The following is a 72,089-nucleotide window of genomic DNA, read 5'->3' as shown; positions in this document are numbered from 1 at the left end:
TTGTGTGATAAACATGCACCTGTTGTTTCTGTTAGGAAAAGGTCGGGAAGAGCACCCTGGATAAATGAGGAGTACATTGCATTAGCACGTCAACGTGATTATATGAAGAAGAAGTTTGATGAAACACACCTTGATTCTTATTGGACTGAATATCAGAAAGTACGAAATAAAGTCAATAATTTGAATAAATATTTGAAAAGAAATTATGTCACTAAAGAATTTACTGATCATGCCAACGATCCCCGTAACACATGGAAGAATTTGAAAAGGTTGACCGGTAACAAAAGGAGTCACTGCGTCGACTTACGTAACGGTGGAGTTGTTACTACTGATGCTTCTGAAATCGCTAACGAATTCAATTGCTTTTTTACCCACGGGGTTAAAAGTGCTCGGATAGACTCGTCTCACCTAACCCCTTTCATTAATAAGTCTTTTATTTTCTCAGATGTTACATGTGAATTTGTACAAAGGGAATTGCTTAAACTTGACAGTGGTAAATCATGTGGTCTTGACAACCTACACCCGTATCTTTTAAAGATTGCTTCGTCCTTTATCTCCGAACCACTTACTTATTTGTTTAATTTGTCACTTCATTCATCAATTATACCTTCTGATTGGAAAAAGGCTAAAGTTACACCTGTATTCAAGAGTGGAAATAAGGACAATGTTAGCAATTATCGACCCATTTCTGTTATATGTCACGTCATGAAAATTTTTGAGAAAGCTGTATATGAGCAAGTGTATGATTACTTCATTTCAAATAACTTATTAAGTGATTGTCAATCTGGATTTCGCCCAATGCATTCAACAACAACTGTGTTACTGGATTTAAATGAATATATTCTAAGGAATATTGACGAAGGTTATGTTACAGGATGTTTGTTTTTAGATTTCAAACGAGCTTTTGACTCAGTTTCACATATTATTTTACTCAATAAGTTATTAAGATATGGTTTTCATGACGTTGAACTGAAGTGGTTTAGAAATTATTTCCTTGATCGCCAACAATGTGTATTTTTTCAGGGAATATTGTCAGAATCTCGAAATATTGAAGTAGGAATCCCACAAGGGTCAATATTGGGACCTCTGCTTTTTTCTATATTCATAAATGACATGTGCAAGTTGTCATTTTTACATAGTACAAAATTGTGTTTATATGCGGATGATGCTGCAGTTTTTTGTAAAGACAGAAATATTAATGTTGTTTCTAGATTGTTGCAAAAAGAGTTTAAGAAGATATGCAAATGGGTGGAATTTAATGATTTAGAATTGAATGTTAAGAAATGTAAATGTATGTTGATTGGTACAAAACGGAGAGTCAATAATGCTGTTTTAGTTATCAAATATAACAAGGACATAATTGACCAAGTTCATGAATTCAAATATTTTGGGTGTTGTATTGGATGAGTGTTTCACATGGAATAAACAAATTGAGAAGGTATATGTGAAGGTTTCTAAAATCATTGGGTGTATCCGACAGTTAAGAAAGAACATTCCACGAAATATTTTGATTACGTTATATAATGCATTAATCTTGCCGCATATTGATTATGGTCTTGTAATCTGGGGCAGAAGTTCAAAGTGCAATATCAAGAAATTACAAAAATTGCAAAATAGATATGCTCGTTTGGTTTTAAATGCTGATTTTTCAATATCCAGTACTACTCTTTTAAGACAATTAAACTGGCAAAAGATTATACAAAGGAGGCAATACCAAACGTATCTTATTATGTATAAATTGATCAATGATATGGTGCCAGTGTATTTAAAAGAAATAGTTGTTTTTCGTCATGTCAATTTGCGAACTCGATATGCACTCTCTTGCCCACTAAAAATCAATACACCCCGTACGGAATATTATAAGAGATCTCTGCATTATCAAGGGTCAAACCTTTGGAACGACTTACCTCGTTTTATGCAAGCTTTGTCATCTTTTTCTATATTTAAAAAGCAGAGTAGAATCTTATCTCTCAAGTTTTAACCCTATTGTGATATTTTACGAGGAAGAACAGAGTGCAATACATATTATGTTTATTTCTATGACACCGGGAACTGAGATATCATTTGTTTTGTTGTTGTTATAGTTGTTTGTTAACTCGCGTTATATTCTCTCGGTTTCTTTCATTCTTATTCATATCTCATTCATATCATAGTATAATTTTGTAACACACCCTTTTTTTTCTATCTGGTTGATATGTTTACGTTTGTTTTGATTGATTGTAACGTTGTGCATTTGAATATATGTTTTGTATCTTTTTATTGTGCAGGGCCCCTTGGTAGAGCACTTTTTTAACTGAAAGGGCTACCCTGTTGAAATAAAACGGAAATAAATAAATACTAATTCTTACACTGAATATCATGAACGCTGTCTGCAGTTCAGCAATCAAACAGAAAAAGCATGCACACGAGGGTGTAGATAGGGGCATATCCCCTCCCACACGAAGGTGATTTTGCGTTTTCAGACCTGAAATTCAGCGATCTGGTGCAAATTTTTGGTGCAATACTTTTTCATCGAAGTGTTAAAATCACGGAATTTAGCTCTTATTCCGAATGTGCACCATCTGTGTGTATGTATAAAGTCTAGTGAGGTAGAGCTTAGGGGAGGGGGGATTCCCCCTCCCGCTCGCGGAGCTTTTGCGTTTTTAGAATTGAAATAAAGCGATCTGGGTATAGCCACAGTCTACTTCTATGCATGGCGGAAGGGGGGGGGGGGGGGCGGGCGAGCAGGGAGAAGGCGTGGGCGAGTGTTATCTCCACCCTTCCCTTCCGATGGAGCTTTTGCCTGAAATTGAGATATCTCGTATACGCATATTTGATGGAATCAACATTTGGGAAATCACAAAAAAAAAGAAGAAAAAACTGATGGGGGGGGGGGGGTGAGGGAGGAAAGGGTCGATTAAAAGGGGAAATTCCCCTTATAAATATGAGGGAACCTTGAGTTTTCGGAATATAAGTGATAAGTCTTGTGCACTCAGAATTATTCATATCTATTATTTTTTTTTTTTTTTGTAAATCTAAAAAGTGTCCTAAGCTATGGGAAAGAGGCACAGAGGGGGAGGGTTTGGGAGGGGGATACCCCCTCCGAAGCACGAGAGATTTTGCATATTTTGAATTGAAATTCAACGATCTGGTGCACACTTTGAGTGAAATATTCAAAAAAATATCTTATTTGATGAAAGGTTGCAAAGGAGACCCGCTTCATGTGCATGCATACAGTATACACGCATTTTTTTTTTCGCCTCCCAAATCCCCGGTCCAAATCTTAGGGGGGGCGACCGCCCCCATCGCCCCCCCCCTGGCTACGCCAGTGAGAAAAATACTTACTCTTTCAGAAAATATGAAAAACTAAAGATCGATCCATTCACCTATTTTCAGTCCTTACACAAAATTACTGTGTGCGACTTTTTGTTCGTTTTGTGGTGCACGGTCACATATATGACGTAATCTCTCAGGAAATTACGATATAAAATAGCATATTTGGCGGCTATTTGGGATTTTTGCATTTTGCCGAAAATGCTCATCCAACGCAAGGTTACGCGAGTGGCATGAATCAGATTTGGAATCAACACCCTCGAATTGACAAGACACCCTTGAAAAAAAAACAAAAACATTGTATGTATCGAAAAACAAGGTTAGGTGCCTTCTAGCCTGGACTATACAAGCTTTCCAACCAGATTCAAGACTTCGTCGCATACGCAACTTCTTACAATACACCTCAACTGGGTACTGAACTACGAGAATATTCTAAGCAATTTAAAAATAACCATGAAATTTAAGGTATTACCATGGTAAAACCTCAATTGCCATAGTAAAACCATGGTATCGATGGTATTACTACGAGTACCACAGAAAAACCATGGTGATGCATGGTGATACCACAGAAAAACCATGGTGATGCATGGTGATACCACAGAAAAACCATGGTAAACTATCATTACCATGACGCGACCATGGTACTGATACGTATACCATAGAATAACCGTGAAGTCTATGGTATTTCCATGGTCTTACCACAGCCGCCACAAAATAACCATGGTAATAGTATGTTATAATTTCTATACCATAGCACTAACATGGTATTACTACCAGTACCATGGAAAAACCATGCCATCTCCTGTATTTGCCTGGTATAAATATACAGGTACAATAAAATAACTATGGTGATGCCGGGTTATGGCCATCATACCATGGCATCACCACGGTATTACGATTTGTACCATAAAATAACCATGGTATCAAGGGCATTTCCTCAGTATCGCTGCACTAATTAACCATGGATATACCATGTAATAACTATCATACCCTAGCACGGTTCTGGCACTACTAGGCCTACTTGTACCATAGAATAACCATGGAGATACCATGTAATAACCATCATACCATGTACTACAACCACAGGGTCTTTAATTGTACCGCAGCATATATAACCATAGTCTTTATGTTATCTTCTGTATTTCTAAAGGTACACAAAAATACCCATGGTGATACCGTGGTTCAACAACAACATATCAATTATGATATTCTTATAGCTGAAAGGGATTGTACAGTAGGTGCTGGATGAATTGAGGATTCAGGTTTATAACATTTTTTTTTCTGTCAGATGATAAACCTCTTATGAAATATGAAAGAGCATGTACAGCTGTAGTTTCAAGAAGGATTCAACGTTTATTGACGAAAATTCGTCTTGAAATGGCTGAGATTACCACCCCCCCCCAAAAAAAAAAATCAAAATGAAATTGACAGGCCCCATCTTTCATTAGGAGCTCTTTGTTTTAATTTGTTTTTTAGATATCTCAGTCATTTCTCAGCCTGTTTTCATTAAATAAACGTTTGAGTCCTCTTCTGCTCTTTATCATTTCAAAGAGTGGTTTCTAAATATCGCGCAAAACGTTACAAGCTGAATCCTCATCTCAACCAGTACTGTATACTCCCTTTAAATGTCAAATAATGACGAAAAAAGGTACAACTCATTCACATTGTGTGTTATCTCATACAAATTCCAAGTACGACCCAAAATATTATACCGGTACGTTCATGTAATAAATGTACAGCCTGTATTTAGTATACGTGTGTATGTGTGTATGTGTGTGTGTGTGTGTGTGCTTGTGTGTGTGTGTGTGTGTGTGTGAGTGTGGGTGTGGGTGAGCGCAAACACCCGGTTAGTACTAATATATTAATGGACACAACTGACTTCTTCCCATGCAGTTTAAACCTCATCTACCCAACAGGAAAATGTAATACAAGTTGATTCAAGTTGCACAATCCTTGATTGACTTGGTTTCTGTATCGCTCATGAATATTCATGAGAGAGCATCTAACATGCAAAAAGGAGAGGAAATAGATAAAAGACATAAAAACCCAAAGTATATAGTCTGGGGCCCGTTGCATAAAACTTACCATTGAATTTCAATGGTAACTACCGTCAAAATTAGGCGTCACAGCCAATCAGCATCAAGGATTATAAAATTTACCGCTAATTTGAAGACTTACCGCTAGAAAGGAGCGGTAAGTCCAGCGGTAAGGGTTTTATGCAACAGGGCCCTGGGTTTAAACTTTGAAGTATGTTGGGAAATTTCTCTTTTGTTACCAACTATTTTAACTTGTGTTATAACAATGCATATTCATATTTTGATAGGACTAATATTATGTATGACATGTAGTTAGTAACCATGCCTTAAACCTTTTCAGATATCAGCCCATATATAAAGAACTGATACACTAGCAATGTATCTAGGAATAGGAAGTATACTCTATAGGTATACAGATAGGTTGACCTGTGTAGATAGTCAAGGCGCAGGGACCCAGAAAAAATGACTTCGTTCAACCCACCCCGCAGAAAAAGTTTGACTGCATGGGGTGGTCGCTTGGACCCTCTGGGAATACCCCTAGGTAGTATGATTCCAAATTGTGGTATCAATAGAATTTTACAGGCCACTTTCGTTGCGACAAGACCTTAATATGGTCCGAAAAAGAGTCTGCGCGCGCCAAGACTACTACACGCACCACTAGAACTGAGGAGCCAGTGCCAGTGGTGCGTGTAGTAGTCTTAGCGTACGCAGATTTTTCTTCGACAAACAAGGTTTTTTGCCTGCAACCTAACTTTTCATGCCAAGCTGGGGTCGGTGTAGTATAGTTTCTAGACGTTTTTATTTTGTCTTAATTTTTCCGAGTTGCAGCAAGCTGAGTGAGGGCGCATACCTAGTGATTGAAATGCCCGAACCGTTTTGTTTTGTTTTGATTTGTTTTGTTTTTTTCGGGCGTCGCAATCACTGGGTATGGGCCAGCGGGCTTCTGCACATACACAAGCTGCAAGAGAGAAATACAGACGAAATTAAAACGGCTAGAAACTAGACTACGGCCGGTGATGCTTGTCGCTTTAAAAATGACAGAATAATCACAGTTTTTTGCATTTACTTCATGAAGAATTCATCAAAATTCCATTAAACCATATACAACGTATGTACATGTTGCTAGAGATGTAAGCAATACAATGGGATTCATGGTAAGGCAATATTGTGCATGGTTACCATGGTAACCAGATGCATACAGGTGATTGGTCACCCCAAAATGCCTACTGCTGCAAACTTTGGTATTTTTGTTCATGTTTTTAGATAGATGCAATGAAAAAAAAAACACATTTTTATTGATTATTGCCATGGCAACCATTATTATCCAACAATCAGGATTCAGCTCTCAATAACTTAAAAACTAAAGCCCATAATTTCAGAAAGCGCGATAACCATGTCCTTCTGCATAAGTGTACCGAATATTGGAAGAAAATATTGAAGTATTCTCAAGTTACAGCAAACTTTGTAAACAAAGGCATATAAAAACACATTTTGAGTAAACGGCCACTGAAAGGAAGATATCATTTTCGGATAGTTAAATGTATGAAAAAGTTGCATCCGTCGTACTTTGAACACAAATTTGACTTCAAAGTACACGCAAATGTAGTTTTTAGCAATGTATGGACACAAATTTCCCTTAAAAATATATGTGAATACAGATGAGCAATTAAGCCAATGATATTCTAATGTTAGCTCTTTTGAGTATTTACAGAGCGATGGTTATTCGAAACAACCTTGGAAAAGAACAGAGGAAAGGTCCCCGCAGATACCTAGTATGAATCTCGCCAGCAGTTACCTGGAGTTGCGCACGCAAGTCCCATTTACCCGCAGTCAAGTTTAGGCCCTGTCACCTTTCCGGGCAAGCTACGCGGGCTTGTTACGTGTGGAGATTTTCCTGCACGCAGGACAATTTTTGCGGACGGACAAGGCTTTGGGCGATTTTCACGTGCGTCCTACATGCTGCTGGGAGTGCTGGACCCGTGCTACTTACGTTCGTCTTAAGTGCATTCCATGTGACCTGCGTGTCAGGCGCATGGGTGGCGAATGAGGGCTGACAACTTGGTGAAGGAATCCTTCTAAAGAATTCGATTTGCATAGATTGACGGCAACTTACGTACTTCAAGCGGATCAACTGCTTGCGACTTGCGGCAGCTACGGGCTCCTACTGGTGTTCTGCGTGGACCTCTGCAGGCAATCTCCGCGACTCACTCGGAAAATGTTTTGGTCATGCTCAAAACTTGGCTGCAGGTAAATGTATCGGATTAGCGTCCGCACCTCCGGGCAACTACGGGCGAGATACCAAATAAGTACTGCCAGGTGCGGGCAAAATTAATGTGGGGAGCTCCGGGTAGCTATTTTTTTTTTCCCCGCAAGTCAGCCCGCAAAGCTTCCCCAGGCACGGTTTGACAAGGCCTTGAGCATGCTCAAAACTTGTTGCGGGTGAGTCGCGGGGCTTGCCCGCAGAGGTACACGCAGAAAATAAGTAAGAGGCCCTTAGTGGCAGACCCCGCAGGCGACTCCCACGCAGGTACTTCGCAGTCCCCGTATGTCGCTCGTAACCGAAAACGGGTCGGTTTCGAAGCTTTCACGCAGGTCACACGGAATACACTGAAGTAACAGGTAAGTAGCACACGTCTAGCAGGTAAAGACGATCAGTACGGAACTCGTCAACACCCTTGTCAGCCGGCAGAAAATTCTCCTGCTTGCTGGAAAATCCCTACTCGTTACAAGCCGGCGTACCATACCCCGAAAGGTGTGACAGCTCCGTTGGTTTGCAGGCACAAACCTTTCTTGGTCGAAAAAAAAAGGCTGCGTCAAGACTACTACGCGCGCCACTGGCACCTTGCGTCCCATAGAGCTTCCTGCAAGTGCCCGTGGTGCGTGTAGTAGTCTTGGCGTCCGCAGACTTTTTTTTACGTTTGTTCCAACAAATAATGATGAAAAGTGGCCTGTAAAATTTTATTGATACCACAATTTGGAATCACATACTACCTGGGGATGTTCATGGAGGTCCCATCTACCACCCTGTGTGGTCAAACCTTTTCTGCGGGGTGGGTTGAACGAACTCCTTAATTAAGCCCCTTACAGGAATTAGCGCCTTGACTAAGAGTAGGATGTAGGACTTGTACAATAGTGTAGAAACATAGTAATACCATGGTAATGTTCCACGGTACATGGTAAATTCACCTCAGAAATACCATGGTATTGTACCATGGTACGGTACCATGGTATTTGGTAAGCGCAATAATACCATGGTAATATACCATGGTACATGGTAAGAGTAGTAATACCATGGTATTTTGCCATGGTAATACCATGATAATGTACCATGGTTTTACATGGGCAAAATTACCAGGTTTCCATGGTTCATTACCATACCATGGTATTACCATGGTAAAGCCATGGTACTTTTTTGTAAGGGTGACAGACCTGACAAACACTCGCAGTTTCCTCGTAAAACCACATCTAACAATGCTAATCCAAAATTATTTATAACCAAAAAAGTGACACACTAATCTGATAGAATGACAAAAAGGAAACGATAATACGTACCCTTCCTTTCCAGCAAATCAATGCTGCAGCCCTGGTATTCGGCTTGCAAGAAGACCAGTTCAAGTGCGCAAAACATATTCATCTCATGGTTTTGCGAGTCGCATTTCAATTTACAACCACTGCTAACACAGCCCCATTACGCATGCAATGTCACACACAATAGAATACCGATTCGAACGAACGACACCTTTAAAGTATGGTGAACAAGAAAAAAATGTCGGTATTCATAAACAAAGTGATTTATATATTTCTGCAAAGCTTAAGTCTCTAGGAATATGAATAGTTAACTTTCAGAAGGTGAAAATGTCTTTAGAACGATTGAGAGATGGTGTTTTCAGGCCCTTTTTAGACCACCTGAACCCGATCTGATGGCGAAATTTTGGTGACCAAAATTATGACGTCATGACATGGACGAATCAGCCCTGCGCTCGCTGATGTGATACGCTACCGCTAGCTAACTTTGCACCTAAAGCTACGCTCTGTATCACGCCGCCGCGGGCGATGGCCTGAGTGCACCGAGGTATCTGTACGTGTCTTGTTTACTCTATCAAGCAAAAGTGAGTTATAATTTCACTTATTGAATCCATCTTCCTTCGAATTACCATGAAGTATACCTTTTTAAATTTCTACTTGCGCTTTCGCGCCTCAGTCTCTACTCTTAAACGGCTTATAGTAACCGTTTAATAGGCCTAGTTAGTACAGTAGTAGAGCCTAACGTTACGGTAGAACAAGAACTCTGACCTAGCTAACGTAAGGATCTACGTAGTGGAGTAGCCTATGTAGGGTTGGACCTACTACTCATCGACCGCCTAATGTTTATTTGCTTGATAAGAATATTTAACACTGAAATTCACGAAAAAAACTTGACCTACGTGATTGAGAAAATCCAGCTCTATCAAATGCCGTTATTCCCTTTTCGATTCGAAGTTTCAGTACAAAAATGTCGCCGACGAACTAACGTGGCCTCGTTTCAGCTCCCCGCGGTAAATCGCGTTATCAGGATCGACCGCTGTTTTTTGCATTGACAATGCATGCAAACCGAGTTGTATTGAACACCGTGTTGTAGAAAACGTCAACGAAGCTTTTTAGGAACTTCCGTAGACATTACATTGTGCTGTCATTACGATTCGGTGAAAATATTCATTCGAAATTTTGTCCTTGATTAAAACCATTAATGAACAGTGAATTATCGCGTTTTCCCACACCATCCTCATCTACATTCAAAGCCAATCCATTTTTATGTGCTTTACGCGCAGACGAAGTGCGTACTAAGTATTCAGTGCGCGAATTATACGCGGTCGGTTTAAAAGAATGTGGTCGATATGGATACCATACACACCAAACTAGCTCTCCGGCGGGGACTCGGCGGTTCGCTACTGACGTTGCTTCAGACTGTATTATTATTATTATTATTATGGCTATTATTTATTTATTTATTTATTTATTTATTTATTCATTCATCTCTTCTTCTTTTTTTAAATAATGGTACATTTTACCCTGCTGTTTCTGCCGATAAAGCAGATGCGACTAAAGACAGGCAAGGTACAGTATTGTATTGCATCCGCTCACAAAGAACTACGTGCTTTATGAATGGCGGACTCGATGTAGAGCTAGCTAGCGCTGCACACTCGATCGTAAAGGGTACGTTCGTCCATGTCATGACGTCATATTTTAGGGCCCCGAAAAAGACGGCCGTTGTGGAGCGAAAATCGGTGAAGTAAATCAGTCAGTTTTAACTCGCGATTTTTCAGTGGTACGAATATATTTTAAAAAGTCACATAAAAAATCTGTTTTAACAGACATTTCCCTCTGCTTTGACACCTTCTTTTGTATGATTTTCTTGATTTTAATGTCTCGTTCACCATCCTTTAAGTACCCTGTTAAACATCTCACATGATTGCGCCCTCACAAAAAAGTACAATGCCTATACCATGGGAACATCATTATCATAGATGCCAAGTTCAAACATTTTTTATGAGTGAGATTTCCATGGCTCAGCATCTCGGTGCGCGCGCATGTGCGTGAGCAAGGAGCGAAGCGACTGAGCGAGGGGAGGGAGGTGTCCACCCTCCCACGGTAGGGAGCTTTTTCAATTTTTAGAGATGGTGCAAGCTGGTGCATACTTAAAAGAAAACTGTACTGACATTTTCTAATTGTCTGATAATTCTAATCTACATTTTTTGATGGCTACTACTGGAAAGAGAGGATTGTAAAACCCAGGATAAGCCTGTAATGATTTTTTGAAAAAAATGAAAACGAGCAAGCCATGGAACGATCCACGCAATTTGGCCTACGTCACAGGTGCTCTTTGTGCACAACTCCGACATTAGCAAGACGAACTACATAATGCCAATTTACTGATGAAATCTCACACGAAGCACTCCAAAAGCTGTTATTTAGTATAATTGCAATATGGAGCTATAATAAATATGTTAAACAATATCTATTAATCTTTAAAAGCAAGCTCTTCAACAGCTTTTTATTTAGATAAAACTTGTGGGGAAATTCCAGATATGCAAAATGAAATTGGCATCGTTATTCGAACGTGCTGCCCATAGAAGACGGTGTGTAAGTAACGTTACGCATTGATGATCATGATCGAACGATGGTTCGCCAGTTCAAGCTATCTAACGTAGATGAGGGCTGAGTGAATCTCGAAAATCCAAATGTAGATAGACTCTCTTCAACGGCACGCACGATTTACGCTTAGTGACATGAAAATGGTACCCAGTACACATAGACTCTGAAATACTAGAACTAGGACTCCTGGGCCCCGTTGCTAGAAACTTTGCGTTTAAACGCAACTTGCAACTGATTGTCACTGGCCAATCAAAATCATTGTTGCATGCATGTCTTCTTAATAGGGCAGACCCTGAGCCAATCAGAATGGTTGTTTCAAAATTAGCAATTATTTGCAATCGATTGCAACTTTCTTGCAACGGGGCCCTGAGCAGTCAAGGAGTAGGTTCTACGTGGCAGTCCAAGTTTTGATGAGTAGGCCCTACACTCACTCACCGTCGACATTGCAGCTGTAGGCCCTATGTGCACAGCGCTAAGGCACAGTGTAACGTTACATACCCTGCTGCCAGAACTTGAAGAAAGTCCAGACGAAAGTCCAGACCCCAGATCTAGATCTGGACCCTTGTCCTGCAGGCACTGTTGTTCCTGTGCTGAATTTTTCAGGTAAGGTATCTTCTTTATGGATTTCCGATGTTTTGTAGTCGAGTAAATCTCATAGTCGTGTTCTTTACACCAAGGACTAATGTTAGATCTAACAGTTTGTTTCAGTAGGCCTACTAGGACCCATATCTCGGAAGAGTGGCCTGACCACGTAGATTCTAACACAGCGTCGCCGCTTCGCGATCCCAGCGCTGGTGTAGGTATAGTGCTAGCGTACTTCCGTATCCATGTAGATATCTCAAAATTCACCTTGCCAAATGGCACCAAACTCACAGGAAGGACTTTATGATTCATATCCAACAGCTCACATTAATTGGAAACAAATCACATGTCGGGAAGCGTTAAGTGTAGATGTCGACTTTCCTGTCGGCGTCGCTAAGAATAATCTGCTCTACGACTAACATGAGTGATTGCGGCCAGGCCCTACCTAGAGTGTCTATCTGCTGCGCACGCACAGACTGAAGTTAGCCATTTAATATCATGAGACAAATCTTTCAAGTAATCGGGGGCAATAAATAAATTTACAAATTATTTGTGGTAAGTTGAATGAAAAATGTAGTTCCTATATCACACAAGTCGCAAAAATCATTACACTTTTGAGTTTAGTTCTCGCGTAAATTCCCCGTTCGCACTGCAGTACTAGTCGGCTAACTTCAGTTCTAGATTGTGCATCTTGCGTTCGCCAAGATCTCTCGTGAAGAGTGATTTTTTTTTTTTTTTGGGTGACGACTTGAAAGTCGGCGTCAATATTGATACTTCTCGATTACTGATTTCGTTCAAATATAAAAGAATATTTTGAAATATGCTATGAAGTATATCCTGTAATTTTGGTGCGATTTGGTTTAGTGAAATTTGAGATATCTACATGGATAGAACAGTACACAAGCGCCGCCTGCTAGCTAAATTAGGCCTAAGCGTCGTCTGCTACTCGATACGAATTAACGCACGCGTATGCAAGCACTTGTAATCAGTAATAGTAAGAGCACCTGTGACATCATAACATCCGGGCTCGTCAGCTCATTAGCATAATACTCACTTAAAAAGTTCCATTTTTAACATTAAATTACGGACTTAATCGTTATGAAATTTTGATTCTGTTTGCACCGCTGGGTATTTTAGAATTAAAAGAACAACATATAAAAAAATAAAAAACCGGTAAAATGCCCTTTTAAGTGACTATTTTTTACTTATTTTGAAAGACAAAAGGGAAATATGCCTTCAATTGCAACTCTCACTTTAAGCTGTGCTCCCAATGCGTGAGAAAAATGGGGGTCATGCGTGAGATCGTGAACGGACCATAAATGCTTGAGTCTCACTCACAATACGTGAGACTTGGTAGCTCTGTATTATGGTAATGAACCACGGAACCTTGTATATTTGCCCATGTAAACAAGGGTACATTACCATGGTATTACTGTGGCAAAATCACCATGGTATTACTGCTCTTACCATGTACCATGGAACATTACCATGGTATTACTGGGCTTACCATATACCATGGTACAATAACATGGTAGGCCCTACAATACCATGGTATTTCTGAGGTTAAATTATCATGTGCCATGGAACATTACCATATGGCATCATTACACTTCATACAATTAACATTAATGGTTGTACGGTGTTTACAGCATTACTAGTTTGTCGTTATATACAAACCTGAACTCGAATCACGTACAACTATTTCTACCCTAATGTACACGACCTACATTCTTCTCTAAACCAATCTGTATATCACATTTTTCAGTTATGTAGATGAAATTTAAATTGCATGGGAAGAAGTCAGTTGTGTCCATGAATATATTATCATTACTAAGTGGGTGTTTGCACTCACCCAAACACGCACAACCACACACCCACACCCACACACAATCAATCACACACATACACACACAAATTCACATATATACTAAATACATATATTACATGAATGTACCGGTATAACATTTTGGGTCGTATTGGAATTTGTTTGAGATCAAATACAATGTCAACGAGTTCCAAAACAAATGAACTGTTATATAAGAATTAATTAGTTAGCTGAATTTCGCCCCCCATCTCGACCATTAGTGTTACGATCCCAGCGAAATTTGGCCCATGTGACAACCACATTGTAATCTACTATCTGACTTATATGTCTTAAGATTTGTTTTTGAATTAACAATTTCAAATTTTAATTGATTACTTAATTAACTATTTGTGCAAATTAGGCCCAACATCTTATTTTAGCCTTATTAAAAGCATTCAGAGCCCTTGAAAATTTCTGGATTGAAGTGAGATGAATTGCTTTATTTAGATATCAAACACATATCCGATTTTTATTCAGCCTTCTCTCTTTGTCTTTTTAATTTTTTTTTTTTAAAGAAACAATAGTGATATATCCACGTGTAGACTTTACCAACGAGGTCCAAGAGCTGACGTTCCAACTCGTTATTTACACAGCTGTCAGTTGACGAAGGATGAAAAAGAAATCCACAGGTGCGTTTGTGCCTTTGCTGATCAGGTTTTGATGTTACCAACTGTCTGAGGAACCATCTGAAAAAATCCTTTCGAACTCTTGACATAATGTCGCGTATAGATTTTTGCTAGTTTACTCATTGAATGAAATGAAATGTCGGCTTTTGGTAAAACATACAAACCAAAGTCAATCCGGTCCAGAGATATGTGCAAAGAAAATATAATGTTCTAACTTGCATATTCTGGAAATAGGATAGAATCAACTTCCTGATCAATTCCGAGGAATAAAACTGATAATTATGGTATGGTATTCAAGTACAAAAGTATAGTTTTTTGTAAATTAATAAGTAAGATTAAGTGTCAAGTCATGCCATGACAGAGATCTTAATCAATCATTTAAAAAAAAAAGCATTTACATGCAACACGATGGCTAAACAGAAATTTGATGAGGACATGCCCTGAGAAGTTACATTAACAGGGAACTCGTGTTGGAACATGCAAGTTATGCCGGGTCGAAGGGAAGGTGCATTCCAATGTCTTTTGTTAAACATATCAGTACTTAAGCAATGATTGACAGATGAGGTCACGACAGGAATACTGCACGGTTTGTTGGAAGGATATATATATATCTTCATTATATTTACAAATTCCAACACGTAAAACATAATTAACACTGGGAGACAGAGCATTTGTCTGTGCAGCTCCAAATCTCTGGAATGATCTGCCACTAGAAGTCCGGAAATCCCCAACCGTAGCAGTCTTTAAATCACGGCTAAATCACGGTTCATCTTTTCATCTAACTGTTCATTTATTATCAAGCACATCAGAAGCTTTTGCAGCGCAGAAGAATACATGTTTTAAGTTTTTGCGCTTTATAAATTGATATGATTATTATTGTATAATATTGACTGGCCTCGAGGGAGATACCAGAAAATATTGCCCAAACTGAAAGAACATTGCCCAAGTCGATCGAAGACGAGGGCAATATATTCTTTCAGTGCGGGCAACATTTTTCTGTATCTCCCTCAAGGCCACTCAAAATCATAATTATTACCTATCCCCTAGGTAAATTAGGAAAATATGTGAATACGGCTATACACTATGATATAGATCAAGCCACATTTGACTACCTGTAGATCATCAACATGTGGAATAATTGAAAAATTGTTTATTAATGTATATCATTCAACTCCAACTTCAAAGATACATATATGAAGAGTTTGTTCGCAAAAACCGATAAGTCCATATTTGCCAAATGGAGATATTTGTGATTAAAGGTCAAGAAAAATTAAGAGAATAATAAAAAAAATTTTGCTTCTTTTTACCATAACTTCAAAAATGTACCTTTATATGTGTAACATTGTGGTTTTTGCTAAAACAAAAGGAAAGAAAGATTTCTAAGAATGAAAAATTAAAACAAAAAGTAACGTAAAGATACATTTTCTGGAAAATGAGTCACCCTGCGTCATTCAAGAAGTCCAATCCTTCCGGTCACATTCTCCACTTTTACTTGCCAAATTTGGGCATAATGTCCACTCTCTGCCCTCCTTGGGTCAAGCTATGACCTCATAGCCAGACATAGCCCTCCGCACCCAAACAGAGTGGCAGTAAAAGTGACGTAGGACTGTGCGTCGGTGGATTGGAATTTAAAGTTAAAATATATCTTTGGGAAGGGTCCTAAACCCAATAAATAGCGAAGTTTTCCTCTCCCCACTTCATATTGGAATCTTTGACAACGAAGAAGCAGCAAGATATTTTGAAGCAGAGCGAGTGATCGGGAGTCAGCTATCTTTGTCTCCGGCAGGGGTAAGTTATCTTCTTTGTCAAGCTTAAACTGTGAAGTCTAGTTCGAGTCTAGTATGTTGTCCAGATAGTGTTAGGATTATCTATGAGCTGCTTCTTGCGCTATAGATCAGTGATAACATTGTTGCTATTTCAAATAGAGTTGAAATAGGGGTCCTCTGTTATGTTGAACAGAGTGATGCGAATGTGCATGGGCACATCATGAGATTTCATTGTCGTTCATATATATCTGACTTCTGAAATGTATGGCTCAAACCTGCCTCAGATTGGTTGATATACATTGTTTATCGGTTATCCAGCTCCTACATTATGTGAGTGGACGTTAATGAGTTGAGTTGACAAATAGAAAGAACTTGTTGGAAAAGCTGGTTAAAAGATAGACTTGACAATTTGAAGATGTATGTTCATTGCTGCCTTCACAACATCTTGATTGGTGACATTGTGCGTGACTGTATAGTGGAGTAAACACTCGTGAATGTAATGTTCTAGTCATATTGGAGTATGCACTGGCTAGGAACCCCCCCCTCTCTCTCTCTCTCTTCCTTTCCTGATTTCCATAATCTTGCCTATTGAAGATGATAGGAGTGTTTAACGGTATAAGGCCCGGTATTGAATGTATACTGGTGGTTCTTTGAGAGAACAGAATCTTGCTTTATTATGTTGAGTTGTATAAGAGAATATTGGATATCAATATCTATACTTTGAAGTTTGATTCATGTTGATTCTTTGATGTCTGTTAATTACATTTGCTAATCATTCTGCTTTAGATGCATTACTCTGATTTAGCATGTGATTACTTGCTCAAGTTAGTTAGCAATACATCTATGGAATTCAAGAGCACTGTAGAACAATCATTGTAGCAAGAAACACTGTGACGTCAAGATTCTAGAAACAGAGCAAATTCACTTTAACCTAGTGAACGGACTTTGGACCTAATACCCCTTTCCCGCTGCCCGTCTCGGTGAACCACCGAGAGGTTCCCCGGTGAATTCACCGGGGAACCTCTCGGTGAAAGTTTCAGTCCCGTCGTTTCACACTGCTCTCGGTGAAACTTTCCCCTAGACGGGTTTTCTGCTCGCAACGTGGGTGATCTTATGTACTTGAGTTTGTTATGCATCTGCGATTTGGTTTTTTCGATCCCATGTTCAGCAAGTTTTCGGAGGAGGGACTCGTACGCGGTGCCGGCGTCAGCCGACGTCCCGCTCAGTTCTTCGTTCACTGCTGCCTCGCTACGTAATTGAAGTAACAATCTCTCTTCGTCTTTGGTCCACGCTCCAGCCATTTGCAAAATTCCCTCAAATTTCAACAGAAAACGTCAAAGGATTTCTCCTGCACACCCCAGGTCGAAAAACCAGTTGGCAACTGGTACTGGTACCAGTTGATTCCAGTAAAGGCAACTGGTTTCAATATGGAAATTGGAATGAGTGACTAGATATCAACTGGTATCAACTGGTATTCATTCAACTGGTATCAACTGGTATTTGTCCAACTGGAATCAACTGGTTGTCAACTGGTGTCAACTGGTATCAACTGGTATCAACTGGGATCCAGTTGACAAAATTAATTTTTGTGTTGAATTATTTGGTGTATGGGTGTTTGGCGTATGTCAGGACATTGTTAATATCTAACCTAATATAATCCTACAGCTAGTCTTAAAGCTTATACCCATCTACAACTACATATAGGCTTAGCCTACATCCTAGCCCTAGTTAGTACCAGGAATGTTTCATTCATATATATAGGGCTATATTGCTGTAATGATTTAAGACATGGTTACCAAGTAGATTAAACTTTTATTATAAAAATATGAATATACCTCATCAGAGGGACAAGTTGAAATTGTGAATATCACGGCAATAATATTAGATGAATTTCTAATGCATTTCAGACATTTCTGAGTTTATTCAAATCATAAAAAAGATAAATTTAACAATATTTTCTCATTTTCATGAAGATAATTTGAATAGCTTATGAATATTCACAAGCAAAAGAACCAGTAAAAACCAATAGAAACCAACTGGTATCAACTGGTATTAGAATTTCAATGATTTAGTGGGTGTTAGTATTGAGTGAAGTTATCAGCAAGTCCAGTCTGTTACATGGGTATCAAATTGTGTAAACTAATTTGCACACACACACATACACACACAAACACACACACAAACTGGTCAAAATACAGTCTGTCAGTTGAAGTGTCAACTGATCTTAATTGGTTCCAGTTTCATTCAGTTGAAGCCATTAAGAGTCCAAGTTCAATCACGTCAAATGTTTTGTTTAATTGTGTTTTGTTTACTTTTTAATTTTATGTTTTAACTAAGTTTTGTTAACCCTTTAATTCAGTTTTAATTGATGAACTAATGGAATTCAAAAAGTAGACTTCAGCTTGTGTCAACTGGTACACAATGAGATATGAACTGGCATCAACTGGTACCAGTAGACTTGTACTGGTTTCAACTGGTAAGCAGTGCAACTTCAACTGGTATAAAACTGGTACCATTAAGACTTCAACTGGTACCAGAAGACTTGTGCTGGTTTCAACTGGTAAGCAGTGCAACTTCAACTGGTATAAAACTGGTACCATTAAGACTTCAACTGGTACCAGAAGACTTGTGCTGGTTTCAACTGGTAAGCAGTGCAACTTCAACTGGTATAAACTGGTACCAGTAAGACTTCAACTGGTACCAGTAGACTTGTACTGGTTTCAACTGGTAAGCAGTGCAACTTCAACTGGTATAAACTAGTACCAGTAAGACTTCAACTGGTACCAGTAGACTTGTACTGGTTTCAACTGGTAAGCAGTGCAACTTCAACTGGTATAAACTGGTACCAGTAAGACTACAACTGGTACCAGTAGACTTGTACTGGTTTCAACTGGTAAGCAGTGCAGCTTCAACTAGTATAAACTGGTACCAGTAAGACTTCAACTGGTAAGCAGTGCAATTTCAACTGGTATAAACTGGTACCAGTAAGACTACAACTGGTACCAGTAGACTTGTACTGGTTTCAACTGGTAAGCAGTGCAACTTCAACTAGTATAAACTGGTACCAGTAAGACTTCAACTGGTAAGCAGTGCAATTTCAACTGGTATAAACTGGTACCAGTAAGACTACAACTGGTACCAGTAGACTTGTACTGGTTTCAACTGGTAAGCAGTGCAACTTCAATTGGTATAAACTGGTACCAGTATGATTAAACTGGTATCAACTGGTACCAGTAGGCCCTACATCTTCAACTGGTATCAATTGCTTATTTTGTTACTGCTTATTTGCTTATTTTGTTACTGGAAATTTGGAGTTACCTTCTGATTTCAACTGGTACCAGTTGAAACCAGTTAAGACCAGTTAAAACCAGTAAAGACCAGTTAAAAATGCTTACTGGTTTCTACTGGTTTTTCGACCTGGGACTGTAAACCCAGCACTTGACGCCAAAGCACAAAATACGAAAAAATCAAGAAAGAGGCGGACTGTATCACTATCAGACTTTACTGGAAGAGTTAAGAGCTACATAGACACTAGAGGAAGACGAAGAAGGAGGAAGCATCAAAGCGATCAAGTACATTGTAAACCTATATCAGCTTTGTATACACGGCGTGCTAATTAAACAATACAATGCACAGCATGATGGAAAACAATGCTGTCGCACTGTGAACGCCACATTGCACACGAAACGACATACACGTGTACTATGTAGTGTCGTGTGTATGTTTACAAACACGAATTACTAGTACCCTTTACGTGTGGATTTGGGAGGTCGAGTGCGCGCTAGCTAGCTGAAAACGTGTGCATGACCAGAAACAAGACATGACCTTTGACATAATCTGCATATTTTCCCCGGTGTTTCACCGAGACAACCTTTCACACTGGGCGCTCTCGGTGAACCACCGGGTGATTTCCCGTTGAACTATCGGTGTTTACCCAGGACGCTTCTCGGGTAAAAATTGCCCAAAATTTCATCGGTGTTTCACCTAGGCTTCCCCTAGGTTTCAACCGAGTGACCTTTCACACTGCGGGGTTCCCCGGGTGCCCCCAGGTGCCCCCGGGGAAGATTTTCTTCAGCGGGAAAGGGGTATAAGGTCATTCAATCCTCTCTGGTCAGTGAGAGAGCATTCTTGACACATTTACGACCTAGGAGCTTTCACATAGAAACACCTGTTAGAGAACAGTAGTATAGAGAGAAACCTAATGCGAATTAGAGATTTGCCATTGTAAATATGTATATGTAACGGAATAGCTATGATCATACAGTTGAAACAAATACTCAATGAGCATAGCATGAATTATCAGAATTTGACCATTCACTGTTGGAATTAAATGTCAATAATCAATGACTATGTGCCACTTACAAGTTGCAGAAATTATGCTAATGAATGTCGATACAAAATGTATAACGATGCAATGATGCAAAATAAAGCATCACGAATAAGAGTGAACACATCTTAATTATAAGACTGTGTTATATGCTATATCAATGTCAAATATTCATTCATGTATTCATTGATTATACAATGTACTCATTACCCCTTGTACATAATGTTTACATCTTTCAGGGTTTGGGTTCAGTTTGATGAGCAGAACCTGCGAATAATAAAGAACACCCGTAACCAACATAGCGAGTCCCGGCTCCATTTGTTGTCGTTACATAATGTAGTGACCAATGTATTATTTAAAAGGTATTATTTTGTACTTTATAACAGAGACCGTACTTCAAAATCTTCAGAAATGGACTTATCGGTTTTTGCGAACAAACTCTTCATGTGTAGTTGTAACAGAGTTGGAGAGTTGTAAAACCATGGAGCTATTTGGTAGCTCCATGGTAAAACTGATGGTCACTGTGCAATTATGGAGCACAAATGGACTAGTCATTGCGTATAGTGCTGCTGGAAGTGGTCGACCTTGTGTGAGTTGATTTATCGGCGTTCTACTGCGGTGCGTGTAACCGACACGCTGCGACGTCCTGGAATGTTTTCTTTTCGTGGTCGATCGGAGCATGGAGCTACCAAAAAGAGTAGCTCCATGATCGGAGGGAGGTGGGGAGAGAGAGTCCACTCTTCCCACCTCCCCAGGCGCGGTGGAGCACCCCAATTATCTCGCAGAAATCCATCGGCAGCCGAGCCTCATTTGCATAAAGTAAACAACATGTACTCGCGTAGTTGAGAAAAAGTAAACAACTTCTCAAGCTAATAACAATTTAAGGAAACCTATTTTCGGATTAAAATTGAGTCAGTTTGAATTTGAAAACATGTCCAAATATGCACATATAACATATTAAAGGATTTGACAATGATAAAATGTGAAATCTTAGCGAAAACCTGCCGAGCAAAATTACCAAAAATATGCCTCGAAAATCAACCTAAAATTCACGAAGTGTGATTGCGGAACCAAAGCGCCATTCGAATAAAGTACACCGAAATTTATTTATCTTCTTGCATTTTAAATGTCATACCGTAATATTCCCGGACATGGTTGTGTCGGAAAAAAAAAAAAAAAACCAAAAAAACAGAAGGTGATGTCAAAAATGACACGAACGCAAAGCGTACAGGTCGGTCCCATGTATATATAATCGCGTTACTGTAGCGTTGCATGTCACAGCACACACAACGCTTTGCTGCATGCAGCGTGCGCGGCAGCAGCTCAGCAGTCACCGCCGTGCGACACTCGGCAAAATTGACTGCGTCACATGCAAACCAACAATGAGCACGAAATCCTGAATCTCACGTACCACGCATGCCCAGTATTACGGGAAAAGAAATGACGTCATTTTCAATTGTTTCGCTTACTACAATTTTCTATTCCAAACCCTGTAGAAACATGTTGATTTCTCAAAAAGTACAGGTGGAACCAAGCGAAAACTTTCACCATATATGGATTGAGGCCTGATAAACTTATGTTGCCAATTTCGGACACATTGGAGCCCGGCCATAGTCCAGTCGGAAAAAAAAAAGAGCATGTTTTGCGAGAGGTGATTTTCAAAACGCTTTAATATCTCAAGTTCTAGTGCAGCAAATTTCATAATTTTTCCATCAAAAGGAAGGTTTTTAAAAACTTAGATAGTGTGGGAAGTTTGAGTTTACTAGCGGCACGCATAGCGGCACAAGGAGAAGGTAAAGATTTGACTTTTTCATGCACACAGTTTCGGGCAGCCGTGGATGCCCGTTAGAAATTCAAATAGAACGGGGCGATAATGAGATGCAAATTGGGGTGCTCCACCGCGCCTGTCCCTGTGTAAAGTGAATGGCAAAAACCGGAAGAGGCAAAAGACCAACGAATATTGACTGCTGACCTTTGACCCTGCAAAATAACAACTGCAATTGCCTCGCAAAATTACCTCGTATAGGTAATAATAATTATTATTATATGTGACTGTACATCACAAATCGAACAAAAGTCGCACGCAGTGATTTTGTGTGAGGACCGAAAATAGGTGAAATGGGTCAACGTAGCCAATCTTGAGTTTTTCAATTTTCTGAAAGAGCAAGTCTTCTTCCACATTATGTTAAGGTTTGGGATAATAAAACAATCATGAAACTGTGTTTCAACCAGTTTTTCTCAAACAGGTTATGCTAAAGAGTGTGATTAGATGTTTCTAAAAGAGCCCCTCTTCATTTCTTCAAAACCCTGCACTTTAGGAGAGTCCATTTTAATTGAGTCATACATCATTTTAAAGCTTAGAGTCTGCTTTTTCAGAATTTGCCCTTACCTAAAAATCCATGTCTGGCGACGTTTTGTTTGTTTTGTGGTTGTCACGACCAATGGAAGAGAGCTATGACATAGCCAGTTGAATTATTACAAAATTTCTTTTATTATAAGTAAATTGTGTATGACAATTGAATGGTTGCCAGTGCAACTGGGTTATTATCACATTAACATCAATTTCCGGAAATTAAATTGTTTCATGAATTCCAAAGAATATAAATACACTTTCCCGCTGTTTTAATTGACGACTGAAGTCCAGTCCATTCAGCGATTATGGCTGACCGCGTTATGACGTCATTGAGGTGGAGTAACCGCGATGGCGACTCGTGCGAAGACGGTTCGTGAGACGACGACTCGTGCGGTGACGGCTATTGCGATGGCGGCTCGTGCAATGACGGCGGCCCAAAAGAAACATCCGGCGTTCATAAGGCAGCGGGCATACTGCATCCCCGGTGTTGGTAGATAGGCCTACTATGGCGTTCGTCTTATCAATGCTGTTTAGACGGCGCCGTGACATTTGAAACAACCCCTCTTTCTCTGCGATGTGGAGTACGAACTCAATATGTAGTGCGGCTCGAAGTGAAGCACGAACTCGGCTCGGAGTAGGTGCCGTGCAGGAACTCGGGGTAGGAGTATGAACTCAGGATAAAACCCTTAAGAAATTGGAAGAAAATTCCACTACCTGAAAATCATACCCAAGTTCCATAATACAATATATAATAACTCCACATTTTCAATCCATGCTTCATAAATCTCACATACATTTGTCATAAATTAACCTATGGCTAATTCAATTTACCGCTGGATAAGTTATCACTTACCCTGACACAGATCCCTATTTCAATTATCCGTTCCACATCAACATACATATATCATGAATATCAAATATCTCTCTAAAATAACATTTACTGATAAACTTCCTTCAGATTCTATCACAACCATAATTATTTAAAATTAAATTCAGTTATTCTTCAGTTTCTAACACACATCTAACTATCTCAGGTGTAATCATGAACAAATAAAAACTAATTTGCACATACTCAATTTTCAGAAATGAACGTGTTTATATACACTCATCGCAGGCTTGATTCCCATGAGTATCGTAAACGTATTCGAGTTCTCGGTCAATAACGTGGCATAGCCACTCGTGATTCCACTTGTATCGAATGGTTTGTGTCTATGTGAGACTCATCATTCATCTCCGTCAGTTTACACTCAGAGACCGTTTAGAATCCCTTCGTCTGGCGTGAACACAGAACAACATTTGGCCCAGTGTGCGTTTACAGTGAGAAAAGGCCAGGCCGAGACTACCTCTAGCGCTTGGCCAAATGCGCGGCCGTTTTTGTTTTGTTTGTTTGTTTATTTGTTTGTTTTTTGTTTTGTTTGGAGCGTTTACAATGAAAGGAACGCCGGGCTCAGAGCCCGGCCTTTTCACTAACTGTAAACGGGGTCTTTTGCCTAAAAACAGGGCGTTTGTTCGTTCCAATCCTCTACAGATGTCCGAGGTCCACAGCACACGCTCTCTACTAAGAAGTATGTAGTTAGTTGTATAGTTGTGAAATATGGTTATGAAATCAAGTATTATTACATTATAATACATTTCAGCGTAACAAAGAGAAACCGAGAACGATATAAAGAGCACTTTAATCGACATCTTTTTTCTTACTGACATCTCAATTTATTGCACTTCATACGGAATGGGATACAGTTAGAATATTAAGCGATTTTTCAAAAATATCTATTCTTAACATACTGATGTAACGTATTTTCTTTAAATCATCTGCTCACGTCATATCTAATAGAACACTCAACAACTTACAAAAAGGATACTGTACCTTACCTAAAGAAAAATACATTTCAAGGACAATTTGACATCACTTGAATGCCGTGTGAAATACTACATAGTGAGGAAAAAACAACATTGATAATCAAGAAACAAAAGCTTAGCTGATGACGGTGCTCTCTTTCCCGAACCAGCTTTTTATGTGGCTCCTGTGGTCTGTGGATTTTTGACGACTTAAAATTTCCTTACGTCGACTCCACCAGTGGGTCACCAAAATCGAACGAAGAAACACAAACTTATACGAACACGGCTTCTTCTCCTTCTTCTTCCTTTAGAGTGATGTGCAGTGTGCTGTGCATTTACTCCATAAGAACTAACAACGTGGGAGTAAAAACCATGCATTCTTCTAACGGAGCTGGATCTTTTGCACCTCCTCTTTAAATTGGTTTGTGGAGGTGCAAATGGTCGAACTTGGCAGCGAGTTCCACATTCGTATGGAATCGGGGAAGAACGATGTCTGGAATGCCTGTGCTCGGGCAAAAGGAATATGGAACTTGTGCCCATGTCCTTTGTGTAAGCCTCTGGTGATTGGTATAAGGTAGTTGCTCATGGGTATGTCTACTATGATTATGGAGTGAATGATACGGTGGATCATGATAACCTTATATTGAGCTCTTCTCTCTTCCAAGGTCGGCAAGAGTAGTTTGGAGAGCACGTCAGAGACACTGCTAGAGTTCTTGAAGTCATTGAAGACGAATCTGGTGTAACGGCGTTGTACCATTTCCAGACTGTGAGTAAGCACTTTGGTAGATCGTTAAAAGGAGACAAAAAAAAAAAAAAAAAAACGTGATCACGACAGGTGTTTCCAATATCACATGGTGTTAAATGGTCCATATTGTAGATTTTCCCTTTATACCGCCTGACTGATACACCTAAACTTTGGGTAAAACATCTCTTTTAGATAGAAAATGGTGGCCATATGGAGACGTGCCTTGAGACACCTATATTGTACTTCAACTCACTTCATTTTATTCAATATCTGCGGAAAAGAAATCTCAGGAAAACGACAGCAATCAATATCTTATGACGTCAATGTCGATCATTGTTACCATTAACAAAATTATGATTAATAAAAGACAGTTCAAGGAAACAGTCAATTTATATGCTCAGTCTAGGGGAGGTGCATTCCAATGTTTTTTTGTTAATCATATTAGTAAGGCCTATACTTATACCATGACTGACAGAATGATGTCACTGCAAAATCCTGGTTTGGAGTTTTGGTTGTTGTTTGTTTGTTTGTTTGTTTTTTGAGGCGTATCCAAGTAATCTGAAGAGAAATGAAAACGAACTATGTAAGAGACCAGCAGTTGAGGATCGAAGAGTTCGTGTAGGTTGGTATTGACGAAACAAACAAACATTGTAAATCAGGAGCTGTTCCCTCAATAACATGACAAACCAGAAGAAGTATCTTAAACTTAATACGCTCCTGTACAGGCAACCAATGAAGACTCTCTAAGATAGGGGTGATATGACTGCGTTTACTTGACAAAGAAACGATACGTGCAGCGGCATTTTGTAGCTTTCGTAATTTGGCAATTTGTGAGTTTGGTAGATTGAAAAACAAATCATTACCGAATTCAAGTCGTGAAGAAATAAGTGAATGAACAGGTTTTTCCGTTGCAGAGCGAGTCAAATACTTGCGAATAAAACCAATATTGCGCAATTGATAGCGGACTGATTTAGAAATATTGGTGATTTGATCAGACATAGCCATGTGAGAGTAGAACATAACACCCAGATTGCGACATGACTTTGACAGAGGGATATCGTTACCTACAATGGATATGGAATTAATATCCAACTTATTCAAGTGAGATTTAGAACCAAAAAGAATGAATTCACACTTGCTGTGGTTTAGAAACAATGAGTTAGATCTCATCCAATCATCAATATCAATGATGCAATTTTCTAGACAGCGCAGTGCATGAGATGCTTGGATTTGATGCGGTGGAAAAGATACAAAAACTTGTATGTCATCTGCATATAGATGATACCAAACAGAATGACTTTGAAATATTTTCCACAGACGGATCAAATAGATAGAAAAAAGGTGGGCCATTTCCCTTAAAATATAACTAGAAACATTCATCAAAAGGGTCTCCACACTATGGTGAGGGCGATAAGCCGACTGCAAAGGATCGAATAGACCATTTTCCAGCATATAGTCTGAGAGTCTCGAAAACACGACTCTCTCTAAAATCTTGAACAAAAATGGAAGATTGCATACAGGACGATAACTTATCAGTAAATCCTTATTCAATGAAGTTTTTTTTTCAGTAAAGGACGAATAAAACCAATTCGAAGTTGTTGGGTTTTTTTCAGTAAAGGACGAATCAGACTTTTCTTTGAAGATAAGGGTACTGCTGAGGTTAACAATTTGAGAAATAATCGGGGCAAATGTGGATTCGCAGTCCTTTAAAAGAATGGTTGGAACCGGATCCAATGGACAGGATATAGGAGGCAATTTACGAAGAAGAAGAAGGATTTCATCAGTAGTTGTGTGTTGGAAGGTTTCCAGTGTGGAAGAAGTGACAGGTTCATAACATAACAATTGAAATTATCTCGGATTTTTTCAACTTTTGAGTGAAAAAAAAAATAACTACAAGTTTCAGCCATGGCACAGCCATCGACATATGTAGGAAATGGACACAAGGTAGTTTACTTGGTTTCTCTGATCACAGAAAACCTTTCTGTCTGTCTGTAGCTTTCCATTGTTGCGCCATCTCCTCTCAAGTCGCCGCCGCTTTTTCTTTGCTTTAGAGATACCAGAGTCATACCAGGGACTGTACTGATGAGACTTGACTTTCCGAGTCTTGGCTGGTGCGTGAATGTCCAGTAACCTGCTGAGTTCAGAATTGTAGCAGGTGACAGCATCATCAACGTCAGCTGTTGCCAAGGACAGTGCTGCTGTTAGACACATCGTTGGCGAAAACAGTCCTGTTGATGCCCTTTATGTTGCGAGATGAAAACGTAGCATCATTCCTCTCTGGCTTGTTAAAACGTAACAAGCAGGCTACGGCGAAATGGTCGGATATGCCGGGGATAACCCGTGTGTGAGAAAATAGCAGTCTGTCAGATTGCCGTACCATGATGACGTCGAGAATATGGCCATGATCATGTGTAGGTGTAGTCACCAGCTGGCGGAGTCCGTGGCCATCGACGAGGTCGTTGAACTTCTGCGTGTACTGGGATGAGGCTTATCTAAGTGTATATTAAGATCTGTGATTGCAAGAGAAGATAACTTATACAATTTTCCATCTAACAAATCCGAGAACTCATCAATAAAAGATGGAAAAGACAGATATCCCGGTGGTCTGTATACAACTACAATCTCAAGACTAGTAGTGCTGTTAGAGACCACAGCTGACATATATTCGAAACTTCAATGGTGATCTGATGGATTAAGAGCTACAGAGAGATTGTTCTTGTACAGGAACCCAACACCTCCACCGCGCCTGGAGGCTCTGGGCTGGTGCAGAAATACAAAACTGGGTGGAGTAAGATCTGCGATGGCTGCATCATCTAATGAAGTCAGCCAAGTCTCAGTGACTGCAACTACATCAAACTTGTTATTAACAACAAAATCCTGAAAAAAAATGTTTACTTATTACAAAGGGAGCGGGCATTGATTGTACAGAATCTAAGATGGTCACTAAATTTGTCATAACCACCTCTTTTCCCTCGTTGTGTCTTCGAGCTCCGACCGATACCCATGAACAGAATACTCCTCCATACTTCCCTGTTTTCTTCACGACATTTTGGGGATTTATTGCCACAGTTGTATGAGTGAAGATCCTCACTAGAATATCGAACCCTAGAATTGCGTGTGCCAAAAGTTATGGGATCAGACACATCTTCAGAAAGGCCAGGATTCGGGTTGATGTCCCCACATATAAGCAATTTTACACGATAAGTTGATACAGTATTGGAGTAATAACACAATAAGTTGATACATTGGGTCATCCCAATATTGTTATTGCAGGCAACTTTAACCTTCCAGACATCGACTTGGACTCCTACACTACAACAAATCCGTCAAGTGCTTCTTATCATCAACAACTTCTTGACGTCCTTTTCCAGTTGTCTTTTGCGCAAGTCGTCAGAGAGATAACGAGACCTGTATCTTGCAATGTTCTTGATTTTGTCATCACTTCAAACCCAGCCTTGGTGATGGATCTCCGCATAAACCCTGGGATATCAGATCACGATATAATTACATTCACTTAAGCTGGAAACCCAAAGATGATACCAAAGCCACCTAGGAAGATTCTTCAATTTGATAAAGCAAACCTGAATGAGCTCCGCAGTGCTATTGCAAGATTCTCCGATGATTTCCTGTCTTCATCTCCTGAAACTAAAACGGTAGATGAAAATTTGATCACCATTTCTAACTTTCTTGTCGTTGAAAAATGTCTTGCCGACTTTATTTTTAGCAAGATGAGCAAAGGGAAGCGCCATATCCCATGGATCACAACTGCCCTGGAGAGACAGATGCGGAAGAGAGATAGGCTTTACAAGAAAGCAAGACACAGCCAGAGACCCAATGCATGGCAAGCCTACAAACAATACAGAAATAATGTGTCCAAAGCAGTTCAACGCTCCCACTGTAACTACATCAGTGGTGTCATTGGAGCCAACTTAACTGAGCACCCAAAGTCCTTTTGGTTATATGTCCGGCTTTGTCGCTCAGAGACTATGGGAATCCCTACTCCGCAAAGTAACGCCAAGCAGTATACAACTCCAAAAGGGAAAGCAGAGGTACTAAATGACTACTTCCAGTCGGTCTTCACCAGAGAACACAGGCCATCTTCTAGACATTTTCCTCTATCTCCTCATAAAGGCATTGGTCACTTCAACATACACCTCCAGGAGTGGATAAACAACTTTCTCAGCTAAATCCATCTAATGCTAGTGGACCAGATGAATTATCGCCAAGACTGTCGAAAGTAGTTGCCCAGGAGATTGCACCCGCACTCTCCTTTCTGATTCAACAGAATTACAACGAGGGAATAGTCCCAAAACAGTGGAAGCAGGCGCTGGTGACTTCAGTACACAAATCCGGGCCTATAAGTGATGTGAGCGATTATCGACCAATATCACTGACCTGCATTTGTTGCCAAGTTATGGAACACATCATGTTGAGCCACATCTCAAAACACCTTACGACCGTACTACCCGTGCCATGAATGGGACAAAAAACTTGATGTAAGCCATTGTAGCAACGACAATGAAGGGATTATCAGATTAAGCTGAAATTGAGCATGTTTAAGAAGGGCATTCTGTTCATAATGAATTACAACTTTCACAGCAATAACACTATCTTTTCAAAAGTTATTAGAGTTGAAAATGAAGAGTGTGCAAAGGATTTTCAAGAAATTAAAAGGGGCTTCTAAGAAAAACCTGATCACACTACTTTACCAAAAAAGGAGTTGCAGAAAAATACTGCTGAAAACCCACTTTCCCATTCAATTTATGATCCCAAACTTAGAGATTATCTTGACTAATACCCAGCAGGGTTTTAGGCAGAATCTGTCTACCACAACGCAACTCATATGTGCAACAAACGACTGGTCACATTTTCTCCAAACTCGTGGTCAAGTGGATGTAGTGTTCCTTGATTTTCATAAGGCGTTTGATTGCGTCCCACACCACCGACTCTGTGCCAAACTTGCGTATTATGGCATAAACAATGCTGCTCTTCGCTGGATAACAGCACTCCTGTCTGATCGCCAGCAAGCAGTCATGGTAAATGGGACTCGCTCATCATGGAAACCTAAGACGTACGTCAGGGGTACCGCAAGGTTCGATGATCGGGCCTGTCCTATTTCTGCTATAATATTAATGACATCAACACCAATATTCAGTCCAAAATGCGCCTTTTTGACAGCGACAGCATCATCTATCGGGAGATCATGACTCCGCATGATCACAACATCCTCCAACAAGATTTACACAAGCTGTCAGACTAGTCAAAGAAATGGCTGATAGGTTTGATCAACATCCAGAGATGCGCAGTAATGACTATTACAATAAAGCGCAAGCCCAGCATGTAAAGGTACACTCTACTTGACACCACCATCCCACGAGTAGATCAGTATAAATACCTTGGAGTCACAGTCACACATGACCTCCGTTGGAGTGCCCACTGCCAGTCTGTGCTTTCTATTTAAAGCCAACCAAACCCTAGGTCTGTTGCGGAGGACTCTGTCTCCATGTTCCAAAGAGATGAAAGCCCAAGCCTACAAGTCACTCGTCCGACTGCACAACTTGAGTATGGAGTAAAAGCCTGGAATTCTTATGAGGTTACTTCCATCAACCGATTGGAACAGGTACAATGAGCTGCTGCCCGTTTACAAATATTCATTCTTCCCAAGAACAACAAAACTGTGGAACCGTCTACCATACTCTACAACTACTTCAAGAATACACTGCTTTCCAAGAGGCTGCCCTCCCATCTATTAGGAACATGCAACCCCAAGTAGGATCCAGAATGCTATAAATCCACCGGATTGGTTTTTACTTGCACATGGCAAAATTTTTATTTTGTATAATTAATTATAATTGCCATCTGTAAATACACTCTGTCCGTTGGCCGTTGATGTCACCGTGTACCATCCCAGTATAGCTTCTCACGAAAACCTGCAACAGGGATTACTTCTTCAAGGTTCAAGGTTCAAGACAGTCCTTATGGTTAGAAGTCGATTGCCATCTGGCGCGATTATGTCAACTTGTTTGATAAAGCAGGCTGTACTTTGGCTTTCACTAACATCTGTTACAAACTCATCGATAGTGGTTTGCCCAAAATGAATTCAGGGGGAGGGGACATTTCTTACTGGTGAGGAGATTTAAGCAGCAGCAACAGGCGATTTAAGTCTTGATCATATCGAGATATTCATGTTCAATTCTAATGAATAAAGTATGCAACACTTGCACATATGAATAAGGTGCAAGATGATTTTTTATAGAATACATGTACATAGATAATATCAAAATCAAAGAGGTAAATTGAACAAAATTCCTTGATGTGACAATCATTGATAATGGCTTAATTTGGAAATATCATAACACAGTGATATTTGTATTAGAATAAGTAGAAGTGTAAGTGCCATTATTATTTGAAGCATTAGAATTCCTTCTGAAATCCCATTCACAATGTACTACACTCTGATTTTCAAATATTTGATATATTGGGCAATAATATGAGGTCATACAATAGCTTAAAATACTCAATAAATTGTGTGTTACTATTAAAAAAAAAAGTGTCATAAGAATACCTGTAATGTGCACCGTTTTGCATACACATACACCTGGAGAGCAATCATGGTGGTTACACTTATGTTTTCGTACTTCAAAAGTACCTCACCTTTCATGCATCTTTCCTTTTATTGCAATTTGCATCCTTTTAATTTTGTACAGGATGTGGCCTCGACTAGTTCTCATTTGACATTTCCTGACTCCGTCAAGCGCTACATTTCTCTCTTTTATCTGTCTTCCCTTTAATTTTGATGTATAATATGCGTACGTGAATCCATATGAATAACATCCATTGCTACGTGAAACATTGTAAGAAAATTTTGTGTGAAAAAGAACATGTGATGATCGTGAGTCAATGCAGATTTAGTAATAGCAATGGATGGTAAGGCACATTACTCTGTCTATTGTTCAGGTCAAGTGTTACAGGAGGATGATATCACAGTTGGAAAACTATGAATAAACATGGTCTGAGGGATTTTTAAGGATGAGCTTAACAGGATACAGGAAAATTACCACAAAAAAAAGTTTATAGGTTTATGATGCATATTTTCATGAGGTATTTAGTGGTTTGGTTATGTATAAACCAGTGGGCACTGTCTACATGTCTACATGCGTGGACGTGGACGTGTCTTGGTTTTTCGTGAAGATTCATAAGTTTCACAACTAGAATAAGTCTTTACTTTTCCCGAATATTGTGCGTGCTGGTGTAAAGAAATATCTCCATGCTGTTGTGTAACTTTTGAAAAAGGGATCATGCCTGCTGGAGGGAGGAAAGGGCAAAAAACTGGTCGTCGAAAACTGAGGTCAGAACCTACCGAACGTAAACGGAGTGGGGCTGTTTCGACGCCGGGACAGACGAGCTTAGCTCCGGTACCGATGAGGAAGCGGGCCCTGCTGTTCACTCGGGTGCTCGTTCCAGGGGACCGAGTCTGGACAATACACTGCGGAATGCTATTGAAGAACAGATTGCCCTTTCACTTCGATCGTCGAGCCTTGTCAAACGCATAGCAGATGATGTTTATGACGTAATTGCTACAAAGCTTGAAGAGCGAGTTGTGGAGAAAGTGTATCAAGCTGTCAGTTTGGACTTGAAGAAATACACAGATGAAGTGGGAGCCATGAAACAGAAAATAGCTGAAATGAAGAAGGAAACAAAAGTGCTACAGGATGAGAAAGACAATGCAGAACAATACAGTAGGAGAAATTGTCTCCGGATATATGGCATTCCCGAGGGACCAGATGAGAGGACAGATGAACTCGTTCTAGATATCTTCAACACGAAGCTCGGTCTCGCAGTTCAACCGGACGCGATAGATCGCAGTCACCGCATCTCTGTACGCCCGAAGAAAGACGCTGATCAGGGACGGGAGTCATCGACTTCGGCATCGAACGGGAGGCAAGATGCTGATCGGGGACGCGAGTCATCGGCTTCGACATCGTACGCGAGTGCTACGAGGAGGAACAAACCGAGACCTGTAATAGTGAAATTCAGCAGATACAATGTCCGACATGATGTGTACAGAGCCAGGACGAGATTGAAGAATGCAGATGGACCAAAACTCTGGATAAGGGAGGATCTCACAGCCAGGCGAGCAGCTCTCTTTTGGGAACTTGTGAACAGTAACAAGTCGAAGTCCTGCTGGACCCAGGATGGAAACATCTTCGCACTAAGGACACGGGACTCAAAAAAGATCAGCATTAGGACTAAACAAGACTTTGAAAACTTGTAAGAACTCCCTTTTTTTAAAGTTTTATTTTCATTAGTTGTTTATGAATTATGTCTCGATTAACTCACGTGACTCATATTGAATTTCCATGCTTAAGTTGCCGTAAAGAAGTAAAAGAATACCATAATGCCTTATTATGTGTACAGTGTAACAAATGGGCTCATCTGAGATGTTCACGTGCATCTACTGATACTTTTAATTCTGATGGCGATTGGATGTGCGATTTTTGTATCTTTAAAGAACTCCCTCAGTACGTTGATGATCCTGTCACTTCTTCTCGAAATGCTGTTGCATATAATTATGAAAGTGTAGAAAAAAGCTTTGAAAAGCTGAATTTATTATCTGGTATTAATATTTGCCATTTAAATGTCTGCTCTTTGATGAAAAATTTTGATGAGATTCGTAATATTTTAGCCACAACAAACATTCATGTTTTCTCTTTGTGTGAAACTCGATTAGATAATTTTATTTCTGATGCCGAAATATCTATATCAGGTTATAAAAATGTCAGGTTAGATAGAAATAAAAATGGTGGTGGAATTATAACCTACATTAAAGACACCATACCATTCAGTATAAAAAATGAATTCTTTGTTGATGGCTTAGAACTGATGTGCTTGGAAATCTGCTTACCAAAGCAAAAACCCTTCTTAATTGTTTATTGGTACAGACCCCCAAATTCTCACAGTTCGCTTTTCGGGAAATTTGAAATTCTTTTACAACTTTTAGAGTCATCTTCGAACGAATTTGTTATCTTCGGGGATCTTAACTGTGATTTGATAAAAAGACCTTTGTCAAGTCAATCAAAATCTTTGAAGCGTCTAAGTGAAGATTATGATTTGAAACAATACATAAATAAGCCAACAAGAGTAACCTCTGTGACTGAGACATTAATTGATGTGTTTTATTCTTCCAGTCATGAGAAGGTTTCTTTCAGTGACGTCATCCCACTCAGTTTGAGCGATCATTTTATGACAGTTTGTAATCTTGGTAAAGTAAGAACCATGAAAATGCAACATAAATATACATATGGTCGTAACATGAAAAGATTTGATTTAACTCATTTCAAATTAGATCTCTGTCAAGTTCATTGGGATGATGTGCTTTCTGACCCTGATCCAACAAGTGCTTTTGAAAAATGGTGCTCTAAGTTCAATTTAGTTTTAAATAAACATGCCCCATTAAGAAGAAAAAGAGTCCGTCAAAAAGATACACCATGGATGAATAATGAAATCTTATGTAAAATGCGAGAAAGAGATCGAATGAAAAGAAAAGCTAAAGGATCAGGGTCAGAGAATGATTGGATAATGTATAAGAAACTTAGAAATTCTGTCACATCAATGATTAGGGGATCCAAAAAGAGATATGTTTCGGAAAGCATTTTGAACAATGAAGGTAAATCAAATACAATGTGGAAATCTTTGAGACGTATCATGCCTAAAAATGTTACAGAAAGCGGTATTCAAAAGATAATTATTGATAATGAGGAAATTGCTGGGTCAAAACATATTGCATCTTGTTTGAATGATCACTTTGTTGATTTAGCAGCTAAGCGGAAATGTAATAAAATATTTGGTGGTAATATGGATCAGTATATGAGCCAAGTAAATTCAACGTTTAAGTTTAAGGTAGTAACAAACAATGATGTTTTGAAATGTATTCATGACATTGCAAGGAATAAGGCCACTGGCCTCGATCAAATACCAGCTAGTATTGTAAAGGATTCTATAGAGTACATTGTTGAACCGCTAACTCACATTATCAATGCGTCTTTAAGCAAAGGGAAAATTCCTGGTGCGTGGAAAAGAGCACGGGTAACGCCTATTCACAAAAGTGGCGATAGTGCAAATCCCTGTAACTACCACTACAGACCAATATCGGTCTTACCTGTCTTATCTAAAGTGTTAGAAAAACTTGTGTTTAATCAAGTGTATGACTACCTCTCTGAGAATGACCTATTATGTCATAACCAACATGGATTCCGTCCAAAACGTTCCACTTTGACTGCACTTTTATCTCTCACTGAAGATGTCTGTAGAAATTTAGACAATAGGAAAGTAGTTGGTATTGTAACGCTGGACTTAGAAAAAGCGTTTGATCTGATATCATTTGAGATTTTGCTGAAAAAACTACGATACTATGGCTTTGATCAGAATTCACTATGCTGGTTTCAGGATTATTTTCATGATAGGGAACAATGCACTTCAGCTAACGGTACCATGTCACAGAGCAGACAAGTAACAAGCGGGGTGCCCCAGGGAAGTATCCTTGGGCCATTGCCGTTCATTATCACTTTGAATGATTTATGTAAGTCAGTAAAAAAATGTTCCCTTTCTCTGTATGCAGATGACACTTGTATGTACTTTGCTGCTAAAGATCCAAAAACTTTAGAGAAAGTAATCAATGAGGATCTGAAATCCGCTATGACATGGTTTTCAAATAATGAATTGCTGCTCAATGTTGACAAATGTCAGTTTATGTTAATCGGTTCAAAGTCAAACTTGAGTCGTTTCTGTAATGTTGATATTCGTCTAAATAACAAAAAATTATTTAGAGTCATGGAATGCAAATATCTTGGGGTCTTGCTCGATTGTAATCTCTCATGGATTCCACAAATTAACAATGTGAAGAAAAAGGTTTTAAAGATGTATTTTGCTTTAAAGCGAATAAGACAGTTCACTGATGAAAAGATAGCGTTAATACTTTACAAAACCTTAATCCAGCCTCACTTCACTTACTGCAGCACTATTTGGATGAATGGTCGACAAACTCGGTTAAAACAGCTGCAGACTTTACAAAATAGATGTCTAAGATCTGTACTTGGAGTGAATAGTAGATTTCACACTGAAGCTCTCTTTGAAACCCTCAAGATTGATCAGCTGAAAGAATACTGGGTCAAACAGGCTTTAGTTAATCTGTTTAACTTACTTCATAATCTCGGCCCACCTGTTTTATCTTCATTGATCGAATTCAATAGTGATGTTGGCTATGCCCTTCGTCATGCTAACTCACAAATTGCTCTTCCAAGACCTCACACAAATTTTCTTCAACTTAGCCCATTATATCATGCATCAAAGCTTTTTAATACATTGCCCAACAATCTCAGACTTATAACAGATTTGAAATTTTTTGGTAAAGAGATCTGTAAAATTGAAAATATCGGCTCTCTTCTTTCATCATGTAGATATTGAATATTAACCTATGTCCTCTTATGTCACTACATGGTTACTACGGTTTCTTTTTCTTGGTTTTTTTTTTTCCTTGTATTTTTCTTTCTTTCAATAATGTAAATGTGTTCAATCCAATCTTGTTTATGTTTTGTTTAATTGTATTTCATTGTTTTTATCTATTGTTTTAATGTATATCACGGCCTCGCTGAAAAACAGCTATTAGCTGAATGCGGGCACACTCTGTATGTGTTTTTAACCGTGAATAAATAAAATAAACAAACAAACAAACTTGAAAGACTGAGTGTAATGGCAACGTAAAAGTAAGCTGGAAATCAATGCAGACCACTCTATCTATTTCTGGACTGCTGTTCAGTTCGAAACCATGCACTAGACCGTAGCCATGACTTAGAAATATTCAAACGCTTGATTAACAACCAGACAATACCGTGCAACAAATAATGGCGTCGTGAATTAATGCAAGATCAAAATATGTGACCCTGCACCACAAAACACACAAAAAGTCACAAGAAATGGATTTCTAGTTAAGGGCAGATTCTAAAAGAGCAGACTCTAATAACTCAATTCAAATGGATTTTCCTAACCGATATAAATATTGGAAAGAAGGCGCATGCACACTCTGGAAATGTTTGAACTGAGAAAAGAGGTTGTGAAGTACAGGGTCTATTCAAGTGCCTATAACCTTTAAGCCGTACTACCCGTGCCATGAATGGGACAAAAAACTTGATGTAAACCATTGTCAGCTGATTGTAGCAACGACAATGAAGGGATTATCAGATTAAGCTGAAATTGAGCATGTTTAATAAGGGCGTTCTGTTCATAATGAATTACAACTTTCACAGCAATAACACTATCTTTTCAAAAGTTATTAGAGTTGAAAGTGAAGAGTGTGCAAAGGATTTTCAAGAAATAAAAGGGGCTTCTAAGAAAAACCTGATCACACTACTTTACCAAAAAAGGAGTTGCAGAAAAAACTGCTGAAAACCCACTTTCCCATTCAATTTATGATCCCAAACTTAGGGATCATGTAGAAGAATAGTTCTTTCAGAAAATACGGAAAATTCAAAACTGACTCAGTTGACCTGTTTCACCTTTCTTGAGTCCTAAACTCACATTTAAATCAGGGAACGCGACTTTTTGTTTGTTTTGTGATGCACGGCCACATATGGTATATTTGAACAAAAGACCTGGAAAAAAAAGTCCTTTCATAGTGAATGATAGGGAGCATGATATTCACATGTTATAATCTATATGAACGAATCTAGATGAAAAGCAGAATGATCTCAATTTGGTAAAATTCTGGGTTTGTGCAGCTCTGTGCAGCTTTATCAAATATAGTTGATATTTTATTGAACGATCAGGGAATGATGAAGTGGTAAATGCGCAAAATATAACAATCAGTAATTATGATAGTTGTTATATTAATAAAGATGATATAATCATTAAATAACAATGGTAATAACAATAATAATAATAATCATAATTAGAATAATAATAATAATTATAATTAGAATAATAATGATAATAACAAATGATATGAAAAGTTCTAGGGATAGCCGGGCGAAAGTTGTCTTCATTATAATGACAAAAGTCGTTCTTCCCTTTAAGAAATGGCCCAATTTTCCTTGGCTAATATACTTTACATACCGACGTATATGAAAAAAAAAAAAAACAAAAACCCAGCCTTGTCTTCTTTGTTTACATTTTGTAACATATTTCCTGCCTCCCCATGCCGTACTGCAAGATAGGTTAAAGCGCTTACCAGACAAGAGAAGACGCACAACATCCCGCACGGCTGTGAATTGTTATTATTTTTATCTGCGAATAATACCTTCAAAGCTCCTGTACAATTTTCCACTTGAAGTCACATAGTGCAGACGAAGAGTATATGGAAAGAATCAGTATTAATACATGGTGCTGGGAACAACCAGTGTGCGTATTTCTCCTACTACATTATCGCTATGTAGGCCTACTGCGACGATGGAAAAAATGGGAAGACTGAGCAGGTGTAGCAATGGAAAGTCCCCACCAGAGCTGACAGCCCGCCCCTGCCTGTGAAGGGTGCCCCCTCTCGGAGAAATCTGTCTCCCTCTAGAACACTATAATAGAAAGTACGTAACAATAATATTTGATAAAGAAGGCACATTAATCGTTGTGAATAGATCAGAAGGTTTAATATTGAGGTGAGAGGAACTGATTGGCAATGAAATAATGTAGACATGGAACGAGGTTGATCATAATGACCAGACTACAGTGTACTTTCTATGGCGATCATCGTTGTGATGAAAAGACGCCACCCTGAGAGGATAAGATAAAAACAACAACAAAACAAAGACGAGAACGAGGCTGGTGTTTATGGAACTCGCTTCGCATGCACATATCTATGTTCAAAGAGCTTGTGATAATAATCTCCTTATGCAGATACTGACATAGCAGCTACGGAAATTCAGAGGGTTCTGCAACAGAATGAAACCACATCACCGGATTCTGTTCAACTTGTCTTAGGTGACTTCAACAGCTGGGACCTACGAGGAGTTATGCCTCAACTTCATCAGTACATCAAAACTCCTACAAGGTGGACGCGCACCTTGGATAAATGTTACGGGAATGTACACAACGGGTACAAAGCAGCAGTGAAACCGCCTTTGGGAAATTCAGACCACAATATCATCCATCTATTACCTCAATATAGGCAGAAGCTCAAACGTTTTAAACCTACTACAAGAACCGTGAGGAACTGGACACAAGACAACACAGAAACCTTGCGTGCCTGTTTCGACTGTACAGACTGGGATGTGCTCCTCAGTTCATCATCTTTAGATGAAGCTACGGTTGTCATCAGTGATTATGTCAAATTTTGTGAAAATATGATAGTATCAGAGAAAATTATTAAACAATATCCAAATAATAAGCCATGGCTGGATAAAAAATGCAAAGGTTTTTTGAAGGAGAAAGCTGTAGCCTTCGAACATAACGATACTGCGGGTCTTAAGGTGATTAAAAAGTGTTCTAAGAAATACATAGGAAAGAGAAAGCATGAGTATGGGGTTAAGGTTGAAAGGAAATTTCAAGAAGGCAATGCTAAGGCAGCATGGAAGGGACTGAAATTGATAACTGGTTATGAGGGTAAAAGTAAGAGTAAATGTGTTCACCCAGCTGAAGATGTACCTGTGTTTGTTGAGAAGTTAAATGACTTCTATTGTCGTTTTGATTTAAGCGGCCATGGTAACAATGCCCCTTAGCATGTAAACACTGGTCAAAATGTTCAGTATGTTCCCAGAGATAGGATTTTGATACAGGTTGAAAAAGTCAGAAAAGTGTTGGAATCGATCAAAATTGGCAAAGCAACAGGACCAGACAGATGGTCTGGGTGGTAAAATTCTTAAAACATGTTCCCAACAGCTTGTAGAGGTATTTCACGCATTGTTTCAGTGGTCATTAGATCTGTCGATTGTACCATCTCTTTGGAAATGTGCCACAATTATACCAGTGCCTAAAATTCCCAGACCTAACATACTTAATGATTTCAGGCCTGTGGCTCTCACAGCCATACCTATGAAATGTTTAGAGAAGATTGTGAAGGACATTGTATTACAACAAACACATGAATTTCTAGATCCTCTTCAGTTTGCATATCAGAATAATAGAAGTGTTGATGATGCTATCACCTACTTTCTTCATATAATCTGTAAACATCTGGAGCAAATGGGAACATATGTTAGAGTGCTTTTTGTTGACTTTTCCTCAGCCTTTAACACAATTGTTGCCCACTCTTTAGTCCACAAACTGCAATATGATATGGAGGTCAATCCTCTATTGTGTTCATGGATATATGATTTCATGACAAACAGAACACAAAGGGTACGTTTTGGTGACTGTTTATCACATCCCAGAACTTTAAATACAGGAGCGCCACAGGGATGCGTGTTATCACCTATATTGTTCATGTTGTTAACTAGTGATTTTGTTTGCCCACCTACCTCAAACTGTCATGTAATTAAATATGCAGATGACACTTGTATTATTGGTCTCATCACAAATAATGATGAAACTGTTTACAGAGATACGGTGAATAAGTTTGTCACATGGAGTTCAAACACATCTCTAGTATTAAGTACTAAGAAGACCCAAGAAATGATTTTTGATTTCCGGAAAAGTTCTAGAACACAACATGCACCCCTGTGCATAGACGGTGAACTTATTGAACAAGTTGTAGAGTATAAATATCTCGGTACTGTTATTGATAATAAGCTGAGTTGGGACAGTAATATAAGCAGACTGCAGTCTAAGGGGAACCAGCGTCTGTATTGAATTCATTTCATGTGAGGAGTCAAACGCTGTCTCTTTTCTACCAAAGTGTCATTCAGTCAGTAATTTGCTTTTGTTGCTTAGCATGGTTCCATAGCCTAACGGCTAGGAACAGGGCCAAGCTGGAGAGGATTGTAAGGCATGCAAGTAAAGTGATAGGAATCTCTGTCAGCTGTTTGGAAGATGTGGCGGAGAGGGCTGTCATTGCAAAACTGCAGGCCATTGTGAAGGACCCATCCCACCCCTTACATGGGGAAGTGGTTTTCAATAAGTCTGGTCGGATAAGGCTACCTAGGCTGCGGACTGATAGGTTGAGACGGTCATTCTTACCAAGTGCAATGATGCTCTATAACAGCAAATTTATTAGGTGAAGGTGGATAATGTTTGTCATGTAAACAATGTCTGATTTCTTATTGCACAGTTGAAGGGTTACCGGTAATGTACCCATGTGTGGATTTAGCCTGAGAATATACGGTAATTATTTGAAGATAAATTGATTTTTATATTAAGCAGCAGGATGATGATATTATTTTATTGATTTTTGTATCATTGTACAGTGATAGTATTCCTACATACACCTGTACACATGACATACACATGTGAGCACATACACCCGTTGTGAAGGATCCATCCCTCCCACCCCTTACATGTACAATTGTACATGGGGAGTTGGTTTTTAATAGGTCTGGTCGGATAAGGCTACCTTGGCTGCAGACTGATAGGTTGAGACAGTCATTCTTACCAAGTGCAATGATGCTCTATAACAGCAAATTTATTAGATGAAGGTGGATAATGTTTGTCATGTAAACAACGTCTGATTTTTTATTGTACAGTTGAAGGGTTACCGGTAATGTACCCATGTGTGGATTTATTCTGGCAATACACAGTAATTATTTGGAGATAAACTGATGTTTATATAAAGCAGCAGAATGATGATATTTTTTTTGTACCATTGTACAGTGATAGTATTTTTACATACACCTGTACACATGACACACACGTGTGAGCACATACACCCATTGTGAAGGATTCATCCCACCCCTTACATGTACATGGGAGTTGGTTTTCAGTAGGTCTGGTTGGATAAGGTTACCTAGGCGGCAGACTGATAGGTTGAGACGGTTATTTTTACTAAGTGCAATGATGTTTTATAATAGCAAATTTAGCAGAGGAAGGTGGATAATGTTTGTCATGCAAACAATGTCTGACTCTTAAATTGTACATTTGAAGGGTAATGCGCCCATGTGTGGTTTTATTCTGGCAATATATGGCAATCATTTGGAGATAAATTGACGTTTATATAAAAGCAGCAGCACACACACACATATGTACACTGTGTGGTTTCCTAAGTGGATATTTTTTGTATTCGGATACAGGGGTGTGATAATTTGGCATTTTCCGGTGATGTATAAGTTTGGTTTGTGTGTTGTAACATGACAGGATTGGATTTCTCAGGATATTTGATTGTATATCAGTATATAGGAAAGTATATGTGTTATGTATTTCTACCCCGTGCATATTTTATACACACACTCACATACACACACACACACACACACGGGCACAAAACAAAACACACACATACACGTACGATGTATTTAGTTTTTCAGTGGATGACATTTACATATTGGAATATAGGGGTATAATAATCTGTATTTTTTTTTTGATGTAAAAGTACTGATTTGTATGTTTATAATGTACTTTATATTCCAATTCTGGCAAAAAAATGGATTTTAACATACTGTACATGTTGTGTAAACTGTACGTGTCTTTTCTTTATTTCATTTATCAATGTATGGACATGTATTGTTTGAATAACATCCCTGCACATGCACGTGTACTGTGCATTTTCTTCCAATTGATGCAGACATGTGCGCACATGTTTTGGTACATGGAAACAGGAATTTGATAGGGTGTGTAAGTGTGTGTCTATGTCGTCTGTTTGGGTATGTGTATGTGGTATGTTTCTGCAGTGGGTGGATATCTGTCATCAGTGTTTTGGGTGCGCAGCCGCACACTGACGCTGTGGGTGTGGATTATATTGTGTAGGGGTATGTAGAGCCACGGAGCTACGACAGTAGCCCTTTGGTTCAGCTGTACATTTGTGATGTGGGCGTGTATGAGGCGTGCGTAGGTGCGGTGTGTCTGTGTGTGTGTGTGCGTTTGTGTGTGCTTGTGCGTGTGTGTGGGTGGGTGTGGGTTTGCGTGTATTGTTTTTGAGTGTTGGATGGGTAGGGTCACGAGCCATGCATGATTTTTGCGTGTAATAAGATAAGTCATGTACATGTGCAGGGACCAAGTGCAATATTTTGATTATTACAATACGTGTACTTGCTGTACTTTGTTTAGTGTTATGTTACTTGTCCTTCAGTTATGTATACATATTTATTTTCCTTTACTTGTGAAATTTTTAATGGAGACTGTTGCAAAGATTTTTATGCCGTAGTGCATGACAATAAACGATCTGAATCTGAATCTGAATCTGAATCCCTGTTACATACAGTTCATTGCTCGCATAATGTGTATGAATTACTCATATGAATATGAATAGAGCAACCTGAGTACGCCTGAATACGTATACTATACGAAATGTCGCTTGGAGAAATGCTCCAGTCACACAGTGCCTTACGATGGGTTACGTCCGCCGCGGATAGATACGGATAAGTGGACGCAGGGTGACGCAGCGTGGACGCAGGCATCCGGCCGCAGGGTCGTATGTAGACGTAACTGTCCGTAACTAATCCGTAAAGAAACGCAAAATGACGGGGCCAAGACTGCGAAATTTTGAAATGTTCAAAATTTCGCAGAGGGACTTCACGGATGCAGACTTACGCAAGTAACCGTAACTAAACGTAACTATCCGTAACTGAACGTAACGATCCGTAGCTCAGACGCAGACCATCCGCTAATAAGTTTACCTCCCGTTCATTTGCGTTTATTCCCGTCCACCGTAAGTATCCGAAATTAACCGCAAGCTAACGTATCACAACACTTACGACCGCTTACGGACATTTACGGGCAGTTACGGATGCTGCGGACAACAGTGCGTCCTTTGGCGTTTTCCATTTTCCTCTCCCATGGGAATAGAGACTTATGGTATACTACACCACCCGTGTTGCTAAACTGCAGCGCATTGTATCTGAAGGAATACTGCAACACAGTCGGAGCGGTGGAGTGGTAGAACCGATGCATGGTCGAGTTATGAAATTTCTCCCACATGGTCATTTTAAGTGGCACCCACATGCAGATGACATTGTTAACCCATGGTGCTGAACTTATTTTTCTTGCACTCTCTGAATGTATGTTATTTGAAAAAAGGTCAATCTTTTGGGTAGGGAATGGGGTTACATCTTTTCATTTACTTTTCTGGCCGAGGACGATGTGGGGCAGCGATAAATTATATAAAATGAGAACGACTGTATTTCTTTTAAGTCTTAACCACTTTACACTCCATGGAATGTGTATTACATATTTTATTTTGTGTTTTGGAAAGGGAAGAGTGTTCTATTCGACGTCCAGATGTTTACTTTTTTTTATATCTGGAAACTTATCAAGTATTACAGTCACTTTATTACATCAGTCTCCTTAACATAATCCAGTTAGTCACGACTATCGATGCACAATTACAGCTAAATCATTTTTTTTTCTATTCCATGACTGTAATTTAATTTTTCTTACTCTATTGTTTAACTTATCTATCTATACTATATTTTATTTGTGGTATGCTATGTATACTGGACATTGATGACCTACATCCATATTTGAGTTGCACAAAATCGATTCAAACTTATAGTTCAAAATTTCATTTTTCTTATATTGCTGGAAAAAAAGCAAAGGAATGCGAAAAGTCTTCACAAGTTGTAGGGGACATGATTTCAGTTTTTCCTAGTGTACAATATAAGACAGTCCGATATGTGATAACGTTGTTGTCATAATACACTAACTGAGCAGGGATCGTCAGAGAAATCCACATTGTCCATAATAATTCATAACAATTTGTAACTCTCCGTAACTCTCCGTAAGTATTCAGAAGTATTCAGAAGTTTACGCAAGTCGAAAAAAACAATAAGGTGTCAATTTGTAAGATTATCCGCAAGTGGACGCAGGTGTCCGCATCTGATCGTATCTGTCCGTATCGCCTGCATTTTCCCGTATTTTTTTTTTTTTATTGAAAAAAAAAAATCTTGTGACGGCAAGAGATCCGCGAGAGTCCGCAGGAAAAATGATTTTTTATTTTTTATTTTTATTTTTTTTTTAACTAACTAACTCCGGACGCAGAGCATTATGTGACTGGGGCCTAAGGTCGCACGCAATTTGTACGTTCATTTACTACGGTGAACACGCCATGTAGAAGAAATACAATGCAAGATAGGTAAGCAGTCCACACAGAAACAAACCACGAGGCAAGCAGCATGGATCTTAGATAAAGATTGTTGGATGATATCGGCATAGAGACCACTGATCTATATGAAATATAGCGGGCGCTACACATTTTGGGGGGAGCGCTCAAAACGAAATTCCTAGCTGACTCTGAGGTCTGATAGGGGGGCAACTTCCCCTGGAAACTCAAGTGGCGAGGGCCCGGGGAGGCACATATTCCTACAAATTTTGGAATGTCGGCCTGGGGTGGGCTCGCAGCTCTGGGGTGCATGCATTCCTCTGGTACTGTTGCACGTGAAAGCTGAGAAACGCACTCAAAATGCACAACTTACACGTTGCAAATCATGATGGAACATCTTCCAAAAAACAGCAGTTTGACAGATCAGTACTGCAGATCCACTAAACTCCACACACACAACGTAAAATACATGTACAGCCATTTATATAGTATTTTCCTGAAAATTAACAAAAGCGCAGATGATTTTAAGGGAAATGAGACGAGCTCAGAGATATAAGGCATCCTCTTTGTCTTATCTGTTCTTTTTTTTTATTGTTTTGTTCCAGTTCAGTTTTCTTCTTTGCCCTGGCTCCCTCCTGCATCTCTACTTGTAGTATCTTTGTTCTACAGTGTCATATTTGTTTGTTTGTATCATATTTCTTACTTTTGTTCAGGTATTTGTCTCCGTTCCTGTTTCTCTTCTCTTCAGTTTCGTGCCTTTATCTCTAAGCTTGTCTCATTTTCCTTTTTTGTTTTTGTCTACCCACTCTTCTGCTAAGCACTTTGACCGACTGTACTAACTTTTTTTCCTTTGTTTATTCCCCTTACAGGTCAATTTTGGTTGGATCATTACTGACCCTCTCTCTGCCTTTTGTCTATCCACCCTCCTGCTCTAATCCTGATCCCTTTACCTGTTGGGCTCCTTGCCCATGACCTCATACCTTCTCCTTTTGTTTCCTTTGTTCTGTGTCCCTAGCCTGTCCCTGACCGTTCTTGTTGTGCGAAGTGTTTATCTGTGATTGCTTTCTCTGCCTGTTGTCATTTTGCCTCTGACGAAGATTCTGCTAGGATCGAAAGCTGCAGCCCCTTTTGACTCCATTTTTTTTTTTTTTGTAGAGCCCATCGGAGGAGAGGGGAGACTAAGGGATCGCCTGCGGCGTCTGTCCGTCCGTCGTCCGTCCGTCGTCTGTTCGTAACGCTACAAAATCTTCAATAACTCTTTACTTTGGGCTTCAATTGCAATCAAACTTCGAGGGAAGAGGGGTCATACAAAGTTTCACATTTTACCATATATGAAGATCACCTCAAGGTCAAAGCTCATAGGCAGGAGTCAATGAAATTTAGGGTCCATTTCTATTATGGGTCATAATATTTGATCCATAACTCCATTTGTGACCAAACTTGGATGGTAGAAGTCCCCACGGGAGTGGATTGTCACCACAAGGTCAATGGTCACAAGTATGGCAGTATGGGTCAACGAACTTTAGAGCCCAATGTTAAGTTTTTATGGCGCGTTTCTATTATGGGTCATAACTTTTGATCCATAGGTCCGTTTGTGACTAAACTTGGATGGTATATGTCCCTTGGGGAGTGGATGATCACCACAAGGTCAAAGGTCACAAGCATGGGTCAACGAACTTTAGATCCCAATGTTAAGTTTTTATGGCGCGTTTCTATTATGGGTCATAACTTTTGATCCATAGGTCCGTTTGTGACCAAACTTGGATGGTAGATGTCCCTTGGGAAGTGGATGGTCACCACAAGGTCAAAGATCACAAGCAGGGGTCAACGAAATTTAAGGGCCCAATGTTAATTTTTTATGACACGTTTCTTTTTTGCCATAGATTTTTACCCTTTTATATATTTTTTTTTTGATCTGTTATATCACATTCGCGTACAATTTCTTGTACGCGAATGGGCGAGGCACATTATGACACTTGCCTTGTTTAAAAGGAGTTAAGGGGAAAATATGATTTTATGTTTACATTTGCAAAATGTATTTACTAAAAATAAAAATCAATATTTTTCTATTGTATGACCATAATCTTGTAGGTGACACCCGGCTCTATGTTCGGGTAAAATTTGGTAGCGATCGCGCTATCGCCGGCAAAGATCTGAAGGGGGGGGGGGGATTAATACATGTACACACATTTTTTTACACTGCAATGTATCCTGCTTATCCCTGCAAATTGAAAAAAAAATAAGAAGTGAAGAACTTTAATATGTGACTTCTGAAGCTGTCAAGACAATGAAAGAAGCCATTTCATATCAGTGGAAATAAAGAGATTGTACATATCAAAACAAAGAAAAGAAAGTACCAGCAAATCATCGAAGCATTGTGCACAAAACAATTATATTTATCAGAACCAAGTACATGTTCATTATCTTGGAGTTACATTTGATCTTCTACTTTATATAAATATACTTATAAGCAGTGATAAGCGGAGGGCCAAACCCCCTAAGGTCGCTTACTTTTCGAGTGAGTTCCACTCTCTCTACAAACTAACTAGACCATGCTTATTTTCAAGTTTTAATTGTAACAAACAACATTCCACAGGTCTATCTAAAAAAAAAAAAAAACAGTTACGAAAGCCTCCAAATCCAAGATGGCGTCCATGATGGCTGTCATGGTTCTAGGACTGCTCCCCCCGGAGGACAACTCCCCCGGACTACTCCCACCTGACAACTCCCCGGAGGACGTCTCCCCCGGAGGACTACTCCCCCGGAGGACGTCTCTCCCCGGAAGACGTCTCCCCCGGAGGACGTCTCCCCTGGAGGACTACTCCCCCGGAGGATGTCTCCCCGGAGGACAACTCCCCCGGAGGACCACTCCCCCGGGGGACAACTCCCCCGGGGGACCACTCCCCCGGAGGACCACTCCCCCGGAGGACCACCCCCCGGGACAACTCCCCCGGAGGACCACTCCCCCGGGGACAACTCCCCCGGGGACAACTCCCCCGGGGACAACTCCCCCGGAGGACCACTCCCCGGGACCACTCCCCCGGGGACCACTCCCCGGGTGACCACTCCCCCGGAGGACCACTCCCCCGGAGGACAACTCCCCCGGGGACAATTCCCCGGGGACAACTCCCCCGGAAGACTACTCCCCCGGAGGACTGCTCCCCCCATACCCACCAGGCCTGAAAATCTCCCTCTCACTTGGGATGGGGAGGGGGTGGTTACATGCACTTTTTGTCTTGCAGCTGAAAGGGCCGATATCCTCTTTTGAGCCTGCGAAAAAAAAAAGGGGGGGGGGGCTCATGCACTTTGTAATAAGTGAGAGTGAAGTTGATTCTGTGATAAATTCCAAGTGCTTTTTGAGACATCAAATGTGAAATGCGGGAATGTTATCCTGTAACAAAGCAGGAATTTTAAGTAGCCCAGAACACTTCCTTCTAAAAACAAACAACAAACAAACAAAAAAACAGTGCAGCAGCAAGGGATTCATGATGCGGCCTCTCCGAATCTGGTCCGCAGTCTCTTTCCACCTCCCTGCTCAGAGCTTGCTCAGCAGCGTAACAGCCGGGGGCAGACTACCCTCCGGAAGTCCTCCCTAACTCTAAACCTAACCGGGAAAATGAAGGGAGAGGAATGAAGGAAAAATGGGAGAAGGGAGTGAGGGAGAAAGAAAGGAAAAGGAAAGAAAAAAGGGGAAAGAAAGAGAGAGGAAAAGAAAGAAAGAAAGAAAGGAAAACGGAAGAAAAAAAGGGGGAAGAGGAAAGGAAGAAAGAAAGGAAAAAAGAAGGGAGGAAGGGAAAGGAAGAATAGGAAAAGGGAGAAAGAAAGGCCAAGAGTGGAGAAAGAGAGAGGAAAGGGAGAAAGAAAGAGAAAGGAGGAGGAGGAAAAGGAAGAAAGAAAGGAAGGGGAAGGAAGAAAGGGAAAGGAAAAAGAGGGAAAGGAAAAAATAGGAAAGAAATTGGAGAAGTGAAGAATCAGACGGAAATTGAAAGAAAAGAGGAGTTGAAGAGAAGGATTATGGGAAAAAAATTATGAGAGAAATGAGGAGGAAACAATGAGCAACGGAAATCGGGAAGAACAAAACGGAGCGAAAAAGACGGAAAACGTGAAAGGGGAAAGGAGGATGGAAAAAATTAAGAAAGGGAATAGAGACTGAAAGTGGGAAGAAAGGGAAAAGCGGCATATTGCATAAGCCTAGATTGGGAGACGCGAGGGGACCCAGTTATTTAAAGGGACTGTACAGTACACTTTAAGGTGGTGATTCATGTTTTGAACATTCCAAAGTGAGATAATGAGAAACTTCTTATGAAATAATAAAGAAAGAGCATGTAATTTTAACAAGGATTCAACGTTTATTTGGTGAAAAATTGGTTTTCAAATGGATGAGATATCAAAAAGAGTGATAATAATAAAAAGCGACAGGCCACGCCTTTTATTAGGATCTCTTTGTTTCACCTTATTTTTGGATATCTCAGCCATTTCAAAACCAATTTTCATCAAATAAACTTTTGATATCCCTTAGAATTGCATGCTCTTTGACATTTTATAGAGTGGTTTCTGAATGTCTCGCAAAACGTTAAAAGCTAAATCCTCACCTCAACCAGAACTGTACACACCTTTTAAAAGTGAAGAAAGACAGAAGTTTTACATTGTCGAAAGTGTTTGCTTAACGAGCAGCAAGGGGGGGGGGGGGGGCAATCGCCCTCGAAATTCCCCCAAAATGTGCACCTAATCACTCAATTTCAGTTCTGAAAATGCAAAAATTTCGACCTCGGGCGCTTCGCACCCTCGCACCATTTAGGAAAATTGTGCCCCTCCATGCAGGAAAAACTGTGCGTATGACCTTTTGTAAAGTACCATGGGCATGTCACTGTTAATTAAAGATCTTTAAGCCTTACAGTGCTTCAATATCGAAAGCTTCGGGGAGGGGGGGGGGGCTTCAATCCCGGACCCCCGGGATGGGCTCTAAGTTTTACGGTGAAGCGATGTGTTTTGCAAAGCCAGCCATGCTATATTTTTTTTTAATAGCTGCCAACTTCAAGGTTTAAATGTCTAAATCTCTAGAGCTCCCCCAGACCCCCGGCAGGGGCTCTGCCCTGCACGGTGCACCCCACCAGGGATCCTAAGGTTGGCCCCTGGATCCTACCCGTATAGAACTGGTGCAATTTATTTTGTAAAGCATATATAGGCATTTCACATTTTTATTCAAAATCGCAGCCTTCTTCATGGTTTAAAATAATGCATATGTCTCGAGAATTTCAAGGGGCTCCGCTCCCCCCCCCCCCCTTGCCTTTTGCCAAGGCCCTCTCGCTATAATGGGCGAGCGAAGCGAGCCCAGCCCACTCAGCTGGGCTCTCTTTACCATACAGAGAGAGGGCCTTGACAAAAGGCTACTCCCCCCCCCTCCCCCCCTCCCCCCCCCTCCCCCCCCCCCACCCCCGCAGGCTGGGGCTCTGTCCCTGCACCCCACTTACATTAAATTTTACGCTGAAGCAATGCATTCTGTAATATTAAGCCACCCGTGCTTAATTTCGATTGAAACAGCGCCCAATTCCAAGGCTTACAATGTCTAAAATCTCGGGAGCTTCCGGGGGCTCGGTCCCCGAACCACGATAGGGGCAAGGGGCTCTAAAGCCCGCACCCTACGCACATACATCTTGATTGTATTGTGTAAATAAAAACATACGCGCTTCACATTTAAAAAAGAAAAAAAACAACATAGTTGACATGTTCAATTTAAAGTGGCTAAATCTCGAGAGCTTCCAGAGGCTCCGCCTCCCGGACCCCCAGCAGGGAGACTCTGCACCCGACCTACATTCAAGTTTTACGCTGAAGGAATGTGTTTTGTAAAGCAACCTATGCTTAAGAGTCATGGAAAATTACTTCTTCCACCCCCCCCCCAAAAAAAAAGAAAAGGAAAAAAATCTGTACATGCCACTGACCGGGAAAATGTTGATCTTGCCCCCCCCCCCCCCACACACACCTGTTACGTCCCTGAGATCGCTATAATACAGATTTATTGGGTGTGTGGCCCGGGGGGGGGGGGGGGGCGCCTAGAAAAATGGAGAAGTAGCTTTAATTTACAGGGAAATTGCGTCAGATGTGGTGACTGTGATACTCGGATGGGCGTCTTTCCCCCGAGCTCTTGTTTTTTTTCTATACACCAATTTGTAAGCGAGCAATAAACAGATAAACTCGGATATAATAAAGCGACAACGAGCAAGTTTGGACTGCAAAAATGCAAAAATTTTCAAACACGCTCGCTCCGTCGCTCCCACAATGACTCTTATTTTGTTGACTTTGGTTCCTTACCGGCCATCAGTTTTTCATAACGTAATATCATAATAAATACAAGGAAAGGATCCCCATTACTAAGGTGGCTCAAAAACACAGAAAAAACATATGCGATCACATTCAAACCTACATTGTAAAAGTCTTCAAAAGAATGCATGGTTTGTGGAACCTTCCTCTAGATGTAAAAGGAAGGAAGAAACTTATTTCAAAATTATAACATTACAGTGACGTTCCTATATTGTGTGGTATATTTTTTCACGTTGACAGTTTTTGTTAATGGGATTTATATGAATTTTTCCCAGACTGTAAATGATAAGAAATAAGATATTATTGCCAAAAGCGCATTAATTAGATAGACAGCAGATGGGAATTTGGGAATTAAGGGACGAGGTGACCCCTTAGTTTTACAAAATTATGATGCAGAACATCTATTTTTGCGTTATTTCTGAAATAAAATTCCGTGTACTTAGCCGAAGCTCCATTATCATTATAAAAATGAAGGAATGAACAAAGAATAGAAGAACTAGGTTACGTTCACACAAACGTAAAGTTAACTCTGTCACTCTTGGAAGATCAGCGTCCACAGGAATTTAAATCGAATTCTTTCATTTAAAAAAAAAAAGTGGTGGGGGTGGTCACCCAGGGGATTAGTCAACCTGGGAGTTGTCGTCCGGGGGAGTGGTCCTCCGGGGGAGTGGTCCTCCGGGGGAGTGGTCCTCCGGGGGAGTGGTCCTCCGGGGGAGTAGTCCTCGGGGGAGTAGTCCCCCGGGGGAGTAGTCCTCGGGGGAGTAGTCCCCCGGGGGAGTAGTCCTCGGGGGAGTAGTCCCCCGGGGGAGTAGTCCTCGGGGGAGTAGTCTCCCGGGGGAGTTGTCCTCCGGGGGAGACGTCCTCCGGGGGAGACATCCTCCGGGGGAGTAGTCCTCCGGGGGAGACGTCCTCCGGGGGAGTGGTCCTCCGGGGGAGTTGTCAGGTGGGAGTAGTCCCCGGGGGAGGAGTCCTCCGGGGGAGTTGTCCTGATAAGGGCTGTCATAATTACTGAATTTGTTATTTGAAAGACAGGATTTAATAGAAACATCAGATTTCAACAAATTTGAAAAAGAATACATTCTTTGAAGTTGATAAAATTTTTGTGGGTTATTGTGATAACTGGATCGAGATTTTAAGGAAAAGAAATCATTTTTGATATTTTTCTGAAAAAAAAGGAAAATCATGAAAATACTTGATTTAGAATAAATCAGAGAAAGACTAAAGAATTATCTTGAAACGTTTCAAGAATTTTGTTTGCCAATAATCAATATTTTGAAAAAATTAGAGGTCAGTATTGTATTGAGCTCCCCCGAGTTATAAAGTCTCAGACTTGAAAACTCATTTTACATAATAATGTCATGTATTTAGACACGCATCTGTTCTCAAAGATTTCACAGAGGGTCAAATCCAAAAACGTGCTTACTTTTCGAGTTCCACTCTCTCTGTAAAGAAGACCATGCATATTTTCAACATTTAAACATACTAAGCAATTGTTCCATAGGTACACTTTAGTAAATTTGTTGCAAAAACCTCCAAAATACAGATGGCGTCCAATAGGGCCGCCATTTTTATTGAATATCAAATTTCAAATATAAAATTTGATAGAAACATTGGATTGCAAAAAAAAAAATTGATGATGTCATACGAAGGAGAGTAAGACTTCCTACAAGATGATACCCCTTTAGCTGGGTATTGTGATAAATGGGGGGGGGGACTGTTTGTTTTTTTTTTGGGAGGAAATCCATATTTTTATATTGTTTTGAAAAAAAGGAAGAAACATAAAAATGCATGATTTAGTATTTATCAAAGAAGAACTAAAGGATTATTTTGAAACCTGAGATTGAGATTGAGATTTACTGGTATTGAGACACAATTCATATTTACGGAATTACAGGCAATATCATACACTGTTGACAAGTTGAAAAAGTTATATTTACAGGCATACATTTGCACCAATGTGTTTACATGGTCACACTTAATACTGTAATGTTCTAGTCACTTGCATGTGCCTGCAAACTAACTTTTCATGCCAAGTGGTCGGTGACGTTGGTCGCTATACTGTAGTATTTTAAAGTAGATTGTTCTGAGGCAGATCAGATTAACAGAAAGTATCTTTCAGAAAGAGATAGAAGCTTGGAATTTGGCACCAATTTTGCCAATGTGTCATTTTTTGCGTCAAAAATAGTATCCCCACAAAATTCCAGATGGCGGTAATTAATCGAGGCTGTCGTTAAAGACATTATTTACCATGATTGTATGTGAAACAAAACCCCAGCTTTAGTCCTTCAAAATAGTTCTAAAATGTGAATCAGGGATAGAACAACTTACGTACAAACTTGAATCAGTATAATGAATGATAAATATTACTAGATATACAAAATAAATCTAATAAAAATGTTTTTATACTAAATTGTCAACAATTATTATGGATATGGTTATTATTGAAAATATGGTGATATTTCCGTATGTTTTAGCCTTTATTACAAAATTTTTTACATGGTAGGATGTTTTGTGATACAACTAACCTATATACACATATACATCAAACGTGATATCTCTCCCAATGGTAAACAATACCTTTAGCGTGTTGCGTGTCAAAGTTAAATCTCAACTATAATTTGATATTTTTTTAAATCTTCTTATTTTGCTGTCTATTCATATGTTTTCAGATATCCGAACAATATTGTGTTTAGTGTAAACAATGTTGAGGGTCCTTGTTTGTTTGTTTGTTTGTTTGGTTTTTTTTTTTTTTTTTTTTGGGGGGGGGGGGGTCATTTAAAGTGTTTGGGTAAGGCCCGATCTTAAAAAACAAAAAAACAAAAAACTATGCTTCTGTATCAAAAACATGCTTTTTGTTTTACTTTCATGTTACTCTACTGTTGTACAAACGTCAATTATGACATGGTACAATGTCTGATCCGTAGATCTCCTTGATATCCTTTCTGATCTGAAAAAGAACCCCCCCCCCCTCCCCGAAAAATCCGACATGGCGGCCATTTCTCAGATTTGCTCTTAAATGTGTTGATCGAAATTACTTTTCAGTATATTGCTCTTATAAAATTGTCCAAATTGATTATTCTTGCTGTATATTCACATGTACAAATAAGCATTTTGAAGATGTATTTACTATTATCACATTAAAAAATTTGTCTTACATTGTTTTAGGCTGATTTCATGTGGGTTATAGTGTCACAATTGACGTGAACTTATGCCGTTGGTAGACGTTTTCCCGTATTATGATATCAGGATCACTTTGAAGATCGTACCAATAATAAGCTCGTACACTCAAGGGCAATTTCCCTCCAAGATGTCATCAATAATATTGTGCCTTAAGCTGTAGTAATAAACCACAATGCAACTTGCATGGAATCTGATACAGACCAAATCATACTGCTGTACCACACTGCAAAGCTCATCAAATTACAGATCAGTGATTGCCGAGGTGTATGGAATACGATCAGTCCATCCATCTGTCATTTCAGATCTTACTATAAAGGCAAAGTCGGTGATTCCCGACAATCTACTATACTTGCTGCTTCGCTGGATTATCGCAAGCCCAGAAAAGGAAAAGACGATTTTTCTCCATCAGTGCGTGCAGCAACCCATCAGATGAAAGGCGCATTTTGATGGTTGCTCCAGAATCCAAATACATGTACATTTTTCTTCTTTTTTTTTCGCATTTAGTGCACTGTCACGAAATGTTCAGTATTTTGTCGATAAGACTGTCATTATCCTGACATCTAATACCCCTTTCAGTAACCCTCTTGGCTCGGACCAGGAGCGGCCCAGGAGCGGACCGAGTTGAAAATTTTGAGTTTATGAATGGGTGGGGGTCAAAGTAGTTTGCAGGCACAAACCCTTGTTGGTCGTATAGGAGTCTGCATGCGCCAAGACTAATACACGCACCACTACACTGCAGCCTCTCCCAACAAGTGGGAGAAGCTTCAACACAGGGCCTATGGGACAGTGCCAAAGTGGTGCATGTAGTAGTCTTGGCGCAGACTCCTTTACGGCCAACAAGGGTTTGTGCCTGTAAACTAGGGTCAAAGCGGCCCGCTCCAGTTGATGACTGTTTTGGCCCTGCTGCAGCTAGCACAAGGCGCGGACCAGGTGCGGGCCTGGCACTGATCGAAGAGTTTATGAACGATAGCAGCGCTAGGCGCGGGCCAAAATTCCTTTTACGGTCAAAGGTCACAGCTTCCGCTGCTCAGCTCATAAGCGCGAGGCACGCATATCAAATATCTCGCGAAAATACACTTTCGCTCTGTCCTTGACGTGTTTAGTTACCATGGCAGTTAACCCTTACGTTACCGTGTTTATTAATGGATCATTGTAAAAGTAGCGCGGCTCTGCTGTAGTTAGTGAAAACAATTTTTACTGCTTGGAGCGCGCTAAGTGTTTATTTAGCTCGGACCAGGAGCGAGCGAAAAATGTATGAGTTACTGAAAGCGGTATTATAGTGATGTTTCATAGCAAACGTTACACTCTCTTAAAAAAAAAAAAAAATCCGTGTGACCTCTTGAAGAAGTGAACAACAGGAAACAGTGAATTTAGAGTAAAATTGGAATTAATTTTGAGTGAAAATGTTCATTTTCACTCATTTTAGAGTGACCTCAGGGCAGTGGTGTATCTAGGGAGGTGGGTGGCAAGGGGGGCACGTGCCCCGGGCGCCACTCCTTGGGGGCGCCAAAAACGAAACAAAAAACGAAAAAAAAAACGAAGAAGAGAAAAAAACGAAAGAAACAAAAAGAAAAAAAAACTCGCCAAACCAAATCAATTGTAGTCACACAAGAATTCCATGTTTTGTAAGCTAAAATACAAAAATTTTCTGCTCGCTCGCTGAACTCGCTCGCCAGAATTTATATAGAATATAACCAAAAAGATGATAAGAACAAAACGTAATGATGACGCGGACAAAATGACAATGTCTATAATTGTGTTCACACATGTCATTTTATATTCAGCAGGTAAAATGTTACACGAAGCAGCGGCTGCAATTTCTTTCGTTCTGAAGCGATAGCCGATTGGATCAAAAGAGGATGCCAGCGGTTTCGAACATACGGGGGGGGGGGGGGGGCGCAAAAAACCCCCAAATCAAACAAGATAAGAACAGAACGTAATGATGACGCGGAAGTATACAAATTTCGGCTCACTCGCTCGTACTAATTTAGATAATTTTTTCAAGTCCACAGTTTGTTGGTATAAATCGTTATCTTAAAGGCTGTCACTATATATCTTGATTAGAACTGTAAGATTTAATAACCAAAAAAAAAAAATGACAAGAATTCCATGTTTTGTAAGCTGATATGAAAAAAAAAAATTTCGGCTCGCTCGCTGCGCTCGCTCGCCAAAATTTATATATAAAGGAAGATAAGATCGAAACGTGATGATGACGCGGAAATATACAAATTTCGGCTCACTCGCTCGTACTAATCTAAAGTATTTTTCCAAGTCCTCAGTTTGTTGGTACACGCTGTATAAATCGTTATCTATAAGGACGTCACTATATCTTGATTAGAGCTGTAAGATTTGATAACCAAAAAATGACAAGAATTTCATGTTTTGTAAGCTAAAATACAAAAATTTTAGGCTCGCTCGCTGCTCTAGCTCGCCAAAATTTATATTAAAAAGAAGATAAGATAATTATAAAAAAAAAGAAGATAAAAATGAAATGACAAGAATTCCATGTTTTGTAAGCTGAAATACAAAAATGTGATTTAAAAAAAAATTATTACATTCAAATCACCCTCAAAAGACCCTTTTAAGTGCTTGAAATCATGTGGACTTCTGATAAATCCCTACCGAGTTGGGGTTGGGGTTGAACACTTTTTAAGAAGTTAGGGGCGCAATTTTCGGGCTTGCCCCGGGCGACGTTTTTCCCTAGATACGCCGCTGCCTCAGGGATCACTCGAGAGTGAAAACGTTCATTTTTATTGATTTTAGAGTGACCTCAGGGATCACTTGAAGAGTGACGAGTAATCCCTGAGGTCACTATAATGAAAATGAACATTTTCACTCCAAATTCTCTCCAAATTCACTCTAAATTCACTCTTTTCTGTTTTTCACTCCTTCAAGACTGAAAACTTCCACTCATTTTTTGTTCTTTTTTATGAAAGGAGAATATCCCTGGTTTTACTCTGTATTCATGGTAAAGATATTGAATTTAACATGGGTTTCATAAACATTTTTTAATTTCGTTTTCGACTTTTAAAGATATGTTCATGGTGCATTCCGAAAATGTCACCATAAAAACCTAAGACGGTTTAAGATAGCATAAAAATGTTCAGAATGTATAAAAACATATTAATAGACAGCAAAATAGACAAAATTGTAGCAAAATCTATACAATACATTTACTTTGGCGCAATATGCTATGCCAATTTTGATGGCCGCCATCTAAAAATTTGTGAGTGGTTGATATAAATTTTGTCTTAAACTATCTATAGCAAGGTTGGTGCCAATCTTCAAGCTTCTACCTCTATTTGAAAAAAAAAAAATTCTTCATCTTATCTGCTTCGGAACAATTTACTTTCAAATCTGATGATTCTATCAAATCCTATATTTCAAATATCAAATTCAGTAAATATGGCGACCCTCTTGGACGCCTTCTTGGATTTGGAGGCTTTCGCACCATTTTTTTTTTTTTTTTTTTTTTGAGGTAGACCTGCGGAATGTTGTTTGTTACAATCAAAACTTGAAAATAAGCATTGTCTACTAAGTTTGTAGAGGGAGTGGAACTCGACCTTTCTTTTTAGCTTTCGGTCCCCCGCTTATTATCAAATATTCATTTAAAAGACTCCAATAGGTACATATAAGTGAAGAGGGTAGACCACCCCCCCCCCCAAAATAAGCATTGTCTACTAAGTTTGTAGAGGGAGTGGAACTCGACCTTTCTTTTTAGCTTTCGGTCCCCCGCTTATTATCAAATATTCATTTAAAAGACTCCAATAGGTACATATAAGTGAAGAGGGTAGACCACCCCCCCCCCCCCCCCGCCCGAACTCCATTACAAGACGCCGGTAGGTGAGATTTGTCTTATCATCCTGATGATGATGCCTACCTAAAACACCTTACCTTACACCTTACCTACAAAATTACTACATGTGTCTCCCTCAATCAAAACAAGAGACTGGGGTCTCATGCTCACTTGAGTATTGCAAGTTCACCTATACACAATGGACTGCTGCTCAAGTAGAACATAGCAAACTTGGGGTAATGTTGGTGACCTTTTTGGAGGGCATCTATTTTTATATTCTATGGCACTAGCAAAACATCTGGCAAATTTGTAGAAAATTTGACCATGCGTTTGAAAAAGAAGGTCCAAATGTGAAAACTGGTCCTGGTCTAAAGAGGGGAATTTCCAGATAAATCATAGAAAACTGTAGACACCCTAATACATTGTTATACATGTGAATAGTATTTGTGTCGTTATACAAGTTTTTTGTTTCTTTTCTTTTCTTTTCTTGTTTTGTCTTTTCTTTTCTTTTTAAAGTTCGGTAATTTTCAGGGTTGGGGACCCTGGGAGCCCACAAGTAGGGTATTGGGCCCATTTGCACAAATACAATTGTATACAGTATATACTCTTGTGTTCTGTCATCCTGGCAAAAATACCAAATACGAAATACACATGTACAAAGACAAAAAAAAAAAAACAAAAAAAAAAACAAACACGCAAATAGCTTCACTTTTAAAAAAGTACACATTTCTTGACTTATTACTGACATAGTTATTACATTCCCCTGCTTTGTAAAGGCGGTAAGTCAATTGGTCTTTCAATGTGCTTAATTGTATCAATTTACACATGGTTTTTGAAGAAAAAAGGTTACAGACTTTTGGCGCAGCCATGTACACACACCAACTTCCATATATCCACACCACACATATGCACATATGCAGACATGACCAGATGAATGCATATGAATGAATCTATAACGTATACCTGTACGTATAATTGTCGGATTATAGTAGAAGGGAAGACAAGTGACGTAATCAAGTACCCATCTTTCCCACTCTTCTCGTTATGTCGCCCACTATGCCTGCTAGTCTGGGTGCCAGAGGCTGAACCTTGTTTTACCGTCCACCCAATGTTTTTTGATGGTTTTATCCTATTTCGGGGATGCTGAATCCGAATCTGGATGATGCAACTCTTGCATCCTTGAGGATTTTGAGAAATTCAAGATGGCCGCCAAAATGGCCACCAAAACCGAAAATTCCCACGTATTTCCTTCTAAATGGTGTGAAATTGAAAATAATTGATGATTCTACTCTATTTGGAAGGTGCTGAATCCGAATCTGGATGATGCAACTCATGCATCCATGAAGCTTTTGAGATATTCAAGATGGCTGCCAAAATGGCCGCCAATTAAAACCGGAAATTCCCACGTATTTCCTTCTAAATGGTGAGATATTGAAAACAATTGATGGTTTTACCCTATTTCGAGGGTGCTGAATCGGAATCTGGATGATGCAACTCTTGCGTCATTGACGATTTTGAGATATTCAAGATGGCCGCCAAAATGGCCGCTAAAACCGAAAATTCCCATGTATTTCCTTCTAAGTGGTGTGAAATTAAAAACAATTGTTGGTATTACTCTATTTCGAGGGTGCTGAATCCGAATCTGGATGATGCAACTCTTGCATCCATGAGGTTTTTGAGATATTCAAGATGGCCGCCAAAATGGCCGCCAATTAAAACCGGAAATTCCCACGTATTTCCTTTTAAATGGTGAGAAATTGAAAAAAATTGATGATTGTACCCTCTTGGAAGGTGCTGAATCAAAATCTGGATGATGCAACTCTTGCATCCATTAAGTTTTTGAGATATTCAAGATGGCCGCCAAAATGGCCACCAATTGAAACCGGAAATTCCCATGTATTTCCTTCTAAATGGTGAGAAATTGAAAACAATTGATGGTTTTACCCCATTTCGAGGGTGCTGAATCAGAATCTGGATGATGCAACTCCTGCATTGATGAAGATTTTGAGATATTCAATATGGCCGTTAAAATGGCCGCCCAAAACGGAAGTTCCCATGTGTTTCCTTCTAAATGGTGACAATTTTGAAAGCAATAGGTGGTGTTTATCTCATTTTGAGTGTGCTGAATCCGAAGCTCAGGATACAACTCTTGCATCCTTAAGGGTTATGATGATGGTAAAGATGGTCGTCAAAAATGACCGCCAAATACGGAAATTCATAGGTAGACCCCCTATTTCCTTCTAAATGGTGTAAAATATAAAGCAGTTGGTGGTTTTACACTATTTTGAATTTGCTGAATTTGAAGCTCAAGGATACAGCTCTTGCTTCCTTCAGGGTTTTGAGATAATAAAGATGGCCGCCAGAATGGCCCCGAAATGGCCGTCAAAAACGAAAATTTCCATGTAAGCCCTATATTACCTTCTAAATGGTGTAAAATTGAAAACTATTGGCGGTTTTACTCTATTTCGAGGGTGCTGAATCCAAACCTGGTTGGTGCAACTTTCGTGTTCTTTTTTAAGGGTTTTGAGATGTCCTATAGATGACCGCCAAAATAACCGTCAAAAATTCGAAAATTTTAGACCCTATTCAGCACCCTCGAAACTTGGTTGTTGAAATTCGTCCATTCTTTAGGGTGTTTAGACGTCCAAGATAACAGGCCAAAATAAGTGGCAGAAATTCCAATGTCAATATGTTTTTTTTCTTAATGGTAAAAATGTTAAAATAGATTGATGGTCTTACCCTATTTCGAGGGTGCTGAAGGTCTTTGAGAGGTTTTGAGACATCTATAAATGTCCTGCATGAACGGAAACTCCTTAACATTTGCTTATACTTAAATGGTGAAGTATTGTGCTCTAACGCGAAGCGGGGGATTAAAACCATGCAGGGTGAAAAGCAATAATTTGTAAGTTGAGCGAATTTGTCAAATCAGCCAAAAGTTACTGACATCCAAAATGACTGTCACAATGGTATTGTAATATACTGAGATATTCCGATATGTCTCAAACGGAACTTTAACACATACTGAAAAAAAAAAGGAAGTGATATTGACATCATACTGAAACGTACAAACACAAAGATACGACTGAAAATTTCGTAATGCATAATTGTTATAAAACAATGCTTGTGGTCGCCAATAATATGGCTCCACAGATGTGAAGTTAATCCTTTTCGGCTATCAATAGAGTAAAATTGAATTATGAGATGTTGGTATTTGGTGTTGAAACTTGTCTTGTATTCTGACGAGTCTCGCCTCGTATTCTTGTGAAACTTGTCGCATATTCTGATTACGTCAATGGAAATGGTTGCATCCATGACCACTATAGTAGATATCAATAAGAGTAATTTCAAAAGTACTCTTCGCGATTATGATATTCGTAAGTACTGGATTATCAACTATTACCTTCCATGTTGTCGTTTTTTTTTATTCAGTTTTTTTTTTTCACGGCGCGTTACCTGTGATGTAATCCATATTTCATTTTTCATTTCATTTCAATTTATTTTCATATTTTCTCACATATATCACAATATAATGTAAATTGATGCGAAATTTATACAGAACATAATTCAAAATAGAACTTCACCGGAATGTTCAAAAGTTTGTCTTGGTATACATGCGAGTTAAACTGAGATCATAATGCGAAAAATATGATGGGGTCTGCGTAAAAGCAAGCTTGTATAGAGCCGCAGGTCCCGTGATAAAATCAGATTAGGGGAAACATAAGTACAAATATTTTTTTTTAGACCATACTATAACTGGGGGATCCGATTAAAACGAACAAAGATATATATATATATATATATATATATATATATATATATATATATGTATCATATTGCCGAAAAAAATTGAAGCATAATTATAAAAATGTCCCACTCGTGTCTTCAACAATGTCATCAAGACCACCAATATAAACCAAACAACCAATTTGAGTGTTCATGGATGAAGAGATTAAAACTGCTCATGGATTAAGACAGGTAATGTTGGGTGATTTCAGTACACTTCTCTACATCACTATCACAATATGATTTAGATGAACATGTCTTGTCCATTGATTGTTAGCGTTCAAAACTTATCCATTATATGTAGAGGAAACAATGTAACATTGAATTATTCAAAAGCATCTGTAGTCTTGAAGGGTTCATTGCTGGCACACTTTTACACTTGTATCGTACCAACTCAAAAGATATCCGGTATAAAGCTGGTTTCACTGTATATACAGCAAGTTCAAACTGTGCCATTGAGGAAAACCTGAAATCTTTCAGTCAAAAAAAAAAAAAAAAAATAGGGTAAAACCATCAATTGTTATCAATTTCTCACCATTTATAAGAAGGAAATACATAAGAGTTTCCGTTTTTGGCGGCCATCTTGAATATCTCGAGGTGCATCATCCAGATTCGGATTCAGCACCCTCGAAATAGGGTAAAACCATCAATTGTTTTCTATTTCTCACCATTTAAAAGCTAATACATAGAAATTTCCCGTTTTCATGGGCGGCAATCTTGAATATCTCAATACCCTCAAGGATTCAAGGTTTGCATCATTCAGACTCGGATTCAGCACCCTAGAGATAGGGTAGAACCATCAATTGTTTTCAATTTCTCACCATTTAGAAGGAAATACATGGGAATTTCCGGTTTTAATTGGCGGCCATCTTGAATATCTCAAAATCCTCAATGATGCAAGAGTTGCATCATCCAGATTCGGATTCAGCACCCTCGAAATAGGGTAAAACCATCAATTGTTTTCAATTTATCACCATTTAGAAGGAAATACGTGGGAATTTCCAGTTCGGGCGGCCAGTTTGGCGGCCATCTTGAATATCTCAAAACCCTCAAGGATGTAAGAGTTGCATCATCCAGATTCGGATTCAGCACCCCCGAAATAGGGTAAAACCATCAAAAAACACTGGGTGGACGGTAAAGTAAGGTTAGGCCAAAAAAGTGGCTTTGGCACCCAGACTATGCCTGGAACTGTTTAGTTCAGGGGCGTCTTCTCTTTCACTACATTGTATTCTTTGGCTCCGGTACTGTTCCAGAGCCGTATACCGGACGGCCCTGGGGCTGTTCCGTTTGAGGCCTCTCCATTTCGAATATTTTGTGCCTCTTCAGTGCCTTCTCTCTTCTCCGTGTTGTTTCTTTGTTGCATCGCCATTTTGTACTTTCGAAGATAATCCGTATCGAGAGGTTCCGTCAGATTCTGAGAAGTGGCTGCCCACGAAGGGTAGTGGAACATGATGTTATTTTGGAGCGACCATCGTACAAAAATTGCACGCTCTACTGAGAATCTGTGTCCTGAAACCTTTTTATCGTGGAAACCTTGAACTTCGCACTCGCTCCTTCCCATCGGCTCGTAGTAATGATAAGGCACACGTGAGTCGTTATGACGGCTGTTGAGAAGAAGACGATAATACGAACAATAAAATGAAAATAAAGTTTTTCACAGCCAAAAAGTTTTGCTCATCTATTCGCACTTTATTTATTTTCAACAGATCTGCGAAGTGCTAATACAGTAACAGCACATTATGCATGCATGAATGAAATACCAACCGTCTCGGGACTGACCTGATCGCATTCAAAGCGAAATGAAACTACACTGTACTGTACATGTATACAGTACTTGCATATGATAAATTTATATTGCTCGCAGTCGAAATCAGCATTATTGACAGGTCAGCAAGTCCTGATCAATGGCTGCCCTGCTACGATCAACATTTTCCGCAGCCTTTAGCGTCCGTCCCTACTGACTCCTAAGAAATTTCCAGTTATTTCTAGGTCGACAGTCGATACACACAAATTCGTAATACAGTTGTATGTCGTCCCAGGAAATGATAATTTCACCGGTTTTTTTTTTTTTTTTTCTGCATGTGACGCCGAAAGAATGCCGAAATGACAATTTGCTTCTGCAACCTTTCCTTTTTATTTGGCGCCCAAGTAGACGCTAGTTCGTATAAATAGTCCAATTCAAGTCGCTGGATTCAATCTGTTTAGTTGGGGTTTGCAATGGTTAAAAAGGAATATCGCTCGGGCCAGTTAAAAGCTAGTCTGAAAAGTTGGAGTTGAATTGTAAAAGCAAAACAATAAAAAATGTAATCAAAGTCGGGTAAAAGTTAGGAAAAACATCATAATGTGAAGTTTCGCTAATTTTTTTCCTCTTTTTTTTTTGCTAACTACAGTGTTGTTCTCAAACAGTTTATATGAATATGTAAATGAGTGAACTGATGTCATCACCTCACTATTTTTCATCGATCGTGTGAAAGAAATTACAATTTTTTCTGCCATAACAGTACAAAACAAGGTGTTTTTGGCTGAATAACGTCAGAATACGATCAGTCAGATAGAGGATTCGACCCTGGGACATAAGTCTATTTGCGTCGGAACGTCAATATTTTGCATATAGGCCTACACACTATGGCAAATTGTGAGGCGATGACATCATCAATTCACTCATTTTTATATTCGTGTTGAATGTTCAAGAACTGTTTTGTGAAAATCTAATTTTAATCAAATTCTCACCGTTGTGCTCGTAAAATCTTATTCTTTTCGAGTTAGACTGCAATGAATTTTATTGGTTCGGAATTTCCCTTTAAGTGCGCGGTTCGGTCCACAGGCACTTTTTTGTTCTTTCTTTTTGTTTTTGTTTTACCATGCACAGAATGAGCACATGTGCATGTATAATCGTCTGGCTTGTAAAGTTAACAGTACTGTGGTACTCACTCAGAAAAACAAAACAAAACAAAACAAAGCAAAACGAAACAGGGAAACTGCATGCTTATCTACCCCGTTATATACCTGCAGTAGTCGCTGCTTGGTAGGCCGTATACATGGACGTTTTGGCAGATGTCGAGTGCAAATGCCATGGAAACGAAGCCTGTGCTGAACCACGTGTTCAACTCGGCTCTATGTCCCCATGATGACGGCGGCGATGAGGATAACGACAGCAATGGAAAAAGAAGAAAAAGAGAGAAAAGTAGAAAAACATTTATAAGGCTAAATTCAAAAGATGCTTGAGAAATATTGATAAAAAGAATGAAGAGGAGGAGGAAGAAGAGGAGCAACAACTGCTGATAGAAAAAAAAAGCGAGCATGAAATAAGAGGAGAAAAAATTCGCAGAAAAAGAAAAAAAAAGTGAACTAGTCATAATATAGAGGGAAAGAGGTGTGTGGGATGTGAAAGAAGAACATAAAAAAGAGAATAAAGTAAAGGAGGAACAAAAGCAAACAGAGATGAGGAGTGGTATGAGTATCCATGATAGAGGGCGGTGTTACATTGTCATTGAAAACGTTAATAAACTCAAGAAATCCAAAAAGTCCCACTTCATATCGGTAATGTTTAGACTTCAAACAGAGTACAAAAGAGCGCGGTTTATGTGTGCATTGAACTATTGTGGCAACAATTAGTTAAAGGAAGAAATTGCCAGAAATAAAAAAAGAAACACATTGGAATAACTTTAGAATTTCATGCAGACGTGCGACATCACAAGGTGTATCTGAAAAAGGAAAATAGCTGTGGAGATGTTTTTTTTTTTTCTTTTTTGCTTTAAGCATGGACAGCAGACTTATGCGAATGATCCTAATCTCAATTTTTACTTTTCTGTTGCTATTACAGTTGAAATCGAGAAATGAAACTAGTAGGTGTAACAGCAAACACGAATATTGATTTCTCAATTCACTGTAGGGCCTATAGTAACGTGTCCGGGCTTAACAAAATTTTCAAATGAATATTTCATTAACAGGAGAGTAATCAAAATACAATTACCATAATGGGGAAGAAAACGGTGGGTGCCTACTAGGTTACGGTGTAATTAAAAAGTTGGTCTGTTTTAATCCTATAATATATTATTATGACAGAAGGACAAAGAGCTTTGTATTAACAGTATTGGCACCTATACTCCCTTTAACAGGTCCTGATTACCTTTGAGAACAGTTATTTATAAATGTTCAAGATATCACATTATTTTGATGAATATGTGTAGGTCTGTTGTATCACAAAACATCCTACCATATACAATTTTGCAATAAAGCCTAAAATATGAGGAGATATCAAAATTTTTCTCATTAAACCATAACTGTAGACGGTTTAGTCTGGCAACATTAATTTTTTTTTTTTTATTGTAACTATTGTTCACTTTTTGTGTATTTGATAACACTTAACATTGATTATATGGATTTAATTTTTTTTTTTACAGTGTTTTTTTTTTCTATCCCAAACTGACATTTTGGAACTATTTCAAAGCACTAATGCGGGGTCTTTCTTCCATCTGCAAATGGTAAATTATGCCTTTAAGCTGGCCAAACTTTGATTTGACAGTGGAAACAAAACAAGGGAATCTCGGCATCACATATCACACAGTTTGCGATGTTATGCAAGTGTCCGGATCTCGAATTGATACGGAGCACGATCCAAATCTACTTACCTTCGCATTCCAGTGTCTAGCAGAAACCTTGTCTCTGATTCGTTATGTTTCTCCTTCGTCAGAAAAACGAATTTAGCGCGTGGATGTCTTTGTTTTAATCTTCTGGCGACTCTGAAGGTTCTATCAGTCGTCATGTTGATCTCCGCTTCAAAAAGCCATGGTACGACAATGTAAGAAGCTCTCGTTGACTCGTCTATCAGGATCTCATTTCGCACCTTCCAGCGTGTGAACAATCCCCGCTGAAGATTACGGTGGCCGATGATCCGGATGTCGGTTCGGGAGCCGACGTCCTCGGTCCAGCCGATGACGGGGGCGGCGTTCATTCGGAGCACGCAGTCGGCACTGTCGATATCGACCCCGGCGCCCGATTGATAGAGGTGTCCGGAGCTCGATACCAGAGCGCACTGTCCACATCGCAACTTTAAAGGCTAAATTGGAATAATTAAGACAAATGAAAAACGCTCGTATATTTTAGACTACACCACCAGCGGAACATATGAAATTCAAAGAATTCCTTACAGCCGAAAATCATGACAGGCTCGATAAAAATGGCATTGTACATTGTGGTTACGATCCAAAACGTGATTTGCGAGCGGGGTGTCATTCTGTTTTGATGTTTCGACCATTGCCTATGTGTGTTAAGTGCATCAAAGGAATGTTACCGCGGGAGCGTTTAATGAAAGTGTTGTCGGGGTATATGGTCGGAGTAATGTCGGGGTAATTACCCGGGATGACTAGGGTAGAGTTTGGCAAAATTTATCGCGACAACATCCGCACAACATTTTGCGGAATCGTTTCAATAGGCATGGTAAAAATAATAATAATAATAATAAAAAAAAGTATTGCCCCACGTTGTCGTGGTAGCTCTGCTTTGAAAGACTCGTTGTTATAACGGGGCTGCAGATAGAACTTTTATGGGACACCCCACCACTACAGCACACTTAGCCACAAACATAAATACACAACAAAACACACGTGCACACACATAACACCCACTTCTGAGCATACATACGCACCATAATGCGACTATACTAACGACACGTCCTTATAAACACAGCAACATATTTGGCACTCACAAACACATAAACGTTAGTAGTTTCATACACTTACAAACTGATACAAATGCATACACCAGCTCTACAAACACGTACGGTATACGCGCATGGCATGTTTACAAAAAAAAAAAAGAAAAAAAAAAGGAGGTCGCTATGTAAATAGCAGACTGGCAGTCCCAAATAGGAATCATAACAATCATTGGAATTGATTCAAAAGAAAATGTTTAAAGAATTCACAGTATGAAAAAAAAATCCACAAAAACATAATTCGATATATTAGCATACATAACATAAAAATTAAAAGTTTAGGTCTACAGGAAATGATTATAAATACAATATTCGTGATTATTATGCATACCATAGGCCTACATAAGTATCAGAGAAATCTGGTTAACTTTACCTCATCCGAATCGAGCAGAAAGTATCCTGGTACACCAGGACTCTCAGTCGGCGTTGTAAACGACTCGTCGTCCTCGCTTCCGTACTGACTCACATCTCCCGCCCAGTCGCTAAAACTATAACTCTGTATCCCACTATCAGCAAGGGGGCTGCGGAGCTGACAGAAGAGGCCTGCGGCAGGAGCAGCCTTGATACTGCGAAACTCTTTATCTCGAGTCCACTCATCCAAGTAGAGAACAGATATCACCACAGTATACATGCAGAGTCCTATTAAACAACCCTGTTTCATCAACAACAACAAAAAAAAGAAGAAAAAAAGAACAAAAAAAGAAAAGGCAGGACTTGAAAACGGAGAACTGTCATCAATTTATGTGTCATTTTTTATTTGTTTGTTTGTTTTTCTGGGTACTGTTTCATGAAAGGCGTCTGTCCTGGCAAGTTGTCAGTCTCTGACAATCTCAGTAAAATCCTTTGTTTGGATTGGCTGAGAAGCTCTGGTCACTGACTGTTTGCTATGGTGATTGTCAGAGACTGACAGCTTTGTCAGGGCTGACAACTTTCATGAAACGGTGCCCTGAAAGGAGACACATTAAAGATAATATAAAGTTTTCGTATTACCTCAAAAGTTTCCCTAAATTTCCTTGTCTTAGTTTGTGTTTCAGGTTAAAGTACCTTTCATATAACAAACACTGTGAGACTTACTCGCCCCAAAGTGCTCTCATGTCTTAGTAATCATGCAATAATGGTTTCGTACCAGAGCCGCCGCCGTACGGCGGCGAGGTAGCACACGTATTGTACGAAACCATTATTGCATGATAACTGCGACCAGCAGCGTGCAGCCCCATACGCATACTGAGTAGCTAACTGCGACCAGCAGCCCCATACGCATAGCTAAATGGGGCTTCGCATTGTAGCCTACAGGATCATGACAGATTTAGTATCGCGGGTAAATATCAACTTAAAATCCGAAAAATTCTTCAATTTGAAGACTTACCAATTAAGTTGAAGTTTTGAAAACAGGCTTCGAGCAACGTTTGGTTCTGCTAATAGTCCCTTTCTGTTCGAATTGATGACTGAATGTGACTCGGTCGAGAGGACCTTGGGAGCTACACTGAATTGACGGCCAGCGCATGCGCACACAAACATCTTATCCGTTCGTGGGTTTGAAATTTGTTCGCATGTGATGTGTGCGTATGCGCTGGCCGTAGTAATCAGTGTATGTAGCTCTCCCAAGGTCCTCTCGACAGAGTCACATTCAGTCATCAATTCGAACAGAAAGGGACTATTGGCAGAACCAAACGTTGCCCAAAGCCTGTTTTCAAGACTTCAGCTTAATTGGTAAGTCTTCAAATTGAAGAATTTTTTGGATTTTAAGTTGATATTTACCCGCGATACTAAATCTGTCATGATCCTGATGCTACAATGCGAAGCCCCATTACGCTATGCGTATGGGGCTGCTGGTCGCTATGCGTATGGGGCTGCTGGTCGCAGTTATTTGCATGATTACTAAGAAATGAGAGCACTTTGGGGCGAGTAAGTCTCACAGTGTTAGTTATTTGAATGGTACTTTAACCTGAAACACGGAAATTCAGGGAAACTTTTGAGGTACCAAAACTTTTTATTATCTTTAACATTGTGGTGGCTCAATTCAAAAAATTAAGTAGATTAGACAATTTTGAAATGCGCTGACTTGTCTGTTGAGTGGATTTCTAAGAAAATGCTCGCTCATCCGGAGTTATAGAGACTGATGGATGACAGAGAGGCAGGACAAGAGGAAGGCATCAGTCTTAAGGAGTGGAGGCTATCTAGTATGGAACGCCAATTAACGAAATAGACAATGCGACATTTGGCGCCTCATAAATGTTTGCGCCTCGTAGTCTAAGTTGACGGTTTTCGATCGGCGTCATCACTGCAGAAAAGTATGGTCATTATAGTACCGACACAGCCTAGTCTGGATGCCTGACAAGAGAAAACATCGCCGTACAGACTGGCTAGATTGGACAGACTTTCAGATACCGTTGACCGGTAACTGAGAAAGATTAGGCTAATGAGAGAGAAAGATAAACACCCAAGATGAAGGTATGAGATGATGGTGTGAAAAAAAAGATGCACATAAAAATGTTTAATATCAACAATTTAAACAACAGTGATTAGTCATGAATGAAACAATAAAGACAAGAGAACTAAACAAAAATACAGAATGAAAAGATCAATATGAAAACTAAGTATGACTGTAAATTATAGGTAAGCCTTTACGTGCGTATATTGATGCATGCTAAATCAAGATGTACGCTCTGTCCGAGCAGATATTGTCACACACAATGATTCCAATTTGAATGAATAAAGTAAAAAAAAAAAAAAAAATCGGCTTCCCACAAACGAATTTTAATGCTTGAATCAAATTAACCAGCCGTGACTTCTGTTGACAGCAGAAATTTAAGTTCGGTCCCACATTGATATCGTATGTTTTCCTGCAAACACTTTGAAAGCTCAAAAACAAAAATGCGTGCTCAAAAACGACATTGCTTGCTGTTTGCGTTGAACCAGGTACGAAACGCTCGACTGATATGATTTAATTACGATGACCATATTTACAAAGTCGATTGGCAAGAATTTGAAATTGGACGAGAAAATCCTATAATAAACCACCGGTGCCTGAGGCTAAATGTATCGAAACAGCTGCACTGCACTATTAATTGCCGGCGGAACCGTGGGGTCATCAGGTGTCATCACTTTGGGCCCCACACTTTTTTTTTTCTTAATCCGTAAGTACACAACTAGTGGCACTAAATAGAAATAGATGAGATCTTGAAGTGTGAGGGCGGTAAGGTTATGTTTTTCCACTGAAGACTTTTTTTTTTTGCTTGTTCGCTCATGAAACCCGGAAGTGCCCCCCCCCCCTTTTGAAAACGCTCCGCCAGCCCTGCTGTTGTCATGAGAATTTGAAAATCACCAAGAAAAAGAGCACTCACCTTCGAAAATGCTCTACCAAGGCGGGTCATCGTGGGTGTTTCATTTGTCGGAAGCAATCTTATCAGGAACCCAATACTCTAAATCTACTGCTTTGAAGACCGGGGTAGGCTCGTTTAAAACGGAACCAGCACTTCAAGTTGATCCAGAGTCAATGTCAATGATACACTGCTCGTTGTTCTGTGTTCACCTGACGCTCGCCCCGCTTTACTGCCCAGTTCCGCAACTCTCTCCAAAATCCACCGGGAACCTAATGGAGAAAAACTAT

At 39.6% G+C, this 72,089-nt stretch overlaps 2 protein-coding genes across 2 annotated transcripts; one reads left to right on the top strand and one right to left on the bottom strand.

Annotated features, from left to right (window-relative positions):
* Positions 1–32,502: 32,502 nt before the first annotated feature.
* On the top strand, positions 32,503–33,857 carry LOC140237013 (uncharacterized). Its single transcript, XM_072316958.1, has 2 exons — positions 32,503–32,509; positions 32,983–33,857. The coding sequence occupies exons 1-2, from the start codon at positions 32,503–32,505 to the stop codon at positions 33,855–33,857; spliced, it is 882 nt and encodes a 293-aa protein (XP_072173059.1).
* A 30,101-nt stretch (positions 33,858–63,958) lies between these two features.
* On the bottom strand, positions 63,959–71,853 carry LOC140237011 (alpha-N-acetylgalactosaminide alpha-2,6-sialyltransferase 5-like). Its single transcript, XM_072316957.1, has 5 exons — positions 71,824–71,853; positions 68,853–69,131; positions 67,398–67,825; positions 65,773–65,880; positions 63,959–64,370 (listed from the first exon to the last, which is right to left on the bottom strand). Exons 1-5 carry the CDS (start codon positions 71,851–71,853, stop codon positions 63,959–63,961), a joined length of 1,257 nt encoding a protein of 418 aa, XP_072173058.1.
* Positions 71,854–72,089: the final 236 nt, after the last annotated feature.

The sequence above is a fragment of the Diadema setosum genome, chromosome 13 (genome assembly GCF_964275005.1).
Source record: "Diadema setosum chromosome 13, eeDiaSeto1, whole genome shotgun sequence".
Taxonomy (NCBI): domain Eukaryota; kingdom Metazoa; phylum Echinodermata; class Echinoidea; order Diadematoida; family Diadematidae; genus Diadema; species Diadema setosum.
This window is presented reverse-complemented; position numbering and strand designations above follow the sequence as displayed.

Excerpts from the sequence above, each read along its gene's own strand:
- LOC140237011 (XM_072316957.1), bottom strand. The coding sequence starts at position 71,853 with ATGACCCGCCTTGGTAGAGCATTTTCGAAG. Across the intron at positions 69,132-71,823 it reads TTGGTAGAGCATTTTCGAAG|GGTTGTTTAATAGGACTCTG; the intron begins GTGAGTGCTCTT and ends TTGATGAAACAG. Across the intron at positions 65,881-67,397 it reads CTAGACACTGGAATGCGAAG|AGCCGAGTTGAACACGTGGT; the intron begins GTAAGTAGATTT and ends ATGGGGACATAG.